This window comes from Hordeum vulgare, chromosome 3H (genome assembly GCF_904849725.1).
Source record: "Hordeum vulgare subsp. vulgare chromosome 3H, MorexV3_pseudomolecules_assembly, whole genome shotgun sequence".
Taxonomy (NCBI): Eukaryota; Viridiplantae; Streptophyta; class Magnoliopsida; order Poales; family Poaceae; genus Hordeum; species Hordeum vulgare.
In genome coordinates this window covers 581665519-581736984 of record NC_058520.1, presented here as the reverse complement: position 1 = coordinate 581736984, position 71466 = coordinate 581665519, and the positions used below count along the sequence as shown (strand labels likewise).

Below are 71466 nucleotides of genomic sequence, written 5' to 3'. Positions count from 1 at the left end.
CGTTGTTGATTATGCACTGGGTACTGGCCGCTGCTTGGCTGCGAGCCGCCGTGAGCCCCCGGTTCGGGGAAGCCACCGAACGGGTTCTGGCGTTGATTAGGCACACCAAACTGTTCCTGCCGTTGGCCCGGGTCACCGTTTGGCCCTTTTTGATCGCCTCCGCCCGAATTCCCGCATCACGTAACAGTCCTCCCAGGAGTGAGTCGCCGGTCCGTCCGCTGTGTCGTGGTGCGGGCAAGGGCCCTTGAGTATCTCGTTATAATTGCGAGGCTTCTTGCCACTATAACCCCTCTTCTTCTGGCGCTGGTTGCCGTTGTTGGCATTGGTGTTGGCGACGAAGTCCGTGGAATCTTCCTGCTGCCTTCTCTTGCTGTTCACTCTGTGATTATGGCGGGCCCGCCCCTGAAGCCGGGTATGATTTTTGGATGACTCGCCTTTCCTCGAAGAGTTGGCCTTGCCGCCATTCTCTCCTGGATCTTTGGTATCGTCCGCCTCGGCGTACCAAGTGAGGGTGTCCATTAGTTCCCCCATATCCTGGACCTTTCACTTGAGTCGCCCCAACTTCTGTACCAAGGGCTCATAGTGGCAGTTTTGCTCCAAGATCAGCACAACCTGAGCCGCCATGATGCCGTTCGATGAGTGAATGATTTCCGCGACCTGCTGCATCCAGTGGTGAGCCGACTCATCAGGGCGCTGAACGCAATGCTGTAAATCGACTATTGTCATTGGGCACTTGCAAGTTCCCCGGAAGTTTTTGATGAAACGCTCTTTCAATTCAGCCCAAGTTTGGATGGAGTTGGGGGCAGGTTTTTCAACCAAGTACGCGCCGTTCCCTCGAGCATCATTGTGAAGTACCTAGCGCAGATTGCTTCATTTACATCGAGCATGTCCATGGCGATTTCGTAACTCTCAACCCATGACGCCAGCTCAAGGTCCGGGGTGTAGTTAGGCACCTTTCTTGGTCCCTTAAAATCCTTCAGCATTCGCTCATTGCGAAGGGCGGGGACCAAGCATGGCATCCCTGCCTGCCTGCCGCCTCCAACAAGCGGTGCTAGGCCGGTTTGGAGGTCCGGGTGATCCCGACCCGGCGGGTCCCGATGGTCAGGCGGGTTAACCTGGGGAAGGGGTCGCGGTCCGCTGCTTATGGCGGGCTGGTCCTCTGACCGGCTCCTGGTGCGGCTTGCTTGGGGGAGGAGTGCAGCCGATCGAGGCTGTGTGAGAACTGGGCGTTTTAAACCACCGCCGTCTTCAACATCTCAATGGCGTTCCTTGCTTCTATTTCGGCCGGGGTGTTGCCATGCATCGGAAGGGATTCTAAATGGCGAGTCGCATCGAGCACGTTGTCCACCAGGTTGGAAAAGTGACCCCGAGGTGTCTGGAATCGAGGAATGCGATCAACCACTGGCTAAAGCGGCGGGTTTGGCGGCCGCCCCGGCCCTCCTCCCGGAGCGTCTCCTGCCCCGGGGGTGCGTGGAGTGTCGAATAGGCGGGTAGGGTTGAGATCAGGGGGTAAACGCCCCTGGTGCCTCCTCTGATGGATAGCGTCGGATGCACGCTGATGCCTCTCAAGCCGCCAGTTTTCGGTGTTCAAGCGGGCTGTCTCAGCGATGATTTGAGCTTGCTGGGTCTCGATCCTAGCGGCTTCTGTTTCAGCATCTCGCAGAGCCTTTGCCACCCCATCTCTTAGCTTTGTCAACTCGACATTTATCGTCTCCTGGTTTTCTGCTGTTACAGGGTCGCCGTGAGCCTTGTTATCTCTGTCGCCAGGTCCACCAAGATCGCAGCTGGGCTTCTGGATGTTTCGCCAGTCCCGTCGTTGCCTGCGGGGTTTTGCTGGGGCTGAGTCGCCCCTGCCATGTAAACGGCGATCTGACGGCGGGTCCGGTCGAGAACCTCGGGGTCCATTGCCAATGACAGGCCTCCGAGGCAGCCCCCATGTAGAGACTGAATTGAATTTGAGTCGCCCATGGATGATTCGTCATCAGTGTTGACCGACGTGGTCTCCTGAGTCGCCGATCGTTCTAGTTCCTCAGATCCCTGTGTGAAACCAACAAAGACCGGGCGGGTTAGATTTGACGTCACGACAGGGCGGACATTGTAACGACCAAGATGCGGTCCTTTCCGATCTGGGGGTCGAGGCCCCCGAATAGGAAAGAAGCGCATCTAAGCGTTTCGCAAGCAACATAACACAAATGATAAAAAAGTAGACAATTCGGGATTCAACTGTCTTCTTATTAACAACTCAGAGTACCACACAGATACAAACAAGGTAGTTCCGGTACGGACTACAAAACATGGAAATGCTATGCTACCCTGCTACAGGCCCACGATCACGACCATGCCTCAGTCCTCCGGATAGTTCACGTAGAGGCGGTCTGTCTCCTCGTCATACTGCCACACCAGCTGGGTGACGTCGGGATCATCTGTCTTTGGGGTACCTGTACCTGCTGGGAGTTTCGGAGGAATCCGTGAGCCACAGGGGACTCAGCAATCTAAGACCTTGGTGCCAGAACTAGTCATGTTATTAGGTAGGGTAAGGATGAAGTGTATCAGGCTGCAGCAACCTATGCTTGATTAAGTGGCTAACTTACGCAAAGTAGAAGTAAAGGTGGTCTACACTAGCGGTCGGATTTACTTGATCAGTAAGTGATCCTGAACACCTACCTAGGGCATTCATAACCCCACCGTGTTCCCGATCGAAGAGAGATCTTCGAAGGGACGGTCACGGTTACGCACACAGTTGGCAGTTTTTATTTGTTTATGTTTAAGTTCTCTAATACCGGATGTTAAAAAAATATTCCAAGTTGCCACATTACCGCGGGCATGGCTTTCCGAAAGATTAAACCCTGCAGGGGTGCTCCAACTAGTCCATCACAAACGAACACAGGCCGCAAAGGCATCCTCTATCACGAATCTCGTGATCTCGTCGGATTCCTTAGAGGAAAACCTCAACTCTGGGGGAACCCAAAGCTTCACTGGGATTCCTATACGCAAGATATACCGCTAAGGTAAGGCAAGGCTAGCAGGACCTCCCGACGTGTCGATGAACCTGATAAGAGCCGCGTATCTCAGTCTCAGGACACGCCGGATGAGTCACACTACAGGTATACCAAACCTCAGGTTGCCCTGTGGTGGCCCCATAGTCTGCCCAGTTTGGAACAACACCCATGAGGAGCACTGGCCCAGATTGTTGATTAGATCCTCGGGGTAGCTATTCCCTATGCAGTTTATTATTAAGTGATTAGCAAATTAACACCGATGTTGGGTCCTGCCGGACAAGCCTTAGCACTACGCGATTTATCGAGGGGGTCCCCATAACAATCCCGAACGTGTTAGGAGAGATCATTATGGAATCAAACACCGGTAACCGGTAACTAAGGCGGCAATAACGGAACAAAGTACCCGGCAAAAGGCTAGGCCTCCCATCATTTACCAAATATATAGGTGCATTAAATAAATAACAGAATTTAATATAATGATATCAAGCTCATGTTATCACATGAGTCAAAAACACCTGCAACTAGCAACGCTAACATCAGTAGATGAGCAAGCCTACTTAGCCATACAAGTTTGCTAGGAAGGAGTACGGTGTTTGGGCTCATGGCATATGAAGAGGCAATTTAATTTTAGTGGTAGGCAACGAGCAATACGACATGGAAACGAAAACTAGCATAACAAGTCTAGAGATGGAATCAAGGTCATATCATCTTGCGTGTGATATTCTCAGCTTGGAATGGTTCTGGTTCGTCCTGCACGTACTCTCCTGACTCCACGTATTCGTTCTCCGCTCCCGGTTCTACCCAACATAAGAATAACATCCAATAAACAGCAGCACCACAAGATGCAACAATGACATGATGCATGAGATGAAAATTGAGCATGCACCACTATTTCTATCACTAGCACAAGCAAAATAAACTACTGCAAGTTTCTGGACAGAACTGTACACTAAGCTATTTTGATATGCATGAGGATGGCATGAACATATGCGGCTCGTGAAAACGATGCAAAACCATCTAAAGAACATTGCAAACGGAGCTACGGATCAACGGGAATCAACGGAACAAGATATGAAGCTCTACGTGAAAGATTCAACACCACACTCACAATTGGCACAAATCTGGTATTCCCAGGTTGCCAAGACATGTAACAACCCAACATGAATGGATTGGAGCAAGGTAGAACACCACAACATCAATTAAGCACACACTTTGATCAAAAAGACAAAACTACATAATCTGCCATAATCTGCATCTTAGCTATTTGGGAGCTACATGCATCATAGCTACAGGCCTCCAAACATGACAAATAATATATGTGGCTGTTGTACACCAAGAAAACTACAAGCACCAGCAGGAATCACAGCAAAAGTAATTAAACTCTAGAAGATACAAGGCCACAAACTTTCCCAAAACCATCAGATCTCAGGAACTTAGTGAAAATTCCTGCACCTAAGTTTCTGTCTCTGTTCTGAAGCTTTTTGACAGCAATCAAAACACAACCTACTGGACTCCAAATGATTTGAAATTTGTCAGGGAGCTTCACAAACATACCAGGTTCAAAATCCTAGCACTGAACTAAGGCTAGTTCCCAACACAATGACCAGCACAACCTCATCTATAGGGGAAGAAAATGTTTCCAGCATCCCACACTTTTAGTGAAATTTCAGAATTCACTAATCTGGAATTTTTCAGCCACATGCCCACTTTGTCTAGGCATAGTTTGCACATACATTACACCAAGTGATAATCGACACCACTATAGTGTAGAGAAAAACCCCTACTACTATCACACAAAAACTCATGCCCTTGGGCTCCACCTATTCCATGGAATCAAAGATCAAACTTGCAACAAATCTGAATATGCAACTCCATAAAGTACCCTTCTAAGACAACAACTACAAAGGTTGAGTTCAGGTGCACAATGACAAAGTGACATGGGGGTTTGAACCCCATGTTTGTGTCATGCACATCAACAACACCAATACTTATCACAAGCCAACCCCAGACTCAACATGCTCTCTCTCATATTAAACATGAGGAGGTGCACAACTTGCAAAGGTGGGAAGGTCCACACACACACATATGTCAAGCATAACATATAGCTAGTCCTACCCAATCTAGTTAGAACATACAATAGCTACACTCCCATCATGATTCCAACACCTACACACATCAAACACTCTAGCACCACATGGTGCAAGAACCCAACTCCAAGCACAAGGGAAACACACTCACATGCACAAAACTGCTACCACCAAGGCTTAAACTCAAGGGCTTGTGCAATTGCACAAGCATGTGTGTAGGGTTACACAAACACTTGCACACACACTAACCCTCAAGCACAAACTCACACACATAAATCTACACATCTATCCTAACACCATGAACCCTACATACATGCTCTCTCTTACTCCTCCATCAAATAACAGGGAAGTAAAATATATAAGGGCATTTGTTCCCCATTGATCTAGGCATGGAGTAGAAAACAAAACAAGGGAAAACAACAACAAAAACAGAAAGAAAGAAAAGGGAAAAAGAATTGGGGTCTCTCTAGGATTCGAACCCCAGAGCCCCTGGTGCAACACACCACACCCATCCACTGCGCTGCTGCTACTGCTGTTGTCAAAGGAGATGGAACAAGCAGGGTAAGGCTTCCCTGCAGTTCACTAAACCGAAAACAATCAACCCAAAAAGAAGGTGCCGAGGGGGGGGACTCGAACCCACGCCCTCCTACAGGCAACAGGTAACTGACAGCATTGCAACTACCACCATGCTACAGATCGACGTCTGGCACAATCGCGCTCTGAAAACAGAAGAAGGCCTCTGCTGCTACGAGGTGTCCCGTCGGCGACCGAACCAGAGGGAGCTGGCGGCACCTCTCACGACCATCTACGGCAGGGAGAACCCTCGGCGGGGGACGCGGGGAACCCAGGGGTTCCATTTCCGCTCTAAGCACGGGAAAAGGTGCCCGCTTGCACCAAGTAACTGCACCGGAGCTGCTGCTGCTGTAACGCCGCCGTGGTCTACCGTCTACTCCGGCAGGGCGTCGGTCACTCCTCTCCTACGCATGCTACGCCGAGAGGGGGAGCGAAAGAAAGGCACTGCAGCTCACCTCGGCTCACCTACGGGAACGAGCGGAGAGGAAGGAGGGGGAGCGAGCCGATGCACAGGAGGTGGCCGGCCGGGGAAGACGCGGACGACGAGGACGTCGAGGATGCCAAGGACGTCGGCGGGTGGCTGCGGGAACGCGACCTCCTCGGCCACCGCGTCCTCCTGGCACTGCTGACGGGGCGAGAGGACGTCTCCTGCTGCCGCTTCAATCTCAACGAGCTCCTCTCATGGCGGCCTGCGGGTTCCTGTCTTGGCGGCGCGAGGGACGAGGGGAGGGAAAAACGGCGCCCTAGGGTTGTGGGGAGGAGGCTGGTTGCTTAAATAACCTCGGGAGGCACGCTCGGAGCCACCAGATCGAGGGGAAGGGAGATCAGTGGTGGAGCGCTGATCGTACGATCGTGACGTCGCCAGGAGGAAGACGAGGGACGTCGAGTGGGCTTCTGGCGCGACGGGGCTTGGGCCAGGGAGGAATTGGGCCACAAACGCCAGGGAGAGAAGAGGGAACCTGGCCCTTGCCAATTTAAAAACACCACCACAGCAAATAAATCCCCAAGAAAAACTAAGGCCTAAGAAAAATAGATACAAATACTCCTGGGCACAAGGGAATTATGCCCCAAATTTTTAAAATACCAAAATGATATTTTGGCAACTAAAAATAATTGGCAAACAGATTAAAATAATATAAAAATAAAGGAAAACCCCAAACAAAATAAGTTTAAAAAAACCCCTCTGCTTCATACCCACATACCAACTAAAATGCTCTAAAGGTGTAACATTTTTATAACAACATAGGAGCAAAAGGATTTGAACTTGGGAAAAAATAAAAAGGGTTTGAAACTACACACGGGGGTTTGAAAATGATGCCAAGCTCCACACCCTCATTACTTCACACCACATCATCACATATGCATCAACACATGCAATCACAAGATACATGACCACAAGATTAGAAGCACCACATGGAATCATATGCCCACATGCACCAACACCTAACATATGAAATGATATGATATGCATGCAAACAAGGGAAGAAATAAAAGGACACATGAAATCATCCAAGCATAGGACACTCTCATATCAATGACAAGGTGGTCCCACATGAAGTAGGTCCAAATAGGTTAGGTTTTACACTTGGGGCATTACAGACATACCTGGTCGGCTCAACGATGTCGGTGAAGGTGTCCGGCTCAGGCATAGGCGATCCAACCATGCCGACAAATATGTTGATCTTGCCGAAGGGGATTCTGTAGCCGGATTCGATTGAATTGGCCTCGGACCCCCACAACAAGTTGTTGATGTAGTACTTCCCGCGGCGGCTCCGAGTCCTGAGCCCCCCCGCGTAGCTCCCTGACCCTGGTAGGGCTCCCTTTGAGAACTCAACTCCACCGTGTGCAGGCCCCACGGTGGGCGCCAACTATCGTGGTTTTGTCACGGCAGATGTCCTCGTGAAAGGACTTAGTGTTGGAGCCATCGCACCTTGGTGGCGACTCAAAGGGGTTGAACGGGAGCGAGACAGAGATTTACCCAGGTTCGGCCCCTCGAGAGGAGGTAAAAGCCTACGTCCTGCTTTGTGTTGTATTGATGGTGTTTCGATTACAAGGAGGGCGTAACTCGCCTGACCTAGCACTCGATGATTTCTAACCTGCCCTCTCCTTCCCCGGGACTCGCCTTTATATACAGGTCAAGCCCTTAGGGTTTACAAGAGTCCTTACAATCATGCAAGTCATGATTCTTTTTATCTCTAAGTCGCCGTGCTTTCCAAGACTTAGAGGTCTTCCCAATGATTGATTCTCCACGAGGATCTTGAACCGCCGTCTAGCTCCTGGGCTCACAGGCCAAAGCTTGAATCGCCAAAGGATGAGTCGCCCGCTTGGTGACCCGGCCCAACTAGGGCGGGTCAAACAACAGATAATATCCCCAACACCCGGCACGCTACCCTGGGTATTAAACCCACATGGAGTGCATTTGTAATTGACGTGGTGTCGAGTACGAGCTCGGGAATAGAAGTCATGGTTGCGGCGGTGTCGTACGTGCGTCGGGAAACACCATCGTGTCCACCTGTGTCTTCTCCTTCTTCCTTCTTTCTTCTCTGGTTTGGGCTAGTGCAGCGAGGCGAGCGGCACAGCGAGAGCGACGGAGAGGCTAGTACACCGACAATTGGTATCAGAGCCTCATGGGAGGTGATCGCCGGCGGCTATGGCGATGGTTCCGTTGAAAAAGGCGGTTTGTCGGGGACGATGCAGATACCGCCGCTTACGCTGACGGGGTACACCTCCTGGGCGATCAAGGTGGAGGCCATCCTTGATGCCCATGGGCTGTGGGGCGTGGTGGCACCGGTTGCAGGAGCAGCGGTGGACGCTGGGAGGTGCAAGACGGCGCGGGCCTTGCTCCTCATGGCGTTGGAGGAGGACCTGCTGATTGATGACCCACAAGTATAGGGGATCAATCATAGTCCTTTCGATAAGTAAGAGTGTCGAACCCAACGAGGAGCAGAAGGCTCTGATAAACGGATTTCAGCAAGGTAATAACTGCAAGCACTGAAAGTAGCGGTAACAAGTGATTGTGTTGCGAGCTGAAACGTAGCAAGAAAAAAGTAACAAGTAACAAGTAGTAGTAACGGTGCAGCAAGTGGCCCAATCCCTTTTGTAGCAAGGGACAAGCCTGAACAAAGTCTTATAGGAGGAAAAACGATCCCGAGGACACACGGGAATTTCTGTCATGCTAGTTTCATCATGTTCATATGATTCACGATCATTACTTTGATAGTTTGATATGTGGGTGGACCGGCGCTTGGGTACTGCCCATACTTGGACAAGCATCCCACTTATGATTAACCTCTCTCTCAAGCATCCGCAACTACAAAAGAGGAATTAAGACAAAGTCTAACCATAGCATTAAACTAGTGGATCCAAATCAGCCCCTCACGAAGCAACGCATAGACTGGGGTTTAAGCTTCTGTTACTCCAGCAACCCATCATCTACTTACTACTTCCCAATGCCTTCCTCTAGGCCCAAATATGGTGAAGTGTTATGTAGTCGACGTTCACATAACACCACTAGAGGAAAAGACAACATACATCATATCAAAATACCGAACGGATATCAAATTCACATGACTATTATTAACATGACTTATTCCATGTCCTCAGGAACAAAAGTAACTACTCACAAAGCATAATCATAATCATGATCAGAGGTGTAATGAATAGCATCAAGGATCTGAACATAAACTCTCCCACCAAGTAATCCAACTAGCATCAACTACAAAGAGTAATCAACACTACTAGTAACCTTACAAGTACCAATCGGAGTCGTGAGACGGAGATTGGTTACAAGAGATGAACTAGGGATTGGAGAGGTGATGGTGCTGATGAAGATGTTGATGAAGATGCCTCCCCTCCGACGAGACGAGTGTTGGTGATGACGATGGCGACGATTTCCCCCTCCGGGACGGAAGTTTCCCCGGCAGGATCGTCCTGTCGGAGCTCTAGATTGGATCTGCTCAAGTTCCGCCTCGTGGCGGCGGCGAAACCACGAAAAAGCTCCCGTCTGATTTTTTTTTCTGGACCAAGACGCTTCATATAGCAAAAGAGGGGGCTAGTGGGCCGTCAGGGAGCCCACAAGCCCCCACTCCGCCACCAGGGGGTGGTGGTGTCAGGGCTTGTGGCGTCCTGGCAGCCCCCCTCTGGTAGTTCTTTCGCCCAGTATTTTTTAGATAATCCCAAAAAATCCACATAACTTTTCAGGGCATTTGGAGATGTGCAGAATAGTGGACTAGGATTTGCTCCTTTTCCAGTCCAGAATTCCAGCTGCCTGAATTCTCCCTCTTCAAATAAACCTTGCAAAATAAGAGAGAAAAGGCATAAATATGGTACCACAAGTAATATAACAGCCCAAAAAGCAATACATATCAACATGAAAGCATGACGCAAAATGGACGTATCAACTCCCCCAAGCTTAGACCTCACTTGTCCTCAAGCGAAAACCAAGTTCCATAAACATGTTCACATGTTGAGTGACGAAGGTGTCGATAAAACATAATACGAACATGAGGGCATCATGATCACACATAGGACAACAATATATCATAAAGATTCTTATGGGAAAGTAACAATTCCTTCACAAAGCAAAGCATGAAGCAAAAACCTTACCGAGAAGTAACCAACAATAAACCATAGTCATAGCAATTGCAATTTATCACAACATCAGAAAGAGTCAAATAAGAGCTTGTAAGGCAAACCCACATACTCAATCATCTCTTTTGTTTTCCACAATTGTTACAACTCACGTGGTACTCATGGTGTCAAAGTTTCAGCTGGACATAGAGGAAGATAGGGGCTTATAGTTTTGCCTCCCAACCATTTACCTCAAAGGTAAAGTCAACAACAATAAAGCATAAGTACTCAACTCCAAGTTGATATATGAATATAGATCTTTCCCAAGCATGTGACGGTAGCCAAGAGAAAGGCAAAAATAAGGAATTTGTGATGATCACCATGACTCTTACAAGGGAAAAAAGTAAAGGTACAAGATGGGCCCTTCGCAGAGGGAAGCAGAGGTTGTCATGCGCTTTTGAGGTTTGAATGCGTGTCCTCTTAGTGTGGAGGAACGTCACTTTATATTGCCTCCTGTGATAAGGAACTTTATTATGCAATCTGTCGCTTTTATGTCTTCCTCATCACAGGTTCGTACAAAGTTTATTTTCCACACACTAATAGATCATACATATTAGAGAGCAATTTTTATTGCTTGCACCGATGACAACTTACTTGAAGGGTCTTATTCAATCCATAGGTAGGTATGGTGGACTCTCATGGCAAAACTGGTTGGAGGTTTATGGATGCACAAGTAGTATCTCTACTTGGTGCGGGAGTTTTGGCTAATATGAGGTGGAAGCAATCGTCACATGCTAAGGGATCTCTAATCATATAACATTGTTTGGAACAAAGCAAACACAATTCATTATGTTGTCTTCCTTGTCCAACATCTACTCCTAGGCATGTAATAGTTCGGTGAGTGTTCACAATTGTAAAAAGTGTCGAAGATGATATATTTATATGTGAACCTCTCTTTCCTTATTACTTCTTATTAATTGCAACAATGACTGAGGTCTATGTTGATTTATTCTCAACAAGTTTCAATCATCATACATGTCATACGTGAAGTTATCACTTTCCATAAGATCATCTCATGATCTTTCATGCTATCGTTCTTTTCATACTTTTGATCATGGCACAAAGCAAAGCCCTTGACTAAGACACTCTTTATTATATAGCTCGTAAGCTCGAATACTTCGGGAGAGAGACAAAAGCAAAAGACTCAAACTAAACACTAAAGACTCATTCCTCTAAGAGAAGAAATAAAAACTGAAAAGGAAAGAACTAAAACAAAGGTAAAAGCAAAAGATATAAAGGTGATACGATACCAGGGCAACTCCCCCAAGCTTGGCAGAACCAAGGGGATTGCCCATACCAATGCTTAGTTGCCTTCCTTCGGTGGTGATGGTGGTGGAGTTGTTGTCGCCTTTGATTCCAAGAGAGCTATCAATCTTTGATTTATACCTTTGAGATCCGTGACATGGTTTTCCAGCAAAACAACTTCACGAGAAAGGGAAATATTGCGAGCACGAGTTGTTTCGCAAAACCTCAAGAGTTCAATCAAGGATGGAGACAACACGTGCAGGAAGGGTTGGAGAAATTCTACCCCTTCAACGTCTTCAATGTTGAACATAGGTTGAACTTCTTCCCTAGCTTGGGTTTTCTCCTTAGCTTGGTCCCTGGCTTCCGTGACTTCTACTCTTTTCAGATCAGCATCTACTTCCTCATGAACTTGGTGAGGATCATTCTCCCCAACAGATTCCTGAGACATCTTTGCTCTAAATCTGCGACACACAACAAGCTCGAAACGAAAACAAAGGAAAACTATGCGGTACGGAGAACAAAACCTTTGGGCGAGTATATATTGATTTTTTCTGGGCCAGAAGGAGTCCTCCGCAAGAAAACGGAGTCCGGGAGGCACACGAGGTGCCCACAAGCTTGCCCTCCGCCACCAGGGGGGTAGGGGGCGGTGGCAGGGCTTGTGGCCGCCTCGTTCGCTCTCCGGACTACTTTTCATTTTTATAATTTTCCAAAAATTCCAAAACGGAAGAAATTTCCTATTGGAAAAGCATCGGAGTCCAATTTCTTACCGAAACAGATACATCTTCGTTTTCAAGGTCTGAAACAGGCTGATAAACATCCCTTATGTACTCCTCTGGAGTTATGACATTGATGATATTGGTCTCAACATTTATGGGAGTAACGGAGATGTAATGCTTGATTCTTTGCCCATTTACCACTCTAGGAAAATTTCCTTCCGTGTTATTGATTTTGATGGCACCGAAACGATATACTTCCTCGATAACATAGGGACTTTCCCATTTAGAGAGAAGCTTGCCTGCAAAGAATCTCAAACGAGAATTGTATAGCAAGACATAATCACCTACATTGAACTCTCATTTCTGTATTCGTTTGTCATGCCATCTCTTAACCTTTTCCTTGAACAACTTGGCATTCTCGTATGCCTGGGTTCTCCATTCATCTAACGAGCCGGTATCAAACAACTGCTTCTCACCGGCAAGTTTGAAATCAAAGTTGAGCTCTTTGATTGCCCAATAAGCTTTGTGTTCCAGCTCAAGAGGTAAATGACAGGCTTTACCATAAACCATTTTATACGGTGACATGCCCATGGGATTCTTATAAGCAGTCCTATAAGCCCATAGTGCATCGTCAAGTTTGCTAGACCAGTTCTTTCGAGGTCTATTGACGGTCTTTTGTAGGATCAACTTGATCTCTCTATTACTCAACTCCACTTGACCACTATACTGAGGATGATAAGGAGATGCAACTCTATGGTTGACATCATACTTAGCTAGCATCTTGCGGAAAACACCATGAATGAAGTGTGAACCGCCATCAGTCATCAAGTATCTAGGGACTCCAAATATTGGAAATATGACTTCTTTAAGCATCTTGATAGAGGTGTGGTGATCAGAATTTTTAGTGGGGATAGCTTCTACCCACTTAGTAACGTAAACCAAAGCAACTAAGATGTGAGTGTACCCATTGGAACTCGGGAAGGGTCCCATATAATCAAAGCCCCAGAAATCAAATGGTTCAATGACAAGTGAATAGTTCATAGGCATTTCCTGACGCTTACTGATGTTCCCTATTCTTTGGCATTCGTCACAAGACAAGACAAACTTACGGGCATCCTTGAAGAGAGTGGGCCAATAGAAACCTGATTGCAATACCTTATGGGCAGTTCTATCTCCAGCGTGGTGTCCTCCGTAGGCTTCGGAATGACACTTCTGCAAGATCTATCCCTGTTCATGTTCAGGCACACAACGTCTAATAACACCATCTACTACTTCCTTATAAAGGTGAGGATCATCCCAAAAGTAATGTCTTAAATCAAAGAAGAATTTCTTCTTTTGCTAATAGGTGAAACTGGGTGGTATGTATTTGGCTACGATATAGTTTGCATAATCTGCATACCATGATGCACTATGTGAAGTGCGGATGACACTTAATTGCTCATTAGGAAAGCTATCATCAATAGGTAGTGGGTCATCAAGGACATTCTCTAGCCTAGACAAGTTATCTGCTACAGGGTTATCAGCACCCTTTCGGTCAACGATGTGCAAATCAAATTCCTGTAGCAGGTGAACCCATCTGATCAGCCTAGGCTTAGCGTCCTTCTTCTCCATGAGGTACTTAATAGCAGCATGATCAGAGTGAATAGTGACTTTGGAGTCAACTATGTAAGATCTGAACTTTTCACATGCAAACACGACTGCTAAAAATTCCTTCTCCGTAGTGGCATAGTTTCTTTGGGCACTGTCTAGAGTTTTACTAGCGTAGTGAATGACATTCAACTTCTTGTCAACTCTTTGTCCTAGAACAGCACCAACAACATAATCACTAGCATCGCACATGATTTCAAATGGCAAGTTCCAGTCAGGTGGTTGAACAATAGGTGCGGTTATCAAAGCCTTCTTAAGTATTTCGAAGGCTTCCTCACAATCCTCATCAAAAACAAAAGGAACATCCTTCTGCATGAGGTTGTTAAGAGGCCTAGAAATCTTAGAGAAGTCTTTAATGAACCTTCTATAGAAACCAGCATGACCTAGGAAACTTCGTATACCTCTGATATCTGTGGGGCAAGGCATTTTCTCAATTGCATCAACCTTAGCCTTATCAACTTCAATGCCTCTTTCAGAGATTTTGTGTCCTAAGACGATACCTTCATTAACCATAAAGTGACACTTCTCCCAATTCAAGACGAGGTTGGTTTCTTCGCATCTCTGTAAGACTCGATCAAGGTTGCTGAGGCAATCATCAAAGGAAGACCCGTAAACGGAGAAGTCATCCATGAAAACCTCGACAATCTTTTCACAAAAGTCAGAGAATATAGCCATCATACATCTTTGAAAGGTGGTAGGTGTGTTACATAAGCCAAAAGGCATATGTCTATAGGCAAAGGTACCGAAAGGGCAGGTGAAAGTGGTTTTCTCTTGATCAGATTGTGCAACAGGTATTTGCGAGAAACCTGAATAACCATCTAGAAAGCAGAAGTGTGTGTGTTTTGATAGCCTTTCTAGCATTTGGTTGATAAACGGCAAAGGATAATGATCTTTCCTGGTTGCCTTGTTCAGTTTTCGGAAGTCTATCACCATTCTATAGCCGGTAATAATCCTTTGTGGGATTAGTTCGTCCTTATCATTAGGAACGACGGTGATACCTCCCTTCTTAGGTACGCATGTACTGGACTTACCCAATCACTATGAGAAACATGATAAATGATTCCTGCTTCCAGAAGCTTTAATATTTCTTTTCTAACGACCTCTTTCATCTTAGGATTTAATCTCCTTTGATGATCAGCAACTGGTTTAAAGTCAGGATCGGTTTTAATCTTGTGCTGACATAGAGTAGGACTAATACCCTTAAGATCATCAAGAGTATATCCAATAGCAACGCGGTGCTTCCTCAGAGTTTTTAATAACTTCTTCTCTTCGTGATCTGAGAGGAGAGCACTAATAATGACAGGATATATCTCCTTCTCATCAAGATAGGCATACTTAAGAGTATCAGGCAACTATTTAAGCTCGAACACAGGATCACCCTTTGGTGGGGGAGGATCCCCAAGCAGTTCAACACGCAGATTATTCTTGAGAATAGGATATTGTTCTGAGACTATTTTATCTATCTCATCTCTCTCCTTCATATGCATATCATTTTCATGCTCAAGAAGATATTGCTCTAAAGGATCCGTAGGAGGTACGACAATAGAGGCAAGAACAATAATTTCATATCTACCAGACGACTCTCTTTCATGGGGTTGTCTTCCAAACTTGGAGAAGTTAAATTCATGAGACACACCCTCGAAACTTACTGTGACAGTGTGCTTAATGCAATCAATGTGAGCATTGACAGTGTTGAGAAAGGGTCTACCGAATATGATGGGACAAAAACTATCTTGTGCAGTACCAAGGACGAGGAAATCAGTAGGATACTTCGTCTTGCCACACAGGACTTCTACGTCTCTCACAATTCCCAGAGGGCAGATAGTGTCTCTATTAGCTAGCGTAATAGTGACATCAATGGGTTCTAACTCAGCAGGTGCAATCTCATCTTTGATTTCATCATATAGAGAACGGGGTATTGCACTAACACTAGCTCCCATATCACATAAACCATGGTAACAGTGATCTCCTATCTTGATAGAAACAACGGGCAGGCCAAGTACATGTCCGTATTTGTCTTTCGCGTGAGGTTTAGCAATTTTAGCGGAGTCCTCACAAAATTTGATAACATGCCCATCTATGTCTTCGGCTAAGAGATCTTTGATAATAGCAACACTAGGTTCAACTCTAATCTCTTCAGGGGGTGCAAGTGGTCTAATGTAACCCCTACGTATCACAATTGGAGCTTTAGAATAATCCTTTATCCTAGCAGGGTATGGTGATTTCTCAATGTAAGCACAAGGAACAACAGGATCACTAAAAGCAATGACTTTCTCCTCAACTAGATTGGTTTTGGCTATGTTGCTTTCTACATGAGGATGATATTTAAACCACTTCTCTTTGGGAAGATCAACATGAGCAGCAAAAGATTCACATAGAGAAGCTACTATCTCACAGTCAAGTCCATACTTAGCGCTAAAATCTCTAGAAGTGTTTGCTCAACAAAAGATTTAACGCAATCAAACTGGAAATTCATACCCGACTCCTTACCTTCCTCCAGCTCCCAATGTTCAGAGTTGCGTTTGATTCTCTCCAATAAATTCCACTTGTGATCAATATCCTTCTTCATAAAAGAACCGGTACAAGAAGTGTCAAGCATGGTACGATCTTCATGAGAAAGCCGAGCATAAAAGTTTTGAGTGATGATTTCTCTCGAGAGCTCATGATTGGGGCATGAATATAGCATTGATTTAAGCCTCCCCCAAGCTTGCGCTATGCTTTCCCTGACACGAGGCCAAAAGTTATAAATAAAGTTCCGATCACGATGTACTAAATGCATAGGATAGAACTTTTGATGAAATTCCAATTTCGACCGATTGTAGCCCCATGATCCAGTATCATCACATAGTCTATACCATGTCAACGCCTTATCCTTCAAAGATAAAGGAAAGACGTTCTTCTTTACCTCATCCTCGGGCAAACCTACAAGCTTAAATAAACCACAAACTTCATCTACATAGATCAGATGCAAGTCTGGATGTGAAGATCCATCTCCTTTAAAAGGATTAGCCAGCAGTTTCTCAAGCATACCCGAAGGAATTTCATAAAAGATATTCTCAGTAGGTACCTCAGGTTGAGGAACAACTCCTCTGCTTCCATTCGTGGTGAAGATACCCCGAACAAACTCCTCAAAGGAACAGTTTCCATAGTGACAAGTGACAATAAATTTCAGCACAGTATATAAATGTTTCCTTACCAATTTCCACTTACCAAAGGCACTTCACTCCCCGGCAACGGCGCCAGAAAAGAGTCTTGATGAGCCACAAGTATAGGGGATCAATCGTAGTCCTTTCGATAAGTAAGAGTGTCGAACCCAACAAGGAGCAGAAGGCTCTGATAAACGGATTTCAGCAAGGTAATAACTGCAAGCACTGAAAGTAGCGGTAACAAGTGATTGTGTAGCGAGCTGAAACGTAGCAAGAAAAAAGTAACAAGTAACAAGTAGTAGTAATGGTGCAGCACGTGGCCCAATCCCTTTTGTAGCAAGGGACAAGCCTGAACAAAGTCTTATAGGAGGAAAAACGCTCCTGAGGACACACGGAAATTTCTGTCATGCTATAGTTTCATCATGTTCATAAGATTCGCGTTCGTTACTTTGATAGTTTGATATGTGGGTGGACCGGTGCTTGGGTACTGCCCTTACTTGGACAAGCATCCCACTTATGATTAACCTCTCTCGCAAGCATCCGCAACTACAAAAGAAGAATTAAGACAAAGTCTAACCATAGCATTAAACTAGTGGATCCAAATCAGCCCATCACGAAGCAACACATAGACTGGGGTTTAAGCTTCTGTCACTCCAACAACCTATCATCTACTTACTACTTCCCAATGCCTTCCTCTAGGCCCAAATATGGTGAAGTGCTATGTAGTCGACGTTCGCATAACACCACTAGAGGAAAAGACAATATACAACATATCAAAATATCGAACGGATATCAAATTCACATGACTATTATTAACATGACTTATCCCATGTCCTCAAGAACAAAAGTAACTACTCACAAAGCATAATCATAATCATGATCAGAGGTGTAATGAATAGCATCAAGGATCTGAACATAAACTAATCCACCAAGTAATCCAACTAGCATGAACTACAAAGAGTAATCAACACTACTAGTAACCTTACAAGTACCAATCGGAGTCGTGAGACGAAGATTCGTTACAAGAGATGAACTAGGGATTGGAGAGGAGATGGTGTTGATGAAGATGTTGATGAAGATGCCTCCCCTCCGACGAGAGGAGTGTTGGTGATGACGATGGCGACGATTTCCCCCTCCGGGAGGGAAGTTTCCCCGACAGAATCGTCCTGCCGGAGCTCTAGATTGGATCTGCTCAAGTTCCGCCTCGTGGCGGCGGTGAAACCACGAAAAAGCTCCCGTCTGATTTTTCTGGACCAAGACGCTTCATATAGAAAAAGAGGGGGGTAGTGGGCCGTCAGGGAGCCCACAAGCCCCCACTCCGCCACCAGGGGGTGGCGGTGTCAGGGCTTGTGGCGCCTTGGCAGCCTCCCTCTGCTTGTTCTTTTGCCCAGTATTTTTTATATAATCCCAAAAAAATCCATGTAACTTTTCACGGCATTTGGAGATGTGCAGAATAGTGGACTAGGATTTGCTCCTTTTCCAGTCCAGAATTCCAGCTGCCTGAATTCTCCCTCTTCAAATAAACCTTGCAAAATAAGAGAGAAAAGGCATAAATATGGTACCACAAGTAATATAACATCCCAAAAAGCAATAAATATCAACATGAAAGCATGATGCAAAATGGACGTATCACTGATGCAGGTGGCGCGGAAGCTCACCGCGAGGGAGGTATGGGACTCCCTCAAGGTGCGTTTCATAGGCACCGATCGAGTGAAGGCCGCGCGACTGGTGACGGTGCACGGAGAATTCGGCCACGTGGGGGGGAAGATGGGGACGGGCTCGATGTGTATGCTGGCAAAGTCTACGACATGGCATCGAAGTATGTGATGCTCGGCGGGACGTTGGATGATGCAACAATGGTGAAGAGGCTGCTCGACACCGTGCCTGAGCGGCTGTACGCCGCGATCGCCGGCATCGAGCAGTTCTGAGACATCGAGGCGATGGTCTTCGACGAAGCGCTCAGGCGTCTGAAAGCTTTCGGGGAGCGGACGCGGCGGCGCGGTCAGGGCAGCGGCGGCACAGTGGCAAGCTCGGCAAGGACAACGCGGTGGCGGCTTCAACGACGACAAAAACACGACATCGAGCGGCGGAGGGAAGCGTCGCGGGCGCAGCTACGACTGTGGCCAGTGCGGGCACTTTCGGCGCGAGTGCCCGAGGCCACGGAAGGTGTAGGCTCCGGAGCAGCTAGCTCTGCTCGTCGAAGGCAACATCGAGGACGACAGACTCCTCTAGGTTGTGCCTTAGGGGTGTGTGTGTTGGGCATAAGCCACACCGGGCGCGTCGGGAGCGCGTGTGTGCGAAGCTGGGACGCATCGGGCGCGGTGGCATGTGTGTGTGTGTGCAAGCACGTGTCTATCCGTGCGGTGCATTGGGTGCATGGAGTTAGGGCTAGCCGGTAGACATACTGGACCGGGTCTTCCGTAGCGATTTGATGCGGGCTCCGCGTGCGAGCCGGGCCCATTCGTGCGTGCGGTGGCCGCGGCAGGAGCGGGCACGATCGTGGACTCGGAAGGGGAGGGGGGTGGGCGTGCGGGTCGTTCTCAACACGCTCTGCTAGGTATAAAACCCACGTGGAGTGCGTCTATAATCGGCGTGGTGTGGAGTACGAGCTCGGGAATAGAAGCCGTGTTTGCGGCGGCGGCGTACGTGGGTCGGGAAACACCATCGTGTCCACCTGTGTCTTCTCCTTCTTCCTTCTTTCTTCTCTGGTTTGGGCTAGTGCAGCGAGGCGAGCGGCAGAGCGAGGGAGACGAAGAGGCTAGGACACCAATAGTATGCATGTGCGCTTTAGTAAATGATGATAAAATAACAAGGAGAAAGTAAAATAGCCTATGAAAGCTGCAGATAGCATCTATAGTTTAGGTTGACCAAGAGGATATTGCAAATCATTTATGCAATATTTTAAAAATATGTTTTCTTCCTCTAATAGTAATCAGGGCATGCCCTATATCCACACTATGAAGCAAGAGATGGTGGGTGATTACGCCAACAACATATCAAACAAAATGGAAACCTAGGTAACTCCCAAAGCTATGAGAAGAAATTCATCTGCTGGACTAGATGAATTAAACATGGGTTTTTTATCTTCCTCCGGAGATGACATAACAAAAGTGTTTCTATATAACAAGTAATCTCCTCGCTCATATTAATGACACTCGTATCAATCCCATTTCAAAAAAACCGGCTCCTCTTGTTCCTCAAGAATATAGTCATATTAGCCTATGCAATGTCATATAACGATGTAGAAAAAACCGTATCTAATAGGCTTAACTATCATTTACTTGATTATGTTCATCAATCCCAACAAGCCTTTGCATCATAGAATTAGATCAAGCCTTTGTTAGTCATGGAAAAGTGTGATCTGCATCACGCAATCACTTCTCTTACAAATAGATCAAAGATACATGAGATATTTCATATTGCTCATATAACTCATGAAAATTCTTTAGATATAAAAGATAGCATAAACAGATTCAACAGAGCATTAATACTTCAACACACCAACACATCACATTAAATAAAAATATACCACATGACATGGGGAAAATTAAGGCTGATTGCACTTACTAACTAACAACATTGCAACATGGCATGCATCATCATACCAAAATGAACCAACTGACTGACACCATCTCTTCCAACATAGCATCACTTCTTCAACATGAAGACGACAACAACACCCATCAGAACCACAACAACAAGCAATAACTTTATGAGCATTACCATCTCTCTCCCTAGCCTCATTAGTCCACAAGCTTGCTGCCTGGTCATGCCATTTGTTGTTTGATTCTTCATATGCTTCTTAGACCTTCTGGTAGGTACATTCAGAATGTTATGCTCTTGAGCATTCAAAAGTTCCTCCTTACGGTTCTCTCCAGTACCTATAGCATCCACATAGGCATCACCGACAAGATAATGCTTGCAAATAAGATAGTCAGCATATTCCAATTCTCAGCACCAGAAATCGCAAGTGTTCAATCCCAAAATACATGCCAAGGTCAAAAATTGTAAACTTTCACCCAATATCGAATAGAAACCATGGAAATCAAAAGACTAACCCCCTGCTTTTGTCACTTATAGAAGAACCAACTCGTGTGCTTGTCCATAGTTGAGATGTACATGCACACCTTCTCCTTGTAGCATGGGGAACACAGAGGGAGGAGTTGGCGGTAGATACAAGCGCCATAGAGGAAGGAGATGACGATGAGATGGGATCTGGTGATATCTAGTGGATTCAACAACGGTTGGTGAGAAAGGTGGTGGTGGAGCAGTCACACGTGAGGGGGGGGAGGTAGGGATTGAAGAGGATGTGCTCCGACTGACGAATTTGGCGATGTGGTGATTTTTGTATTTTTACAAAAGCAAACCCCCATGCAAAATTGGCCTAATGAGAACAACATACATGCGGTCAACAAATGGTCAAACGATCATCATACGCGACGGGTACGTGTGATAGTGATTGTATTTTACGTCAAATCATATATAGTAACCATAAGAGGCGTATTCAAAAGTCCGCTGACTGGATCATGGTTTCTCTTCAAATATAGTTACCGTCAATGTATTTATCTCAATCCTAATTTCAAATATGGTATTTCGATACTATGATCAGAGCCATGTTAACTCACCAGAGGCCATGAGGAGCAGGGCAAGGGTGAAGGCAGCGAGCAGTCGAGCGTTGTTGAACTCCATGAGTAAGTGCTCGATCAAATGAAGCTATTGGATGCGATGGGAGTGTGAGACGAAGAACATGATGTTTCAGTGGCATTTATAGAAACTCCTCTTGGGCTCTTGGCCCTACATTAAGGTCCTAAAAGGATATGTGAATCCAAATGTTGGATATGAGCACTTCTATATATATATCTCACATAATTAATTTGAGTGTGTCCACTATTTATGTTGTATTTGGTAATAGGTGAACCACTTCTAGGTGCATAACATTGATGCCAGTTTAAGAGTAGCACACGAAAATAGGTATCTACTTTTTCCCCATAAAAAAGGAAAATGTGTGGTCGAACCTTGTTGTTAACGCTTGATACGTCCATTTTGCATCATGATTTCTTATTGATATTTATATGCTTTTGGTCATTGTTCCACTTTATAATACAATTCTAATGTATTTTCTCTCTTAATTTGCAAGATCTACACAAAGAGGGGAATTGCGAGAAACTGGAATTGTGGACCTCAAAGCCATGAAAAAGGCTCGAAATTTTTTGGACTCCAAATAACCCGAAACTTCACGAGGATTTTCTATGGAGTATATAAGAATTTTTGAATCAAATAAGTACCAGAGGGGGCCACTTATTGGTGACAAGCCAACAATACGCGCCCCCCTGGACGTGCCCTGATGGCTTCGTATGCCCACAGGCGACCTCCGGTCCCCCTCTTCTACTATATGATGGGTTTTGACCTAGAAAAAAAATGAATAAGGTAATTTTGGGATGAAGCGCCGCTGTCTCGAGGCGGAAACCTGTGCATAGGCCCTTTTGCTCTCTTGTTGAGTGATTCTGCGAGGGAAACCTCCCTCCGGGAGGCAAAAATCGAAGCCATCGTCATCACCAACACCTCCTCCTTCGTGGGAAGGCCAATATTCATCAACATATTCATCAACACCATCTCATCTCAAACCCTAGTTCATCTCTTGTATGTAATCTTTGTCTCAAAACCTCATATTGGTGTGTAGGGGCTACTAGTAGTGTTGATTACATCTTGTAGTTGATGCTTGTTGGTTTACTTGGTGGAAGATAATATCTTAAGATCCTTTATCATATTCATTATACCTTTGATCTCGAAAATGGTGATGATTTATGAGTAGTTTCTATTGTATACGAGGACATGAGAGAAGTCTCATTATAAGTAATCATGTGAATGTTGGTCTCCATTCAATATTTTGATGATATGTATGTTGTTGCTTCCTTTAGTGGTGTCATGTGAAAGTCGACAACATGGCACTTCACCATCTTTGGGTCTAACGGAAGAAATTGTGGAGTAATAAGTAGATCATGGGTTGCTAGAGTAACATAAGCTTAAATCCTAGTTTATGTGTTATTTCGTAAGGGGCTCATTTGGATCCACATGTTTCTTGTTATGGTTAGATTTAAATTAATTCTTATTTCATAGTTACGGATGCTTGTGAGAGTGGGTAATCATAAGTAGGTTGCTTGTTCAAGTAAGAACAACACCTAAGCACCGGTCCACCCACATATCAAATTACTAAAGTAATGAACGTGAATCAACTCAAGATGATGAACATGACTAGACGACAATTCCCATGTGTCCCCAGGAGCGCTTTACTTTCTATGAGAGAATTTTCAGGCTTGTCCTTCGCTACAAAAAGGATTGGGCCACCTCACCGCATACTTGATACTATTTTAACTTTTAATTTGTTACGAATTATCTTGCTACAAAACTGTCTATCATTGTTACTCACAACACTTGCAGAGAATACCTTGGTGAAAACCGCTTGTCATTTCCTCCTGCTCCTTGTTGGGTTCGACATGCTTACTTATGGAAAGGACTACGATTGACCCCCTATACTTGTGGGTCATCAAGACTCTTTTCTGGCACTGTTTCCGTAGAGTAAAGCATCTTTGGTAAGTGGAAATTGGTAAGGAAACATTTTTGGTACATGCTAAAATTTATTGTTGCTTGTTACTATGGAAGATAATCCTTTGAGGGGCATATTTGGGGTATCTTCACCCCAAACAGAAGTGGACAAAGTTTCTACTCAACCTACTGAACCTACTGAAAATATTTACTATGAGATTCCTTCGGGTATGTTAAAGAAACTGGTAGCTAATCCTTATGTAGGAGATGGAACATCTCATCATGATTTGCACTTGATATATATATATATATATATATATATATATATATATATATATACCAGTTTGGAGAGAAAACCATTGATTTGCTATAGGCTATTGGATGATCCTGGAACATGGGACTACAATCGCGTGAAACATAGGCCTAGCACGGTTACAGACATATTTATTTAAGACTCCCATGAACCTATTAAAGGGGAACATATTGTGTAGAAATACAGGATCCATAATGGCAATCTCGTCGACTAGGTGAACTAGGACTTGCGTCATATTATTGAAGAAGGATGATGGGAACACCAACTCGAAACTGACAAGACATTGGACCAAATCATTATGTAACCTTGGTAGGATTTCTGGATCGATTACCTTCTGAGAAATTTAATTCAAAAGTGCACATAGCTTCACAATAGCTAATTGAACATTTTCTCATAGAAGCCTCCTCAATGCAACCGGAAGGAGTTGTGTCATAATCACGTGGCAGTCATGAGACTTTAGGTTCTGAAATTTTTTCTCTGGCATATTTATTATTCCTTTTATATTCGACAAGAAGCTAGACGGGACATTGATACTAAGAAGGCATTCAAAAAATATTTCCTTCTCTTCTTTGTTAAGAGCATAGCTGGCAGGACCTTGATACTGCTTTGGATGCATGCCGTCTTTTTCGTTCATACGTTGCTGGTCCTCCCATGCCTCCTGTGTTTCTTTTTTCTTCCCATACACGTCCAAGAAGCCTAGCAGGTTCACGCAAACATTCTTCGTCACGTGCATCACGTCGATTGAAGAGTGGACCTCTAGGTCTGTCCAATAAGGTAGGTCCCAAAATATAGATTTCTTCTTCCACATGGGTGTGTGTCCCTTTGCGTCACACGTAACAGATTGTCTGCCAGGATGCTTTCCCAAGATTACTTGTAAATTCTGTTATCAAAAAGATTACTTATAAATCCTTGACCATATCAAATATAACATCACCTGTACGGGGGACATGCTTGTTCCGGTGGTCTGCCTCACCTTTCAAGTGCTTGCCTTTCTTTTGTAAGGGATGCCTGCTCGAAAGAAATCGATGATGTCCCAGGTACACATTCTTCGTACATTTGTCCAAATATATACTTTGAGTCTCATCTAAATAGTGTGTGCATGCGTGGTATCCCTTGTTTGTTTGTCCTGAAAGGTTACTAAGAGCAGGCCAATCATTGACGGTTACAAACAGCAACACTCGTAGGTCAAATTCATGTTGTTTGTGCTCATCCCACACACATACACCTTTTTATCCCACAACTATAAAAAGTTCTCCAACTAATGGCCTTATGTACACATCAATGTTGTTGCCGGGTTGCTTAAGGCCTTGGATGAGCACCGGCATCATAATAAACTTCCACTTCATGCACATATAAGGAGGAAGGTTATAGATGCATAGAGTTGCCGGCCAGGTGCCATGATTGCTCCTCTGCTCCCCAAAAGGATTAATGCCATCTGCACTTAAACCAAACCATACGTTCCTTGCTTCATCTACAAAGTCCCTGCACTTTCTCTCGATCTTTATCGCTACGACCCGTCAGCAGGTACTCTCAACATCCCGTCTTTATTACGGCTTTCTCTGTGCTATCGCAACAACTTGGCATGCTCTTTGTTTCTAAACAGACATTTCAATCGTGTCATTTATAGGAGCATACCACATCACCTTGGCTGGAACCCTCTTCCTCCGGCGCTGGCCCTCAACATCACCAGGGTCATCTTGTATGATCTTATAACGCAATGCACCACATATCGGGCATGCATTCAAATTCTCGTAATCCTCACCGTGACAGAGGCTGCAGTCATTAGGGCATGCATGTATCTTCTGCACCTCTAATCCGAGAGGGCAGAGAACATTCTTTGCTTCGTATGTACTGTCAGGCAATTCGTTATCCTTTCAAAGCTTGTTCTTCATTATTTTCAGTAGCTTCTGAAATCCCTTGTCACACATACCATTCTATGCCTTCCATTGCAGCAATTTCAATGTGGTACCGAGCTTTGTGTTGCCATCTTCGCAATTTGGGTAGAACCCTTTTTTGTGATCCTCTAACATGCGATCGAACTTCAACTTCTCCCTTTCACTTCTGCATTCTCTCTGTGCATCAACAATGATGCGGCGAAGAACATCATCAGCGGGCACATCTGGTTCATCTTAATCTTCAGCTTCCCCCGTTGCAGTATCACCATATTTAGGGAACATAGGATCCAGATAGTTGTCATCATCCTCTACTTCATCACTGTCTTCCATCATAACCCCTCCTTCTCCGTGCTTGGACCAAACATTATAGTGTGGGATGAAACCCTTCTCAAACAGGTGCAAGTGAAGGGTTTTCGAGGTGGAGTAATCCTTCGTATTTCCACATACAGTACATGGACAATATACATAAAACCATTCTGCTTGTTTGCCTCAGCCAGTTCGAGAACATTATGCAAGCTATCAATGTAGTCCGAGGTGTATCGGTCACCGTACTTCCATTGCCGGTTCATCTGCGTGCATTATATAATTAAGTATATAAAAAACCATTAGAGTACATCATGAATAGAGAAGTGACCAAATTAATACAAGTAGCTATATAAATCATACAAGTCCGAAATTTTTCTCTAAAAAAGATAATTAAGAACAAGAGGCTCACCATGGTGGTGCGGGCGACGAGATCGGCACGGGCGATCGACGGGGGTGAGGACGATGGGCACGGGGACGGGATGACACCCTAGACAAATCTTGGGGGAAATGAAGCTTGGAGAGAAGAGAAAATGTAAGTTTGATTCGGGTATTTCATCGAACACCTCATGTTCATAGGAGGTGGGAATAGAGTAGCACACACTGTCATACGCTGGCCGGCCAAAAAACAGAGGAGTGAGCTGGCAGGGCATATATATAGGCATACTTTTAGTCCCGGTTGGTGTATAGAAACGGGACTAAAGACAATCCTTTAGTCCCGGTTCCAAACTCGAGCCGGGACTAAAGTGGTTGTACCAGGAGCGAGACCTTTAATCCCGGTTCGTGGCTGGAACCGGGCCCGGTGCCCGCCGAGGGCCGACCCGCGTCCTCGCTGCTCAAACCGGGACTAATGCAAACATTAGTCCCGGTTCATAAGTCGACCGGGACTATCGCTCGATCGAGGCTAGGATGAAAGCCCCGTTTTCTACTAGTGTCAAACGACATATACGAATCCAAGGTCATCGATCTTCTCAATAGCTTCCTATTGTGCAGGATTAAGATCGCCCTCAGGCTTGACCTTGATGGCATCATAGCAGTACATGGTTTGATACCAATAGACTGCTCTCGTGCGCCACCTCTAATATTACAACCCCTTGAAGGTGGACGACTTCAGATGCGCAGCAAAACCACTTGAAGTAAATTGCAATGAAACATTATTTTTTCAGATGCTTTCTTGTGATGACGAAAAAGGATTTCCTCCTCTTTGTATTACAAAGCATCCAACCAGAACATCCAACGATAGGTGCTCGGGCGGAAACAGCACAAGCACGCTCAAAAGAAATGGAAAAGAAAATACAAAATAAATAAATGGCGACACCGATGGATCGACAGAAAACGCAAAAGACTTGCGACCGCTGCGCCCACCAAGAGACATCCACCAAGCTCCAGGACTTCAAAGCGCCGGTACAAATCAACACCTTCAAGAAGGAATGCGACGATGAAGACGCTGCTGCCAAGGTTTTCCCCGGTGCGCGACCAAGACGCGAGGAAGGGTAGCCCCGACGCACTCCAGGAAGGTTCGGCGACACCCAAAGGCGTTACCGCGTCAGTGTCAGCTAGGCCGACGGGGGTTTCCTTTGATCCCAACCTACACCTCGGATGCTCCGAAGCCTGCCATCTGGGTCCATGCTGAGTTAGCAAGCCACTTACACACCAATAACGGCTAAACACGCGGTAGCGACATGTCTGCTCCTGAAACAAACCAAAATGGCCCTTTTCATTTTCTTGAGACTTGTGTGATTAATGTGCTCATCTGGCAAGAGTTCACTCACGAATAGTGTGTTTATCTCCAGCACAAATCCAAGAAACCCTACGATTGGATGAGACGCATCAACCGTTGGATCTGAGCACAACCTCTCAACAAGAAATATCCAGAAACAAACAAAACTATTCCTGAAATATCCAGAAACCAACAAAATGCGTGCTGCTGGCAGTAGGCAAGGTATAGCACTAGCAGCCTTGCCATTACCTCGTGGAAACTAGCCAGCCAGGGCATGGGAGCGCGTGTCCGGGGTTTAGACCGGAGCTCAGCTTCCCGCCCTAATCCCTTGGTGATAACTTTTACTTGCGGCGTCCACTCTTCCAATCAAAAGAGAAAAAGGTCGCGGCGTCCACCAAAAATACATAAATTCTTACAGCACTAGTCTCACGCTGACACACGATGAGGTTATTTTCAATTTGCTAGAACAGTGATTAATCATCGATCTCCGGTAAGCCCGTAATATGGTCCAACTTAATTATAACCAGGAGATGAGGAGCCTACATGTGCGACGATGATGCGAGTAGCTTGGAGAAAGAGGAGATCCATATATCCAAAAGAAAAAGGTTAATTGCATTGTCCCTTGACGTGGTGATCTGGTGACATTACACCGAGATCGGTTTGATTGAAATAAGTGAGAGTAACTATAAATTAATTACTTTCTGACTCTGGAATGTGAAGAAAACAAGCCTCATCAAATAGAAACGCATAAGGGAAATCAAATTCAAATTCAACATAAGAGGTTCACCACATCGATGGATCTACGCGGACGGGGCCTCCCCGCAAATTATTCATCCGCACAAATTTCATAAGACGACAAGGAAGACGAATTAAAACACTACTAGCTGCGCCTGGGCCATGCATGATCCAGCCAGATCCAATTCACCGTGAGCAACAAGAGGCATCAGCAATAAGCTTCATTGCTTCAACGGCGGCTTTCGTTGGCGGGGGGCGTCCCCGGAGCATGGTAGTCGACGCCGAACTCGTCGACGACCTCGCGCCTGTGGAAGCTGCGGTGGCAGCCACACGCCGCGCAGAGGAACGTGGTAGCCTCATCGACGCCTATTGACGCCATGAAGCCTTGGCAGCCGTCAACGACATGCCGGCCGTTCCCGGCCAGGAGGTTGCGCTGGCACTCCCTGTACCGGACGATGGCTGGCCGCGCGCCGTTACCTTGCCCCCCGTCGACGGCGGACCGGTCCTGCCGAGGCCCCATCTTAGGCGGCGCGAGACGAACGTTTGAAAGGGAAAGCAAGTGGCGAAGTAGCTCTGCTGCCACGCCTTGGATGGATAGATGGAAGGAGTCGGGCAAATATTGTGCTTATATAGATGACAGTGACTACTTGGGCATTACAAACTCATGGTTTACGTTAAAGATGCGCCATTGATGCGGTGCTACGTGTCTGGGGCTTTGGGCATATGCACCTTAGGCTAATTTGGCACGGGGTTATACTTCGCGGAGAAGCAAAACAGACTTTGTTTTATCTGTATAGTAGTTTTTGTTTCCTATATGGACAGTAGATAGGATTGAACGTACGTGCGCCAGTGGACCGGTTCTATATTTGGCTCATAATCATTTCACTAATTTCCAATTTAAAAAAGGTAACTCATGCAGTGAAATCAACGTGACATTGGTTTCGTGCATGGTGTGTTGAAGTCTCTTGGTTGTGTTGATGCGACACTATGTGCGGCTACAGGCCAAGGGAACACTTTCGGTTTATATTAATCTTTACTGAACTCCATTATTTACAAATACTCTGCTCTTTTAAATTGGTTAATATATGTGTGCTTGCTTTTCTAATCGTTTGTTGTATTTTCTTTAGTCAGTAGAATGACGAGTAGACCCACCTGATTTTATTTCTTTTTTGATAGTAAATGAGATTGTTGTCGCTTGTCCCAAAAAAGCTAGGGCTCCACCGCCTCCCGCCGGCGCCGGCGCTGGTCCGTTCCGTCTTCGGTGACCTTAGGGCCATGGAGGCGGAGTAGATCTCGGCCTTGCCCGTGGGAGGGCTCCGTTGTTAGATCATTCTTCAATTCTTATTTGGGTTTTTTTTTTTCAAAAAGACGAGACGGTGACGGCTCTCTGAAGAAGGAATAAAGGTCTTCCCGTCTAGCCCGCGTTTCGGTGATGCGTCTAGCATCGTTGGTGGACGTGTGGAGGTGTCTCTCTGGTGGATTTGCTCGGATATGTCGGTCGTTTGTCTTTGTTCGTGTGTTTTTAGGTTGGATAATTCTGATCTACACTATTCATCTGCGACGGTTGCTGTTCTGGTGTGTTGGTCCTATAAGGCCTTAGCACGACGAATTTTCGACTGTCTACTACAAAAGCGTTTGCCCGGCTCCAACGAGGAAGGGGCGATCACAGCGGTGCGACTTCAGCTCACTTCAGTGCTTGTAGTCGTCGTTAGGTGGTTTTCGAATCTGGATGTAATATTTATTTCTAGTTTTATTTGTACTAACATGATTGAAAATGAATAGATTGAAAGTTTTTCTTGCCAAAAAAAAGAGAGTAGAATGATGAGTACCTCGATTAAGTCTTTTGCGTGTGCTATATTCATATACGCATATGCTTGTCACGGGCTACATGACCATTGCCAGCACATGGCTTTATAAACCTATGTAAACCATGGTTAAAAATGTCACGCTGGTTCTGTGCCACATCACTAGTAGAAAAAGGACATTTTGTCCCGGTTCATAAGGAACTTCTGTCCCGGTTTTGGAACAGGGACAAAAAGGTCGTTACTAATGCCCTTTGCCTTTAGTCCCGGTTCTTACACGAACCGGGACAGATGGGCCTCCACGTGGCCGCTGCGGCCATGCCAGGCAGGGAGGCCTTTAGTCCCGGTTGGTGACACCAATCGGGACCAAAAGGCATCCACGCGTCAGCACCTGGCTGGAGCTGAGGTTTTTTTTTTTGAAATGGGCTGGTTTAGGGGTTAATTTAGGTTGTTATTAGCTAGCTAATAGAGAAAAGTGTCCTCTCTTATATGTCTCCGTGCTTGGTCATCCGTCATGCTTTGTCGAACATATTTACAAAATGTAGACACGAGTTACATGCACATATATGCATCTTTTTTTACACTATATCATTTCATATCATTTCCGTCGAATGGCAATAGTATTCTAATCGATCATCTAACAACTCATCATCAACTTAATCATATACCAAGTTATCATATGATACACATAAAATAAAACAGAGAAACATCATAATATATATATAGTCATCATATGCATCATGCATCCTAATTAATCGATCATGTCAAGTAAATAATATAAACTAGAATAACTTGTCTCTCATAAGACCTAGTCCTCGTTCTTAGATATAATGTCATAAAACAGAATAAGACCTATGGCTCCATGATGAATCACAGAGATCCAACGGTCTCCAGCTTGTGACTTGTGAACCTTCTTTATTTCTCTCCATGCTTCAATTTAAACTCTTTTTGATCTTGATTTGAAGTTAATCAAGTATGGAGGATAGAACTCAGCCCTCAGCGGGCTTCTAATTCTCATTTGACCTTCTAGGTCCATTAATGGAGGCACTACATCATGTGACAATTGTTATTGAATAACATAATAATAACCTAGTTAGCAATGTAATCAACACCATTTATGCAATAGTGGAGCGTAGTTAATTAGGAAACTATTACCAAGACAATTCGGCGAATGTCATCTGGACTCAACCTATGCACTAGTGGCATGGAAAATGAATAATTTTGGCCAATTCCAAAATAATACGGGAATGTATCCCTAGAAGCCAGAACACCAGCAACAAGAAAGTGGAGAAGAACATCCTTCTCCTCCCAAGTTAGATGTGATCCATACGTGTAGTGTGTCGTGTCAATTAATTTCCATAATTCAGTCGAAGCAACGAAATAAGCTGTAAATTATAATTTAACAAATTTAGTATATAGATGAACACCAACTATTTCTAAATATAAATGCAAATTACTTCACATGGAGGTAAAATAGGAAGCATATCATCGACAACCACCCAAATTTTGTAATAATTTAATGTTTCAAAAATACTTAAAAAAATTTGTAATTATCCACAAGATATGAGTATAACTTGTTAAAACATCAAATTCAATTTTGTAATAGTACACCTTGAGCTTTAAACAGTTCCACACAATGTGGACATTACATAAACCATTCAAAACGACCACATGTGCTACGATCATTCAAAGGACAATTGGGGTTGTTGTTGTTGTTGTTTGTACAACATGTAACATGAGACAATTATAACTATGGCCCAATAACTAGGAACCTGCAACGTGTGACTAAAGTTTTAATATACGATGAACACCACATGACATGTAAATTGCGAGAGGAAAACAGGTTGACTACACCAACTATTTCCAAATATAAATGCAAATTACTAGACAAATATGGTTGATAAACTCACATGAAGGTAAAACATGAAGCATATCATCGACAACCACCTAAATGTCGATGTTGTCTAGCATATTATCTTCAGGACGAAGATCGAAGGTGATTTCCATTCCCTTCTGAAATCCATATGCCTTGCAAAGATCTTCCCACTTTGGGCACCCAAATTCTGTTTGAAAAACTAAATTAAATACTTAGATAACAAATGTGTGACCATGTATAGTCCTCAGCTTAGCGCTCCTCGTCTCAATTCTCTCGTGGTCTTCGAAACCGAGCCTCTCCAACACATATCTTCTTGCATGGCAAGGGAGGCACATATCGCCGTTCTCGTCAAGCTTCATGTTGAAGAACCTATCGTCTCACAGGTGAGGCACGTGTTGGGGAACGTCGCATGGGAAACAAAAAATTTCCTACGCAAACGCAATACCTATCATGGTGATGTTCATCTACGAGAGGAGATTTCCGATCTACGTACCCTTGTAGATCGCACAGCTGAAGCGTTAAGAAACGCGGTTGATGTAGTGGAACGTCCTCACGTTCCTCGATCCGCCCCGCGAACCATCCCACGATCCGTCCGGCGATCCGTCCCACGAACCATCTCGCGATCCGTTGCACGAACCGTCTTGCGATCCATCTCACGATTCGTTCCGATCTAGTGCCGAACAGACAACACCTCTGCCTTCATCACACGTACAGCTCGACGATGATCTCAGCCTTCTTGATCCAGCAAGAGAGAAGGAGAGGTAGATGAGTTCTCCAGCAGCGTGACGGCACTCCGAAGGTTGGTGATGATCTAGCTCAGCAGGGTTCTGCCCGAGCTCCGCAGAAATACGATCTAGAGGAAAAACCGTGGAGGTATGTGGTCGGGCTGCCGTGGCAAAAGTTGTCTCAAATCAGCCCTAATACCTCAGTATATATAGGAGGGAGGAGGAGGGAAGAGGCAGCCTCAAACCCTCAAGGTTTGGCCGAAATTGGAGGTGGAGGAGTCCTGCTCCAATCCTACTTGGAGTAGGATTCCACCTTCCCACTTGGAAACTCTTTCCACCTTGTGTTTTTTCCTTCTCAAACCTTATGAGCCTGAACTTATTCCAGCCCACTAGAGGTTGGTTTATCTCTTCTCATAGCCCATGAGACCCCTTGGGGCGTGACACCCCTCCCGATGGTCCTCGGCACCCCTCCCGGCACTCCCGGTACACTACCGATGAGCCCGAAACTTTTCCGGTGACCAAAACAGGACTTCCTATATATCAATCTTTACCTCCGGACCATTCGGGAGCTCCTCGTGACGTCCTGGATCTCATCCGGGACTCCGAACAACTTTCGGTTACCAACCATATAACTCAAATACGCATAAAACATTGTCGAACCTTAAGTGTGCACACCCTGCGGGTTCGAGAACTATGTAGACATGACCCGAGAGACTCCTCGGTCAATATCCAATATCGGGACCTGGATGCCCATATTGGATCCTACATGTTCTCTGAAGATCTTATCGGTTGAACCTCGGTGTCAAGGATTCATATAATCCCGTATGTCATTCCCTTTGTCCTTCGGTATGTTACTTGCCCGAGATTCGATCGTCGGTATCCGCATACCTATTTCAATCTCGTTTATCGGCAAGTCTCTTTACTCGTTCCGTAATACAAGATCCCGTGACTTACACTAAGTCACATTGCTTGCAAGGCTTGTGTGTGATGTTGTATTACCGAGTGGGCCCCGAGATACCTCTCCGTCACACGGAGTGACAAATCCCAGTCTTGATCCATCCTAACTCAACGAGCACCTTTGGAGATACCTGTAGAGCATCTTTATAGTCACCCAGTTACATTGTGGCGTTTGATACACACAAGGCATTCCTCCGGTGCCAGTGAGTTATATGATCTCATAGTCATAGGAATAAATACTTGACACGCAGAAAACAGTAGCAACAAAATGACACGATCAACATGCTACGTTTATTAGTTTGGGTCTAGTCCATCACATAATTCTCCTAATGATGTGATCCCGTTATCAAGTAACAACACTTGCCTATGGCCAGGAAACCTTGACCATCTTTGATCAACGAGCTAGTCAACTAGAGGCTTACTAGGGACAGTGTTTTGTCTAGGTATCCACACAAGTATTGTGTTTCCAATCAATACAATTATAGCATGGATAATAAACGATTATCATGAACAAAGAAATATAATAATAACTAATTTATTATTGCCTCTAGGGCATATTTCCAACAGTCTCCCACTTGCACTAGAGTCAATAATCTAGTTCACATCACCATGTGATTCTAACGAATCCAACACCCATATAGTTCTGGGGTCTGATCACGTCTTGCTCGTGAGAGAGGTTTTAGTCAACGGTTCTAAAACTTTCAGATCCGTGTGTTCTTTACAAATCTTTATGCCATCTTATATATGCTGCTACTACGTGTTATTCGGAAATACTCCAAATATCTACTCTACTATACGAATTCGTTTCACTACTCATAGTTATTCAGATTAGTGTCAAAGCTTGCATCGACGTAACCCTTTACGACGAACTCTTTAACCACCTCCATAATCGAGAAAAATTCCTTAGTCCATTAGTTACTAAGGATAAATTTTGACCGCCGCTAGTGATTCAATCATTGATCACTCTCTGTACCTCTCAACAAACTTTGAGGCAAGGCACACATCTGGTGTGGTACTCAGCATGGCATACTTCAGATTCTACGGCCAAGGCATAGAAGACGACCTTCGTCTAATCTCTTTACTCTCTCGGGGTCAGGTTTTGAGTCTTACTCAAATTCACACCTTACAGCACAACCAAGAACTCCTTCTTTGCTGATCTATTTTGAACTCCTTCAAAAACTTGTCAAGGCATGCATCTTGTTGAAACTTCTATTAAGCGTTTCGATCTATCTACATAGATCTTGATGCTCAACGTTCAAGTAGCGCAATCGAGGTATTCCTTTGAAAAACTCCTTTCAAACAACCTTTTATGCTTTACAGAAATTCTACATTACTTCTGATCCACAATATGTCAACCACATATACTTATCAGAAATTCTGTAGTGCTCCCACTCACTTCTTTGGAAATACAAGTTTCTCATAAACCTTGTACAAACCCAAAATCTTTGATCATCTCATCAAAGTGTATATTCCAACTCCGAGATGCTTGCACCAGTCCATTGAAGGATCGTTGGAGCTTGCATACTTGTTAGTATCCTTAGGATCGACAAAACATTCTGATTGTATCACATACAATCTTTCCTCAAGGAAACCGCCGAGGAAACAATGTTTTGACTTCTTGTGTGCAATATTTCACAAATAATGCACCAACTACTAACCTAATTCTAACAGACTTTTAGCATCGCTACGAGTGAGAAAGTCACATCATAGTCAACTCTTTGATCTTGTTGGAAACATCTTTGCGACAAGTCGAGCTTTTCTTAATAGTGACTTATCACCATCATCGTTTGTCTTCCTTTTAAAGATCCATCTTTACTTAATAGTCTTACTACCATCAAGCAGTTCTTCCAAAGTCTACATTTTGTTTCATACATGGATTCTCTCTCGGATTTCATGGCCTCCAGCCATTTGTTGTAATCCGGGCCCACCATTGCTTTCTCCATAACTCGCAGGTTCATTGTTTCTCAACAACATGACCTCCAAGACAGGGTTACCACTCAGTAGTAGTATGCGACCTTTGTCGACCTACGAGGTTTGTAGTAGCTTGATCCGAAGCTCCAATGATCACTATCATCAGCTTCCACTTCAATTGGTGTAGGCGCCACAGGAACAACTTCCTGCGCCCTGCTACACACTGGTTGAAGTGACGGTTCAATAACCTCATCAAGTTCCACCACTCTCCTACTCAATTCTTTCGAGAGAAACCTTTCCTCGAGAAAGGGTCCATTTCTAGAAACAAACACTTTGCTTCCGGATCTGAGATAGGAGATGTATCCAACTGTTTTGGATATCCTATGAAGATGCATTCATCCGCTTTGGGTTCGAGCTTAGCAAACTAAAACATTTTTCACATAAGCATTGCAGCCCCAAACTTTCAAGAAACGACAGCTTAGATTTCTCTAAACCTCAGTCTATACTGTGTCATCTCAACGTAAATACGCGGTGCCCTATTTAAAGTGAATGCGGTTGTCTCTAATGCATAACCCATAAACGATAGTGGTAATTCAATAAGAGACATCATAGTATGCACCATATAAAATAGGGTGTGGCTATGACGTTCAGACACATCATCACACTATGGTGTTCCAGGTGGCATGAACTGCGAAACAATTTCCACATTGTCTTAATTGCGTACCAAAACTTGTAACTCAGATATTCATCTCTATGATCATATCGTAGACTGTTTATCCTCTTGTCACGACGATCTTCACTCTAAAATAGCTTTGAACTATTCAACATTTCAGACTTGTGATTCATCAAGTAAATACTCCTGTATCTACTCAAATTGTCAGTGAAGTAAGAACATAACGATATCCACTGCGTGCCTCAGCACTCATTGGACTCCACACATCAAAAATGCATTACTCCCAACAAGTTACTATCTTGTCTCATCTCAATGAAAACAAGGCCTTGCTCATGTGGTATGATTTGCATGTCACAAATGATTCAAAATCAAGTGAGTATAAAGATCCATCAGTATAGAGCCTCTTCATGCAATTTATACCAACACGACTCAAGCGGCAGTGCCACAAGTAAGTGGTACTATCATCATTACCTTGTATCTTTTGGCACCAATATCATGAACATGTGTAACACTATGATCGAGATTCAATAAACCATTGAAGGTGATTATTAAAGCAAATAGAGTAACCATTATTCCTTTTAAATGAATAATCGTCGCAGTAAACACGATCCAATCATGTTCATGCTTAACGCAAGCACCAAATAACAATTATTTAGGTTTAACACCAATCCCGATGGTAGAGGGAGCGTGCGATGTTTAATCATATCAACCTTGGAAACACTTCCAACACGTATCGTCACCTCGCCTTTAGCTAGTGTCCGTTTATTCCGTAGCTTTCATTTCGTGTTACAAATCACTTAGCAATTGAACCGGTATCCAATACCCTCGCGCTACTAGCTAGGAGTAATAGTAAAGTACACATCAACATCATGTATATCAAATATACTTCTTTCGACTTTGCCAGCCTTCTTATTTACCAAGCATATAGGGTAGCTCCGCCTCAGTGACCGTTTCCCCTCATAACAGAAAAACTTAGTCTCGGGTTTGGGTTTAATCTTGGGTCTCTTCATTAGTGCAGCAACTGTTTTGCCGTTTCACGAAGTATCCCTTCTAGCCCTCGCCTTTCTTGAAACTTAGTGGTTTTACTAACCATCAACTATAGATGCTCCTTCTTGATTTCTACTTTCGCAGTGTCAAACATTGCGAATCGCTCAAGGATCATTGTATATATCCTTGATATGTTATAGTTCATCACGAAGCTCTCACAGCTTGGTGGCAGTGACTTTGGAGAACCATCACTATCTCTTCTGGAAGATTAACTCCCACTTGATTCAAGCGATTGTCGTACTCAGACAATTTGAGCACACGCTCAACGATTGAGTTTTCTCCTTCACTTCGTGGACAAAGAATCTTGTCGGAGGTCCCATACCTCTCAACAAGGGCACAAGCATGAAATCACAATTTCATCTCTTTAGAACATCTCTTATGTTCCGTGACGTCTCAAAACGTCTTCGGCACCTTGCTTCTAAGCCATTGAGTATTTTGCACTGAACTATCGTGTAGTCATCAGAAACGTGTATGTCGGATGTTCACAACATCCACAGACGCCGCTCGAGGTGCAGCACACCAAGTGGTGCATTAAGGACATAAGCATTCTTCGCAGCAACGAGGACAATCCTCAGTTTTACATACTCAGTCCGCAAAGTTTGCTACTATCAACTTTCAACTAAATTTTCTCTAGGAACATATAAAACAGTAGAGCTATAGCGCAAGCTACATCGTAATTCGCAAAGACCATTAGACTATGTTTATGACAATTAGTTCAATTAATCATATTACTTAAGAACTCCCACTCAAAAAGTACAGCTCTCTAGTCATTTGAGTGGTACACGATCCAAATCCACTATCTCAAGTCCGATCATCACGTGAGTCGAGAATAGTTTCAGTGGTAAGCATCTCTATGCTAATCATATCAACTATACGATTCATGCTCGACCTTTCGGTCTCTTGTGTTCCGAGGCCATGTCTGCACATGCTAGGCTCGTCAAGTTTAACCCGAATGTTCCGCGTGTGCAACTGTTTTGCACCCGTTGTATGTGAACGTTGAGTCTATCACACCCGATCATCACGTGGTGTCTCGAAACAACGAACTGTCGCAACGGTGCACAGTCGGGGAGAACACAATTTCGTCTTGAAATTTTAGTGAGAGATCACCTCATAATGCTACCGTCGTACTAAGCAAGATAAGGTGCATAAAGGATTAACATCGCATGCAATTCATAAATGACATGATATGGCCATCATCATGTGATTCTTGATCTCCATCACCAAAGCTCTGACACGACCTTCTTGCCACCGGCGTCAAACCATGATCTCCATCATCATATATCCATCAACGTGTCGCCATCGGGGTTGTCGTGCTACTCATGCTATTACTACTAAAGCTACGTCCTAGCAATATAGTAAACGCATCTGCAAGCACAAATGTTAGTTTAAAGACAACCCTATGGCTCCTGCCAGTTGCCGTACCATCGACGTGCAAGTCGATATTAACTATTACAACATGATCATCGCATACATCCAATATATCACATCACGTCGTTGGCCATATCACATCACAAGCATACCTTGCAAAAACAAGTTAGACGTCCTCTAATTGTTGTTGCATGTTTTACGTGGTTGCCATGGGTATCTAGTAGGATCGCATCTTACTTACGCAAACACCACAACGGAGATGTATGAATTGTTATGCACAACCTCAACGTCTGCCCCAGCATCAGAAACACCCAGTTGATCTGCTCCTTCTCCTCGGCGGAGAGGTTGAAGAGCCTGTCAGGGCAGAGCTGGTTGCAGATCTCCATACGGGATCTATGTGGGGTACAAATCTCTGTCGATCACAAAGTACCAGAAGGTCAGAAGCCTGCTGAAAGACTGGTCGCCTACATACCTGAAAGGATTTGAGGACCGATCGTAAGCAAGTGAGATGCTTGACGATGCTTCTGTCAGATAGTGTTGCTGCATTTGAGGTTGTAACCAAGTCTTGTGCTCATGGGAATGGAAACACCACAGTGCTGATGCTGAATGCTGACTTTCGTCCTGGTAGTGAGCCACACTTGAGACACGAACAATAACGTCGTTAATACACCTTACAATACATACACCTCCGTAGCATGTTAATGGTGGTCTTGTTGACCTTCAGGAACACGCCATTGAAGATCTTCCTCAGACGTAAAGGTTGCAACATCTTTTTTTGTCTTCAGGTGCATAGCATTGATACCACGGATACGGAAAACAAACAACAACTTTGCCTCACGATTGTGCTTTCCTATGCCCTCCTCGATGACTTTGTTGTTGGCCAGAGGAATCCTTTGTTTGTTTAGCTTTCCAAAAAATTTCTTGTAGATCAACGCTCGGAAACTCTTCAAGTTAGGGTACCCATATGCAACATATGGTTCAACCATGTGTAGCATGTTAATGGTGGTCTTCTTGACCTTCAGGAACATGCCATTGAAGATCTTCCTCAGACACTAAAGTTGCAAGATCTTTTTTGTCTTCGGGTGCCTAGCATTGATACCATTGATACGGACAACAAACAGTAGCTTTGCCTCAGGACTTGTGCTTTGCAAGGCCCTCCTCGATGACTTTGTTGTTGGCCAGAGGAATCATTTGTTTGTTTAGCTTTCCATGACCTTTCCTGTAGATCAAATCTTGGACACTCTTCAAGTTAGGGTACCCATATGCAACATATGGTTCTACCATGCGTAGCATGTTAATGGTGGTCTTGTTGACCTTCGGGAACACGCCATTGAAGATCTTCCTCAGACACTAAAGTTGCAAGGTCTTTTTTGTCTTCGGGTGCCTAGCATTGATACCACAGATGCGGACAACAAACAGTAGCTTTGCCTCAGGACTTGTGCTTTGCTAGGCCCTCCTCGATGACTTCATGGATACGGACATCAAGCAGGTTTGGAGAAGAATTCTCCCATCAATTAATGCTTGACCTATCGTTTCAGTTTCGGAGAAATCTGAGCGCACCGAGAGCTACAGATACGGACAACAAACAGTAGCTTTGCCTTAGGACTGACATAGAACCCACCTTTCAACCGGACCTCACCCTTAAGCTGCACCAACTCCTTGTCCAGGGCATCGTACACCTCGTCGTACTGCTTGGCGCGGGCGAAGATGACCTTGCGGTTCTAGGAGCGCTACTCCCGGGACGTGCACTTCTCCCGAGGGCGGCTGCGCGAGTAGTGGAGTAGAGTTCCTGGCCGAGGTAGTTCACCGCCTGGTGCATGTTCTCGGCCAGCGGGTTCTGTTCGACGCGGCCAATGTAGTAGCGGCCCCGCCTGATCCTGTGCATGAGCTGCGGTGAACTACGTCGGCCAGGAGCTCCGGAATGCCGTGCTTCTCGCAGAGGGCGCCGACCTCGACCTTAGTGCAGAGGGACGAGGTGAAGCGCTCGGCAGGGGACCTCGAGAGGTTAGCGTCGTTAATAAATATCTTGAAAAATAACATATGCCACTAGAACTTACCACCATTCTTCAAGGAATTTTGAGGAGGAAAGGATTCCGAGGGACAAAATTTGGGGCAATGCTTTAAGCCACGCTAGTTCCCATGCGTCGCTTCACAACAAGGAGAGAAGAGATTAAGTGGGGGGCATGCTTAGTCGTTGCGTCCTCAGCAAATATAGAAACAGCTATTGCAGCTCGAGGTTTGGCATGGGCAACGAGTGGAACCACAAGGCTTGAGTGGGGAATGGGCCCGGGCCTGGCAGAGAGCATTTACCGCTTCTAAAATAAATTCGTCTCATCTGCCCCTGCCTCGTCTGCCTCCCACCCACCACCCCTACGAGGCTACCAGTCATCCCCGAGGCCGTTCCTCTTGAATCACTGACCACAGCCGCCGGCGAGGCGAAGAATAGCTGACCACCCCTCCCCATATTCAAGGCTCCCCCCTCCCCATATCGAAGGCTCTCTCCCGGCCTCCACCAAGAAATGCAGGGCATTTGCGCTCCAGCTGCAGGTTCGTCCTCGCACCAGCACGGCGATTGCTCAGTTGGTTCGTCCTCGCACCAGCACGGCGATTGCGCTTCAGCTGGTTCGTCCTCGGATAGACCATATCCTCGCTGGATCGATGCCCGGCTCAGATCTTCGCGGTCTTTACCGGGTCGATTGTCAGGCGGTGCCCGGCTCAGATCTTCGCGGTCTTTACCGGGTCGATTGTCAGGTAACTACAATCTGTAGCAACCATTTTGCGGCTAGTTTCGTTTCTGAACATATCTAGCCAGTCAATCCGTAGATAGTTGCAATATTTTGCGGCTAGAATCTGTAGCAAACTAGAAACCTAAGCCATTTTTGAGCCTCCACCCTGAGCTCACCGACAGTTTTTTATCCATACAGTTAGTTCGCTCCAAAATGAGTTTTCATTCCTTAGGAGTTAGGTCACATTCATAAAACTCGTGAGCAGGTCATATTGTTGTTTCCATAAGCTTAACATTGGTATACCTAACGATACGTTGTCATATTGTTGTTTCTGTAAGATTAACATTGGTATACCTAATGCATGATACTGTTTCCCTTTTTGATGTGGATCATTTAGAGATCATGGCACCGCTAAAATGGCCTGAACCCATGTTGGACTATTTTGTGGATGAGTGTTTCAAGATGGTTCAGGATGGTAGATCGCCAGCGAATGAAACCTCTTTTTTTCGGACACTTGACCGCTCCATGGCCAGGAAATCCTTTGATATTACCTTCTGTACAGAGGATCTTATTCAACAGTTTAGACGAGTAAGATCTTTGTGGGATAAGTACCATGAGATTCTGAAGAATTTGGAAATAATAAAGGTGTGTACTTCACCTGAACATGTCACACTCTTTGTCTTTTTCGTTTATAGAACTGAACGACTAAGTGAGTCTTTCCATTGCAGGTACAAGAACGACAAAGCCAGACTGATCCTGATAAATTGCGTCTTGTATGTACCTCATCTGAACACTATATTTCTCCATTTATATAATCGAACCGCTAAGTTAGTCTTTCCATTGCAGAAAACTGGTGATATTTATGCTAGTAAATTCATCCTTATTAGGAAATATGAAATAAAGCTCAACACGATCTTTGAAAGTTTTTATGGAAGCAAGGCAAAATCACTTAGCACGTACAGGTTCAATATTGAACACAGTGATCGATACACTGGGGACAATAGTATTTCAAGTAAAAGGCGTAGCCTTGGTGAACCCTTCTCACGCCAGCTTCGGCTGAAGAGCTCAGACATGCCTGAGTCATCACAAAATGGCAGCGATTCTGAAATACAAGACTATGACAAAGCAATGGGCGAACTTATCAATGAAGTTGATGATGTAACTTATATCATAGCTGGTCAATGCCTTCGAGACCCTAAAATTCTGTGTTCATACTCACATATTCCAACCATTAAAAGAAAGATCAGTTTCTTGCACGGAACCTGGAGGGTGATGTGTGAACCCAAGTGTGTCTTAGAGGTAAGCTATTGTTTTGTTTTCCAATAAAATCTTTTAGATCTTGTACAGTCATGTCAGTTATTTATACTTACTGTTCCTTTGATGGAATACTGAGCAGAATTTGCAACCAGCCGATCAGCTATTTGCGGGGAGGAGCCCAAACTCCTGAGCTCCCGCCTGCTAGTAAGTCAACCTTATCATATCCATGCTTTGTTCAATTTTTCCTGTGAAATCTAAAATAGGCCAGCCAAAAGTGCCCCCCTTCCACAGACAGATGGTCAATTGCAGCTGACCTTGTTTGGCTTCCACAAATGAGCTGACTGCGTTCAGCCTTCGGCATTAGGATTTGTTCTTACAGTCAGTACACATTAGGATTTGTTCATAGCAACCGTACTACTGACTCTGTCTCCGACTAGGAGTCCATTTGCCTTTGACTCTGTCTCCGGCTTGTTTTGATTTTTGAATACTGGGAGTTCACTTCAAAAGTTCATGGACCCAAAACTTCATTCTGGCAGCAGTGGCTGTTGCTTTGCTAGCATGTGTCCCTTCTCCCTAGGCATAAAATTACCCTTGTCCAGTTAATATTATCTTTCAATCACAGATTTTCCTACTAGAATTTTATTCTCGCCAATAATTGAACGTTTGCTCATATATAATTTTTGTTTGCATTAGTCTGACAGCAGGAGATGCGAGTTCTTCAAGTGGTATGATGATAAAGCTTTTCCTCAATATATCACCAACTTGCTGGGGGACTTGCGAGACAACCAGTGCTACCTTGCTTATTGTTCTGTAGACCACTTTTATTGTAATATGTACTTCAGAACTTTGTTTACGGTTTGGGAAGTGACCATGTTCTGAGTTTATTTGGTCACTGTAATGCCTGCGCAAAATACTTCTTAAAATGTCAGGTTTAGTGATGACTTTGTAATGTCTGTGGTGTGCTTCGTATGCATGCAAAACTGAGTTTAAAATTTCAGGTCTCCTTATTAAGTTATGTTCTGTGTGTGTTGTGCTCTAAATGATTAAGTTATGTACTCTTTGTGTTGTGCTTCAACTGCCAAATACAATCTAATAACATTTTAGCTGTTCTTGGAGAAGGGTAAATTAGCACTTCAGCTAAATGAAAATAATCATCCCAAGCAACCAGCGCAACATAGAAATCACATATCTGAACAATTTCCACACTTGAACACAAAAAAGCTTGGAACATCAGCGGTCCGAGTGTCTTCAATTCTTGATCACCTTGCTCTAGTTGAGCTTGGGGAGGCTACGGTTTGAGCTGCTCTCTTTATGTCACGCCCACCACACCACTTTCCATTTGTTTAAAATATTCATATAATATTTTTGAATATAAAATAAAATTGGTATTCTATTTATATTCATATAATTTTTATTATATTTATCTTCATATAAGAATATGTTTTTATGAATTACATATGTTGGTGGGGTCGTCGATGGCCGCGCGCCAGCCAGGGCCACACCAGCGTTTGCGTTGCCGGCGAGCTCCAGCAAATCGGTGGTGTCCAGAAAGAAGAGGTCGTCCGTCGTCGTCACGGAGATTGACAACCTTGAGTGCCTTATTGCAAACAAAAGCCCGAGGTACGTCTTCGTGTGGTAAGCGCGCGTCAGCGCACCCATTTGGTGTAGTCCCCGAAATTCGGGTCGGCTGCGTGGTTGCCGGGGCAGATCTTCTTCATTCTTTTTATCCTTGCCGTGGGACGGTAGTCCATCATGACCAAGTTATGCGGGCGGAAGTGTTACGATTGATAATATGTTACTACCGATTTAACAGGGTGTTACTATTGATAAGATGTTACTACTGATTTAACCAGGTGTCACGATTGATATGCTGACATTATGTTACTTCTGATATAACCATGTGTTACGATTGATAATATGTTACTAGTGATTTATGCAGTCTGTTACGGGGCGGCGGGTCTGTAGACATTCCTAATCTGTCGACATTCCACGATTCCTTGCATCGATCAAACCGTAGCCTCCCCATCGGCGGCGCGGCGAGGCTGCGCCTTCTCTCCATCGGCGACGCGCTGCGCCTTCCCTGCATCGTTCGAACACCACGAGGCCTAACGCCATCGAGGCCTCCCTCTGCATCAAGCTCGCCCCGATTCCTTGCATCGATTCCGGCAGCACGCCAACCAGCGCCCACCACCAGGCGCGGCCAGTTTCTCCATCGCTGTAGCGCCACCACCAGGCTCCAGCTCGCCCACAGCTCGTCCAGCAGCCACCAGCGCCAATTCCATCGTCAACGTTCTCTCCGGTACGTCTCCCTCTTAGCTAGGGTTTGGTAGGGTTCGGCAGGCGTTGACTAAGGCGCCGATGGCGACGGATTTGTTGTTCTTGAGCCATCCGCCCTTCTTGCTGGCCGATTTGTCGACCTTGGGAATGTCTACAAATTTTTTTTATGTGTGATTGCTGCTTCAGTGTTCAGTGTTAGTCTCTAGCTCTCGCGTGCGTGTGTGGGGATCGGGCAGACAATTATTTGGAAATGCTTGTGACTAGAATGGTTAGTGATATTATGGAAAGGTGAAATATGCACAAGTTTCTGCTATCTGCGTAATTTTCCAAGCGTTGCTACCTTCTGAATTATGGAAAGGTGAATTGGATCCTGCAAATAGTAGCATGAAGATAATTAAGGAATTGCTGATTGCCTTATTCCCTGATTTTTTTTGAACAACATTAAAGATTGTTGAATGCTGCGTTTTGGGTACTGCCCGAGAAAAACGGTTACCGGGCGGTAACCGCGTTTCTCGCGGCCCCACGAGAAAGATGTATCCCGAGCAAAAAATTCCGATTTTTTTGAACATTTTGAATTCAAACATTAGGGTTATAGTCAAATAGGGCGGCGTATCTAGAATGTTACTTGTGCAGTTGTGGCGTGGTGGTAGCCACCTCAAGACGTTAGAGGGTTCGACTCACGTTAGTTGCATTTTTTTATGTTTTGTTTATTTTCCTTTAGATGTACAAAAAAAAGAACTCTACCCAAACAAGAGTTGAACCTATGACCTTAGGAATCAAACAGCACGTACGGACACACCACTGAGCTACTAACACTTTTCTTTTCTATTCTTGTTCAAGTATTATGTATTTCTAGTTTCAAAAATTTAAATTCAAAATTGCATTATAAATTTCGTGCGAAATTAATTCGGTATTTCTCGGTAACCGTGGTAACCGAGAATATCGCCCCCCCCCCCCCCCCCCCACGAGAAATTTTGGTCATTCGGAATCCAAAATATTGGTTGAATGTACCAGCTTATTTCATCTTCCATTAATGCCCTGATTCAATGATGAACTAGTTGAATGTACCAGCTTATTTCATCTGCCATTAATTCAATGCAAACTTATCTATTTTCTCATGTCAATTGGTCAGGTGCAATATGGCTACTGACGAAAAAAGGCCGGATACACGTTGCATTCCTAGCTGCGTGTCGGATATAATTCCACATATTCCAGCTTCAATGTTGGAAAGGATGGAAGAGCTGAATCTCACATCAATGACCAAGCTGCAGCTAGGGGATCTTTCCTACAGAAAAACCTGTGGGGACCTTTGGTAAAAGGCAATTGTTCATAAAGACCAAAACATAATTCAATTCGAGATCAAGGATGGTCAATCACTTTGGATCAACCAAGAGGTGGTGCAGCTTGTTCTGAACATGCCAAGAGGCTCTTCAAAGGATTTCGAATGTTCATTTGAAAATTCAACAGAATTCGACAAGCTGTTCAAAGCATTGAGATGCGTATCGTTGAAGTATCCAGACAAAAAAGCCGCAAAAAAGAGGGATGCTGAGCGTGCAGGTCATCAGGCCAATGAAGGCCATGAGGTCAATGAAGCTGAGCTACCGGATCCCGTGGAAATGAATATTTCTGAGAAACGACGGGCATTCTCAGCGGATAACATCAAGAACTTGTTTCAAAACTGTGAGAAGGAAGATGTCCGTGCATATATTGATGATGATATGCTCATTAGGCTATATGTTGGGACGATGGTAGATAGACTGCTACTACCATACACATCATTCTATACAACCAGAGTGACAATTCAGCATGTACACAAGGTGGAGAAATTGCAAGAGATTGACTGGTCCTACCTGGTGTTTGAAGGCTTGAAGAGTGCTCTAGATGATAAGGATTCAGCTTGGTTAAATTGTTGTCTGCCTGTGATTTTGGTAATTACTAGGAGCTGCTGCAAGTAATCTTTTTTCTCTTTTTTAGTGAAGTGTCTAACTGTCATTGGTTCACAGGTTGTTTTGGCGGACTGTGCTGAGGGTAATACTTTGGGGATGGAAGAACCAGGTAGAATTAACCTCTACACTAATGAGATGTTCAAGAACATTTTTGAAGAAGAGAAGAAAGCGAACCATGGGGGGTTGAAATGGAAGCGGAAGGGGGTAAGAAACTGCATATGATGAATGCACCAGATTTTTTATGCAACTTCTTATATTTCTTAATGTCGCTTTCAGGCAACGGTAGTGAAGCCGCTAGAGGATTTTCGGTTGATTAAATGGGAGGATAGTTGCTATGGCAAATTGGACAGTTTCAGTCGTATTAACAGAAGAGAACGCTACAAGGAAATTTTTTGGACAGAACTCGGGACCATATTGTATTGAAATGTGATGACTATGAGATAGTTGAGAGTGTTTTTGTTGACTCCTTCAAACCAAATGGTCGGATGCAGTCTAACCTAGTGCATTTAATATGCGCCCATTTGTCAAGGAACTTAGATGATGCAATTATCTTGAATGAATTTTCTGTTGTAAGTACTTATCCAAGCTCATGGATTTTTTTATGTTGTTATTCTTTACCTAAGATTGTTGTCTCTTTGTTTATTCCAGAAAGATTTAGTGGAAGTAAAGGGAACTACATATCTGGCCCGTGATCTCACACAGGACAAAGTGAAGAATGCGGCGAAGGTTTGTCTATTTCATCACATCTGTGTATTTCAATGTTACTGGGTCCATGATTTTGACAGTAGTTTTTTTCCAGATATATGTTCCTATTGCTACGGATCATCACTATTCCTTAGTTATTGTATCCCATACGCTGAGAAAGAAATTTATCCTGGACTCCTGGGGAGGGGAACATAAAAAGGAGGCACGTGATGTGTTAACCAATCCGGAGCTTTATTTGTCCAATACGCATGGTATGGACATATCTGGGTATGAGGAAGAAACACCAGCAGTTGAGCATCAAATTAACAAGTGGATGCAACAAACCGTAGTCTGAAAATATCTTATGAGTTCTTTTATACCTCATGTGGTAATTACTGAATATTGCAGCTATGATTGCGGCTTTCATGTGTTGCTATACATCAAGGGGTTCGATAAGATGGACATATATAACATCACCAGGGTAAATATTGAGCCTTGTGGTTTTAAAGTTTTGTTGTATTCAAATTCTAGAACAAACGATTTATGCCTAAAAAATGCAGGATAAGGTGTTGGAGTTCCGAATAGACCTCTCTATGGAACTCCTGGATGAATATCAGCCTTCTCGACATGGAGCAGATGCTCATGCAGAAACTTCATACGATTTGCTTGATGATAGCCTGAACAGAGAAGAGGCAGTGGATGAAGATAATGTGGTAACAAGGGATGAACATCAGGGTGATGGCCCCCAGTCTTCAAGACATGAAACAGGTTGGGATCCCACCTAGTTAAATCTATAGTAACATCGTATCAATCGTAACACCTTGTTAAATCAGTAGTAACATATTATCAATCGTAACACCTGGTTAAATCAGTAGTAACATTTTTTTTTGACACGAGGAACTCACCATGAATCCACTAATTGCTGCTGGATCGGCCGTAGGGCTTGCTTCTATTGGGCCTGGAGTTGGCGAAGGCTGCAGGACAAGCTAAATAATAAAATAAGCTCTTTCGATTAGATTGTTAAGCGCTTTAACAATTCATGTCAGCATATCCATAGTAACCCACTGCTAAATCCATGTGATCATATCAATTGTAACACGTGCATAAATCAGTAGTAACCTCGTATCCAAGTTACAATAACAACAAATCTCCAATATTACATATGTGTTCACTCATGCAGGCACTTCAAGGAATAGCACTTCAGCCAGTATGGCGGAATCCGACAAAGCAAAGGCAGATGAGAGTGAACCTGATGAGGAAGAGGAAGAGGAAAAGGGCAAGGAAGATGCTAGGGAAGTGGGCGATGGTCATGTTGGTAAGAGTTCCCCCATTACAGCAACAAAGACACCGCCAGTAGCTAGGTGCAGGGCATGTGTGTTCACTATTTTCGATTTCGCCTGCTAATGGCACTGCGGCTGATGAGGAGAATGAGGGCATTAGGGACGATGCGGACTGTGAAGACTCTCCTGTGAGTTCCGGCTCCACTGGAGCTGATGAGGACCGTGAAGACTCTCCTGTGAGTTCCGGCTCCACTGGAGCTGATGAGGACCGTGAAGGCTCCAATACATCAAAGAACGAAGATGACCAGGAAAAGGCTAAGGAAGATGGTAACCATAGCTCCAATACAACCCCCCTGTCAAATTGTGCCCTTCATTGCAATGATCTTAAAAACATGCTATTGAAACCCTGAAAACGAAGCTGTCAGTTCTCGATATAAGAACGTTTTCCTTTCTGCCTGGTGCCACGGACCACTGTTGTAATTGTTTCCAACATGTAGATTAAGTCTTGTGTTTGTCTTTCTAAATTTGAATGCATATCGACATACCAGGTCGGTCATTCCGGTATTGAAGTGACATTTATATGTGATTCTGCAATTTTACTATTTCCCGTGCAGGCACAAGCAATACCTCTAATGATGGCACTGCAGCTAGTAGGGAGGACTCTGTTGCTGAGGAGGATGAGAAGGCTAAGGAAGGTGGTGACCAAGCAAAGAAGAATAGGAAGAGGAAGCTGCATGACGTTGGTAAGAGCACAACAGTAAAGACACCAATCAATATGCGTGGCCGTAGGAGGATGGTTCCGAAGAGTGCCGTTGCTTTTGTGGTAGATAAGCCATTGTCTTATGAAGAGTCCCAGAATCTCTGTCAACATATCCTTCAGAAACAGTAAGTTTATTCATTTACTCACTGAACTTTTGACTCTACTAGGCTCCGTTTAGATGTTGTATTGGATGAGAGACAGGGGAAACTCATATAATGTTTTTAATTGGTGTAGCAATGATGAAGTGGCGTTTACTGTGGGCGGGACTCAGATGACGGGGGCTGAGCTGTTGAAGTGTAAAGATGATGCTGAGAGTTCCCTGAATATTGTCGATCCTTTCATCGAATACCTCAAGTGTGATGATAAGAAGAACGGCATCAAGAGAATCATTCTCCAACGACAACATCAGGTATTGGAAGAAGAACTTGTGCAAGTCATTACGAAAGAGATCGGGAGCAGCGAAAAAAAAGGAGCGAACATAGAACAGAGATTCGTAAGTGGTCCAGTATTAGAAGTTGTGCAAGTCATTATGATAATACACTCAACCTTCTAATACATGTTAGTTTTCTGCAGCTATTTTGTCCTATGACTCGAGAACAAGAATGCATTGTGCTTTGTGTCGACACCTCGATAAATAACCAGGTCATTGCCTTTCTTTCCAATGACACGGGAATAAGCGGAGGTCAGGTTGAAACCATCGGTAAATCATTCCAGGAGAAGGTAGAGAAAGCCTGTCAGACTTGTGGCTACGTCTCGCCTTTTCCCAACAGCTCCAGTGTGAGGATTTCAAGTGTTTCTCTCGAAGCTCGTCACTCAGATAGTTCATTTGCATCTATGCTTTGCATTGAGGAGTACGATGGAAAAAAGATGCCCACAAACTTCAAAAACCCGGTTAGTCTATTCCATAACTTTCTTATCTTATTATTAAGAACACTTGAAAAAGTTATGTGAATGTACATGATGTTTCAAAAATACTGTGCATAACCTGCATTATGTCCTTCTAATTTCAATGTGCAGGATAAGGCTGAGGAAGAGAAGGTATGGTTCCTGGGGAACCTTCTTATGCACGAGAAGAATACTGCACTGCCTGAAGAGATTAGGGAAATGGTGCGAAACGGTGTGTTCAAAAAGCAAAAAAGGCGCTGACTGTAGGTGCTGCTGTTATAGGCAGCACTGTATTCTCCTTCTTCTTCGCGAATGAGAGGAAAAAACAGCTGCAAAAACAAACATGTGTTAGAATGTTGCATTATCATTGAGTGTCATTCAAATACTGGACCACTTACGAATTTCTGAGATACTGATCTTTCATTTATTCCGGCTTTCCCAATCCATTTCATTATCTCTTTCTTAACTTCTTCGTCTATCTGCACTCCAAAAGATTTTGCGATCAGACAACCAAAGCTATGTTCTGGCAACCAAAGCTATGCTTGCAGAACACTTACCAGCTGATGTGGCGGGATAACTATTCTTAATTCGCCATTTTGTATTTTATCATCAGTGTGGAGGCATTCCATGAAAGGCTTGATAAGTTTCAGGGTAATCTTATAGCATCATTTATGCAACACTTGAGCTCAACCCCCGTCAGGCTAATCCCACCCATGTTAAACAACACAGTATCATTCCTTCACCAATTAAAAAAATTATATTAGTTTACTGATAAAACTAAACAGGTGAACCTCTATGTCGAATAAACGTACCAGCCCTCTTTGATGACTACCCAGATCTTGTCAGACTCTTCAGTAGAAATTAATGTAGGGTTTTGAAAATTAACTTCAGAAAACCTACGCCTGTTAGCAACAGGCCTCCTTTGGCCAAGCAAATCTGATGGTGTCTTTGTAGTTGTATCAGGTGTTTTATTTTCCTCAGCCTTTTCATTGCCCTCTTGATCTTCACTGTCCTGGACTTCAAGGCTAGTATGCTCACTGGCAAATGTGCCATCCTCTTGGGCAATTCTTGAAGAATCTGCATGGTCCTCTGATGTATGGGCCTCTGGAGGGACCAAGTTGGATGAACTGCCATCAGCACGGGCCTCTGAAGGCTCTTCTAAGGTATCGGGGTTCAGAAGAAGCGACAGCTCACATGCATCAGCAGGTGATAAAGGAGGGGACACATGAGGAACAGTGATGCCCTGGCTAGCATCATTCTTCTCCGGCGCAGTAGTAGCCACGCTGCTGCTACCAGGCTGCACAATGTTCACAGTCTCCAATGGAGCAACTAGAACTGCTGCTGCAGTCACAGCAACTGTGCCGGAGGATAACTCTTCAGGAGTGTTCTCTGCAGAAGTATGTAGAGGAACACTGCCATTGTTCTGATGCTCATCATTGCTATCCACTTCCTAAGGTTGGCTGAAGGATCCCCAGTTTCCACAATCTTTTTTTTTTTGAAAGATCCAGCCTGAGGCTGGCATATATTGATTTGAAGCAGGAAGCAGCGCGAAAAAAAAACGTGACAAAGGTGGTGGTGGGGGGTGGGGTGACCATAGTGATCAAGGAGAAAAAGGAAAAAAAACAAAAGGATAAAAAGAAAAAAACACCCCCAGCACAATGAGGGTGGTTACAGGGGTAGATATCTCATGGAGGATCCCAGAACGGGGGCTCCAAAACTTTGGCTCCGGCCTGCCTCCAAAGTTCTACGGTGCTGTTGATAGCATGTTTCAAACTTTGGAAATTTGCCAACTTGTCCCTGAAGGTGCATGCGTTTCTCTCCTTCCATATCTCTGAGAGGATCAAAATAATGATTGTCTTGACCGCTTTTTTGTACTTCGGCAAGGCTGAGTTGATCATCAAATTTAGTGACTCTGCTGAGTTGTCACTAACCGCCCATGTTCCCGGGTGCAGCGATGCACATCCGTTATGCGATGCTGCGTGTGTCCAGGTTTGTATGGACAGCGGGCATTGCCAGAACAGGTGCTTAGCTGATTCTAGATTTCGGTGGCACAATTGGCAGAAGTAGCCATTGGGCCAGCCTCTGCGTTGGAGACGATCGTTACACCAGAGTCTGTTCTTCAGCAATAACCAGATGAAGATCTTGAGCCATGCAGGCGCCCAAGTTGTCCATATTTGCTTCTTGTGGTCGCATCTCAGGTGACCTTGGAACTGGGCCTTGTATGCAGATCTGGCTGAGTAAACTCCTGAAGGTTCCAGATTCCACGAGATTGTGTCCTGAATTCCTTCTTGCAATTGGATATCTCTGTCTTGGACCCATCTGTGCAGCCTGATTGCCTCCTCCCAGAGTTGTTCCGTGTTCCCATGGGCGAGGTCCGATAGCCAAGTGTTGTTTGTGAGTGCATCTCGGACCGATCTGTTTTTCCGCCTGGAGTGTCTAAAAATATTTGGGAAGGACGTCTTGAGGCTTCCCGATCCCGTCCAGGAGCAGTGCCAGAATGTTGTCGTTCCTCCTTTCCTAGGGTTACCGCTGTGGACGCATGAAAAAGGGCCTTATCGGCCTCGTCGCATGGCAGAGCCATGCCATGCCACGGCCTCTCATTGCTAGTCCAAGATAGCCATAGCCATCGCAGTCTAAGCGCTCTACTGAAGCGATTCAGTTCCAAGATTCCTAAGCCTCCGTTTTCCACAGGTGAGCATACTGTCGGCCAGTTAACTTTGCATTTTCCACCGGTAGGTTCATCGTCCTGTGCCCAAAGGAAGCGACGCCTAACCTTGTCTACCTCAGCAAGGAATTTCTTGGGCGTCCTAAGGACCGCCAATGCGAAGGTTGGTAGGGCGGTCAGAACGCTGCGAACTAGGACTCTCCTTCCCGCGATGTTTAGAAGTCTACCCTTCCATCCTGCTAGTCTAGCCCTAATCCTATCCAGGATGAATTGAATGTGGACTAATCGTAGTCGTGCGAGGGTGACCGGCAGCCCTAAGTATTTCAGCGGGAAGCCCTTTATTTCGCCTCCAAAGCTAGCCAGGATGTCGTGGACATTGATCCCGTCGCAACGGATGGCCGAGGCGGATGACTTCGCCGGGTTAATGCAGAGACCCGATGCGTGTCCGAAGTTACGGAGAATGACCATCAGTGAGTCTATCTCAGTTTTGGTTGGGTTGGCAAAAATGACCGCATCATCGGCGTATAGGCTGACCCGTAGAGAGAAGTCTCTCCCCGGCAATGGGTCAAGTAGGTGTAGCTCCGTTGCTTTTCCCAACAGGTGATGTAGTGAGTCTATTGCTAAGATGAAAAGAAGCGGCGATAGGGAGTCTCCTTGTCTAAGTCCCCTTTGGTGGTAGAAAGAGCGGCCGGCCGAGCCGTTTAGCATGACCGACGATGATGCAGTGCTAAAAAGGAGCGCCATCCAGTCGCGCCAGCGAGCTGGGAATCCCAGTTGCTGCAGTGTTTCTAGCAGATACTCCCATGAGACGTTGTCGAAGGCCTTTGCTATATCTAGTTTAAGTAGCAGGGCCGGAACTTTCCTCTTATGAAGTGATCTCACTACGTTTTGCACATAGAGGAAACTGTCCTGAGTGAACTTGAAGCGCAAGAAAGCTGATTGCGCCGGGGAGATGATGGTGTTAATATGTGCCGCTAGCCTTCGGGATAGAACTTTGGTGATTAGTTTCGCCACCGAGTGGATTAGGCTAATTGGTTGAAAGTCCTCCACCCTTTCGGCTCCCTCTTTCTTTGGTATCAAAATTACATTAGTTGTGTTAAGCCTGCCGAAATCTCCCCTTGCTAACTTGTAGAAGCTACTAAACACACTCATTATGTCCTCCTTAATAATGGACCAGCAGGACATGAGGAACGTCCCTATGAAGCCGTCAGGGCCGGGTGCCTTTTCTGCCGGTGATGCTTTTATGGCCTCCCAAACCTCTTCCTGAGAGAAAGGGTTATCTAACCCCCTGTTTTGCACCGACGGAAGGTCTAGAATCGACCAGTCTATCGATAAAGGTCTATCAGCCCTAGTACCCCAATTTTGCTGGAAATGACTGAAGATGGCCTCTTCCTTGTGCTCGTGCGAGGATGCTACGGTGGAGCCTATTTGTAAGCAGTGGATGTAATTTTTTCGCTTACGTGCCGTGGCCTTGGCGTGAAATTTTTTTGTTCCCGCATCACCTAGTCTCATCCAGGTGAGGCGTGATGCTTGCCGTCGACGGGCTCGATCTAGTGCCGCTAGCCCTAGTAGCCGCAGTTTTAGCAGTTTACGGAGATGGAATTCTGCGTCTGAGAGTTGTCGCCTCTCTTGTGCTACGTCTAGCCGAAGCACTACTTCCGCTGCAAGATGAAATTGTAGTTTTGCCTGGCTGAAGAAACCCTTGCTCCAAGTTTTCAAATCACGCTCTGTCCTAGTTAATTTAGTGCTAATTATTTTGAAGGGACAAGAAGATTGCACTGGTCTATTCCATGCCTTTTCGACCGTGTCGTGGAAGCGTGGGAAGCTAGGCCAAAAATTCTCAAAACTGAATTGTGCCTGCCTAGTGGTGGCTGTGGTGTCCAGGAGTAGCAATGGGCAATGCTCCGATGTTGCAGTTGATGCCGCATGCAGGGATACCGAGGGAAAACAGTTGTCCCAGGGGATGTTGCAGAAGAACTTGTCGATGCTGACGAGGGTCAACTTACCGTCGTCTTCATTAGGGTCAACTTCAACTTCACTTACTACGTTTTTCTCGTTTCCTATATGATTGTAGAGGCTCGCAGAAAGCTCCGCACGGAATACGGACACCCGCTCCTGCATTTTTGAGGCATAAGTCATTGTTCTAGAATTTGAATAGAAAAATAAAATTGAAAAGCACATGGCTCAATCTTTACCGTGGTGATGTTCGATATATCCGACACATTCCCGAGCTTGAGCCCATCAATATAGAGCAAAACGTGAAATCCGCAATCTCGACTGAAATAATTGCAATGATCATTTAGTGATCACCACATAATTTAAAGGTATAAACAGAGACTACGTTTTGTTGTATCCGCTTACTTGTTATCTTGAGGCTGAACATTTGGCCTCTTGACTGAATATTCCGAGATGTCAATGCCGTGTGTATCCAGCAAATAGCTGTCCAGCTCACGTAGCAGAGTAAGTGCCATGCTGTCATGTGTCTCTGGTGAGTCAATGATAATGTCATGTGTCGCTGGCAATGAGTCAATGATAAGCTTCTCCTTCCTCGTTTTTAAAACGACAACTAGTGAAAAGTGACCATGACCAGCAAATATCTGGAAAAAAAACTACTGTCAAACTCGAGGAGCAAGTAAAATTGAAATACACAGGTCTGATAAAATATTACACAAACCTTTTCCTTGTGCGCCTTGTCTGCTGTAAGATCATTCTTCAAAACTTTATAATTGGTTCCACTCAGCAATTCAAGCTGGAATAACAGATAACAATCATAGGTAAAGAATAAGAACATAAAAAAATCCATGAGTTAAAAAAAAGTACTTACGACAGAAGCTTCCTGGAGGATAATTGCATCATCCATACTCTGTGACCACAGGTCGCATACCAGATGTAGTATTTTCGAGTTCATAAGACCCCCTGGCTTGAAGCATTCAACATAAGTTTTCTCATCTATCGTAACGTCATCAAACTTCAACTTGATTTCATCACGGGTTCTCTACAAAACATGCTTTTCGTAGAAACGACCAAGCCAGTCAACCGGCTCAGCAAATCTGCGCTGTAGCAGCACTCCTTCCAGTCAATCAACTGAAAATATGATTTGTAAATTTGAGTCATAAATATAAAAAGAAACACTCAACATAAACACTACTAGTAAATTTGTACTTACATCATGAGCATCTTGGGGCTTCAATCTCTTCGCCCCGCCAAGCTTCTTTTTGATTTGACTATCTTCGAGCAGTTTCCTGAGCATCTCAGTATTATAGAGGTATGCTCGCCCTGACCTTTTATCTGCTGCCAAAGGATTTCCCTTAATGCAATCCACCAAAACTGTCTGTGAACCAACGATTATAAAGTCAGCCACTTTCCTACCGAAATTGAGGAAAATTATTACTTGGAGCAGCAACTTACCAGACCCACAACCACACAAGATTTCATCAATGTCGCCATCAAAGTTTTGCAACCATTCATCATGTTCTGAAGGACTATATATGGCCAGTTGAGCTCACGCACTTTATTCAGGTCATGTACATGACCACATGCAGCTTTGGTTACAACAGATGACGTGCCTGGCAGTAGAAATCTGTCCAGTAATGTCCCCAAGTACAACCTAATCAGCATATCTGTTGGAGCATATGGAGCGATGTCTTCTTCATCAGCATGTTTAAATAAATGCAAAATGTTAGCCTGGGTGAACAAGTCTCTTGCTTTATTATATGGCGGGTTCCGATCTTCAGCTTTGAGCGTATTCGCCTTCTTGTATTTTATCAGTGCCCTTTTGATTGCAACAAACATATTCATGTACTCCGCTAATGATTCTTTAGTTTCAAGTGGGAGCTCCTTAATGGAGCCGTATGGCAAATCGAGAGCGTGCTGAACCACTCCCTCTGTGATCCAGATTGATTTGCCAGGACTGATATTCATCTGAATCACATTGCCTTGAACAACAAAGTTCTTCAGAAAGTCTCCGCACGTTTTTCTGTACTAGTACAAATGCCCGTGCGTTGCACCGGGCTAGAAAAAAATGCAGAACCTACATCTATTTTTGGACGGAAAGAGTTTCTTTTTAAGTTTTGAAATATAATGCTTACTTAAAAATTGGATTCCTTTTTTAATAATAATTTTATTTTTTATTGAGTGGTAATAATATTGGCATGAGCAACATGTATACACCCGTGAGGCCACGGCCCACCTCTGCATTTCAAATTTCAATAAACATTGCATGTTCAGGCAATATAGACACTATGAATTTTAACAATAATGGACACATAACACCGAAACTAACAATTTGCAATTAGAAGAACATGAGGAGAGGTGCAGTTAAGGAACACATTCAGATCTAATAGATATAAAGCACTAAGCAGTTAAGCATGGCACATAATTTACTTTACCGTACACTAAATTGTGAAGAAACCATTTTTCATCATAAACGTAAACCAAAAAGAAGTTCAATGTATCGAATAAAGTAAACTGGTAATTAACTTTTTACCATCCTAAATTCCATAAGATCTAGCTCCATTCATTTATATAGTGACCCTAACACTTCTACTATGTGAATCAATGGATGCATGATAGCTGATGTGCTAGAGAGAGGGCTGCTGCAGGGTTATCTATTGGGTGTTACCTACCTTCAAGAATAGTATCTATTGCAAAACAGTTGAAAAAATGAATAACAAACTTCATGTATATTCATGGACATTTTTTTCAGCAATAGAATTATAGTAGACAAAGCATGGAAGTATCCACATCTCTTGAAAGTAGCATGCATAGCCCCACAAGCTGCATATCAGGGGCCATGAAAGTAGAATGTCAACCTCTTCTCATTCGATCCAACAAAATCAATAAGATGAGGGCTGCAGATCGTGTTCTCTTGTTTGTTTTACCTGTACTCCCGTGTGTCGACGTTCTGCCTGTTGGGCGAGTCCAGGCAGCTGAGGGTCAGGCTCTCGATTCGCGACGCGCAATGCCGATCTGACATGACACAGATTATTAGAAAGAAACACGATGTCATCCATGGGATCACGATGAGCGTACACACACACACACATTTCTCCCCCCAAACAAACGACGAGAGCTCACCTGAGACACTCTTGCGGACGGTGGGGGTCGCTTTGAGGAACTCCGCCCTCTCGCCGCATTTCTCTTCCAAATCTGCCATGGCAAGGAAACCGCGCGCCCGTCAGAAACAGAGGAGAACGATGACCGTCGAAAAACGATGACGGCGACGCACGCACCGAAGAGGAAGTCCCGGTCCCGGCGGGACGGCGGGCGCTTGTCGGAGGTGCCGGCGCCGGCCCCGCTGCGGCCCTTCTTGCGGAAGATGTTGGACATGAAGGACTTCTTATTGCCATTCTTGGCAAGCTCGTCGGCGGAGGCGGGCTTGGGGATGTCGCGGGGGACGGCATTGCTGCTGAGGCTTGTGGGGCTATGCATGTTGATTCTCTTGAAAGTAATGAACGGAGAATGAGGATGAGGGGTGCCGCACATGAAGCCATGGAGGGGAGATAGGGAGGAGTGAGGGCATGGAGAGGATAATGGACTGACCAGCGCCGCCCTCCGTCGCCGAGGTTGCTCCGCCGCCTGCCGTCGCGTGGACTGGCGGCCGGCGTAATGCCGGATCCAGGGTCATCGGGTTCGGTCGCCTCTTGGCGGCTGGGATCGGGAGGCAAGGGCGCCGGCCGGGGCAGTACCGGATCGAGCGTTGCCGGGGTCGTCCGCCCGGTGGCGGCTGGGATCGGGAAGGGAGGGGGAGCTCGAGCCGCCGCATCGCCCCAGCCGCTCGAGCCGTCACGTTGACCCGATCCAGATTCAGGTAAAAAGGATCGCGGGTTGAGTAGGTAAAACTACAGGGGGTTTTGTGTAAGAACGAAACGTTTTCTCAAAGTATCCACTTAAAACAGGACTGCAGGTTAATTACCCGAAATTACAGGGATGTTTTCGCAAAAACGCCGCGACGGACGACAGAAGCGCTCCGCGCTTTATTATTAGGGGAGATAGATGAAATTTTGTACACATTTTCAGTAATAACAAATATGCCCGTGCGTTGCAACGGGACAAAAAATGATGAATCGATTGACGGCAAAAAAATTTGGATGTTAGTTTGAAACATGGGATATGATGTCTGCTTTCAATGAATAACCCTAAAATCAGGTTATTAGTTCATTTTTAAAAATTAAAATAGGATTAAAAATATCATTTTCAACAAATCTAGAGTAACATCAGTAGCAAGCAGTACTTTTTTTTTTGTCCGATGAAATCAAGGCAAGGCATAGAGTAGAAAAAAAGGGAAGGAAATAATTTATTAGACACACTAACATCAGATTCAGACCAGACAACACACATTTATCAATCACTACATGTTCTAGTGAGTCGTGACTATCTCCAACAAAGAACGAATTTGAAAAAACTGAATAATTTTTAGGCATAATAATTTTATTGGCACATACAAAAAGCCAATGGTGCTATCGAAGTCTTCTTGGTTAGGATGATCCAACAAGAAGCCAAAGTGCAGTACATTATCCTATACATTTTCCTTTATTTATGATTGTACATTGCATAAAAAAGACCATTTCTATAATCAGTTGAACATTATATATCAACAAAATAAGCACCATTATGTGTTACCTAACCTCATATGCTTTGGACTTAAGTCTCTGCTAATCCAGGTTGAAGTATATGGTTTGGTTCCTAAGGTTATTTGTAGTTACAAGTATGAGTTATTTGTTCGCAACACAGGTTACAAAAGCTATAGCCATTATGTGAAAACCTTGACAATGTAAAATGACTTGTTAGAAGATCACTAACCAAAGTGTACATTTATAATTGAAATCACATCACCAGAAAGCCTACACCCAATTATTATTGGAATTATCTTTACACTTATTTCACAATAGATGGCAATCTTGCGGTTACTCCTGAACCCAAAACAGGCCATCCACTTGATTACCTGTCATCAAACCATGGTAGGAAGTTGTCCATTTTGTCGGAAGCAACAATCGAAGGCATGTCTGGCTACCCCATGAACGCCAAGCGGTTCATACATATGGAGGCGCAGACCATGTCGAACACCGGGCGGCACTGATGCATTCTCCGGCAGGTGCACGCACTTCCACTTGGGCAGTAGCTACTTCTCGCCGATGCCCATCACCGTTACGAGTTACCGCTGCTACTTGTCTTGCTCCTCGGTGCCTCCTGCTACTGATCTTCGAAGCCTTATGCTTTTAATTAGCAAAAAATGGTCTTGGTTAATTTAAATTAACTAAAAAGATTTCAATTAATTTGAATTACTCCTGCAGCAGCAGAAAAGGTTTAAGTCCTGAACATTATACTCCATTAAGCACTTGCTACACTAAAACAGCAGCAGAAAAGGTTTCGGTACTAATTCAACTACTGCAACAAAATTCAGAGAATTAACTATGCAACCAAATTCAGAAAACTAACCAAATCTTTTCAGTGAATCAACTACTGCAACCAAATTCAGAGAAAAACAACAGCAGAAAAGGTTTCGGTACTAATTCAACTACTCCAACAAAATTCAGAGAATTAACTATGCAACCAAATTCAGAAAACTAACTGAATCTTTTCAGTGAATCAACTACTGCAACCAAATTCAGAGAACTAAGTGTGCAGAGATACAAGTACTACTGCCAAACTATTGCAAATTTTTGTTTATTACTCATGCAAAGCTAACCAAATCTTTTCAGTGAATCAACTACTGCAATCAAATTCAGAGAATTAAGTATGCAGAGATACAAATTCAGAGTTTCTTGGCCCTGTTGCAACTACCCGCACTCCCTTTCTTGGCCTGTACAAGAACCAGGCAATTTCGTAATGACAAATGAAGCCATGTCTTCTGCATAGCACAATCTAAACAACACAACCAAACATGGACTGGGAACGAGAGGGCGGAGCATGAACTTGAGCGCGAGCTTGCGGTACGCGGACTTGATCTCCTGGTCGGAGGAGTCTCTTGATACGGAGAGCACCTCGTACGCATGAAAGATAATATTATATTTGAAGTCTATATATTTTTAAAGCTATTTCATATATAACTTCTGAAATTTAGAGTTAGAATTTAAAAGATATAAATATTTAAATATATATTTGAATCTGCAAAAATAGAAACATTAAAAAAAACAGAAATTGCAACAGTGCAGCTCTAACGTAGTTCAGCCTGAAATCAGTAGGAAAAAGAGAAAAAAGAAATGAAGAAACTTCAGTGATGTGGGGATCGAACCTGGGTACCCTGTGAAAAGTTCAAATCTCTAGCCACTCAGGCTACTGCCAATTTGTTGTATTTAAAGGGACCGATCTCTAGATGAACCAAAAACACTGGGTGATCTCTAGACGGACGACAGAAGCAGTACGCGCTTTATTAGTAGGTAAGATAAGATAAGATAAGATAAGATAAGATTTAAGTTTCTCCAGCTTCAAGTCCATCAGCATCTTACCGAGATAATATGTCTCAGTCATCCGGGTGACTACTCTCGTTGGAAGTGCCCGACGTAGTTCTATCACGGCGCCAGGAGCGCATGACGTCTTCGGCCCCTTGTCATCACTAGCCATGGCGAGATTGCACCTGAGCAATTGACATGAAAAAACAGATTTTGCATTAGATATGGAAATATAACTAACCCTACAAAAAATCTTTGGTTGTTCAAGTTTTAACCAACGCAAAATAAGCATATTGCTGAGAGACAAGCTTTGCTGAAGCAAATTGCGAATGAGCTGCGCCTTTGGGCATCAAGATCGGTAGCTAAAACCCAAGCTTATGCTGTGGGCGAACCAACTACATCAACTGTAAATCCACCAAACCAGCTGCAAATTCTTCCTAGTTTTCTGTTTCTCTGACTTTCTCTCTTTTTAATCGTTATCATATACGTTCCCCCGAAACCCCCAGGTCAGGCCTAATCGTGCCGCCCTAGATTACCATCACCATCAGCCGCCCAAAGGGGAGCAGGCAGAGTCCCCTTTGAAAAACATAAATAATATATACATAATAGATTTGAAAAACAGAAACTAGTCGCACTCTATTCAACTCTGCCACCAACAAGAACTAGGCCGAAGCTCTGGTCTGGTGTGTACATACTGGCAGAATTATCACTCGAGGGAAGACAGGGAGCGCGTCGAGCACCTGCCTGGTGCGGCCACCGCCCCGCCGAGCCGCTGCACACCGCCCAGTCTTCGTCGACGAGCCCGTGCAGAAGGGCGGAGTAGAGAGGATGAAGGGGGAGGAACACGGCAGAAGGGCGGAGTAGAGAAGACGAAGGGGGAGGGGGGAAGACGAGGCGGCAGGCACGAATGAGCCAAGAGCAACCGTGCTTATTGATTTATGGAAGCTCAGGAACGCGCCCCATTGGCGGTGGCGGGCCACCACCAATGGGTCGAGCTGGCCTCCCTCGGGATGATCTTCCCGGGCACGCAGCAGTACAGGATCGCCTGGAAGACCTCGGGAAGCACCAGCTTGGGCTCCACACCTCCCTGCCTGGAGGGTGGTGTGGAACTCCACGAAGCTGGAATCCCCCGACTTGCTGCCCCGGCGGGGCGCCTCCACCTCCTTGGCCCCGAGCGTCTTCACAAACATTCCGCCCGGGCTGTCCTCGACCTCCGCCATCAGCATGGGGGCGGACCCCATCATCGCTGCAGCCACCATCGACCCGTACAAAAGCGGTCCTCCCCGCGACATTTCGCGGAAGGACCTTCCCTCCGACGCCAGCACTTCCACCCTGGGACTGGGAGTGCGTTGTTTCCGTACCACCAGGAAACCCAGCCCGTCCATGGCAAACTCCATTACCGGGACTCCGCACTGCCTTCCTGCGCTCTGGAGGGGAACTCGAGGTGGCTCAGTTAGTGGGGGAGCATAGCTGAAGAAACAACAGCCCCATACGGCCGGGGTCAGCAGTACTGGCAAGCAATCACTTACAAGAACCAATGTTTACCCATCTACACAGGATAACAAAGTAATTAATAGGTTGTGGAGGATAACGGTAATGGGAAGAAGGCGGCATCACTAGCAACCTAAAGAGACACGCTACAACTTACGACTAAAGACAAGGGATAAGAGAGCGTATCGGAACCAACTATATATATAGCTAACATCAAACAAACCCATCGATCCTGGACTTCACCCCTTAGCCAAGAAGCCGTCCGAGGATAACTCACACGGGTAGTTACGTCTGAGGAAGATCTTCAATGCCGTGTTCCTGAAGGTCAACAAGACCACCATTAACATGCTACGGAGGTGTATGTATTCTAAGGTGTATTAACGACGTTATTAACATGCTACGGAGGTGTATGTATTGTAAGGTGTATTAACGACGTTATTGTTCATGTCTCAAGTGTGGCTCGCTACCACGACGAAAGTCAGCATTCAACATCAGCACTGTGGTGTTTCCATTCCCATGAACACAAGACTTGGTTACAACCTCAAATGCAGCAGCACTATCTCACAGAAGCATCGTTAAGCATCTCGCTTGCTTACGATCGGTCTTCAAATCCTTTCAGGTATGTAGGCGGCCAGTCTTTCAGCAGGCGTCTAACCTTCTTGTACTTTGTGATCGACAGAGATTTGTACCCCTCATAGATCCCGTATGGAGATCTGCAACCAGCTCTGCCCTGGCAGGCTCTTCAACCTCTCCGTCGAGGAGAAGGAGCAGATCAACTAGGTGTTTCTGATGCTAGGGCAGACGTTGGGGTTCTGCATTGCCCCGTTCTTTAAGGCCAGCTATGGTAAGAAGGAGTAGGCTATCGAGATCACGCTGGTAGAAGAGCCGTTGCCTCCGTCCAATGAGCATAGTAAGAAGGAGTAGGCCATCGAGAAGAAGGAGTAGGCCATCGCCGAGAAGAAGCAGGCAGGCAAGAACCGCAAGGTCATCTTCGCCCGCGCCAAGCAGTACGACGAGGTGTACGATGCCCAGGACAAGGAGTTGGTGCAGCTTAAGGGTGAGGCCCGGTTGAAAGCTGGGTTCTATGTCAGTCCTAAGGCAAAGCTACTGTTTGTTGTCCGTATCAACCGAAGGATTGCCCTTGGCGTGGCAGGTACGGCGAACCAGCCGTCCCCTCGCTCTGTGCCCGCGGTCACGGTGCCGAGCCCGCCGATCTCTCCGACGACGGTTAAAAATCGAATTCGATAAACCACAGTCGAATTCTATAAACCACAATTGGATTAATATTCATCGAATTCGATGAACCACAATCGAATTCGATGTTCATTGATCGAATTCGATGTTCGTTAATCGAATTCGATAAACCACAATCGAATTCGATTAATATTGATCAAATTCGATAAACTACAATCGAATTCGATAAACCACAAATGAATTCGATTAATATATCGAATTCGATGTTTTTAATTGAATTTGATGTTGATTGATCGAATTTGAACTTCATCTCTTGACCCAAAGGACATGGTGCTCTACTCTACCTACATGGAGATCTGGAACCAGCTCAGCCCTCACAGGCTCTTCAACCTCTCCGCCGAGGAGAAGGAGGAGATCAACTGGGTGTTTCTGATGCTGGGGCGACGCTGGGGTTGTGCATCGCCCCGTTCTTTAAGGCCAGCTCTGGTAAGAAGGAGTAGTCTATCGAGATCATGCTGGTAGAAGAGTCGTTATCTCCATCCAATGAGCATAGTAAGAAGGAGTAGGCCATCGAGAAGAAGGAGTAGGCCATCGCCGAGAAGAAGCAGGCAGGCAAGAACCGCAAGGTCATCTTCGCCCGCGCCAAGCAGTACGACGAGGTGTACGATGCCCAGGACAAGGAGTTGGTGTAGCTTAAGGGTGAGGCCCGGTTGAAAGGTGGGTTCTATGTCAGTAAAGCTACTGTTTGTTGTCCATATCTGTAGCTCTCGGTGCGCTCAGATTTTCTCCGAAACTGAAACAATAGTCAAGTATTAATTGATAGGAGAATTCTTCTCCAAACCTGCATGATGTCCGTATCCGTGAAGTCATCGAGGAGGGCCTCGCAAAGCACAAGTCTTGAGGCAAAGCTACTGTTTGTTGTCTGTATCTGTGGTATCAATGCTAGGCACCCGAAGACAAAAAAGATCTTACAACTTTAGTGTTTGAGGAAGATCTTCAATGGCGTGTTCCCGAAGGTCAACAAGACCACCATTAACATGCTACGCATGGTAGAACCATATGTTGCATGTGGGTACCCTAACTTGAAGAGTGTCCGAGTGTTGATCTACAAGAAAGTTTATGGAAATCTAAACTAACAAAGGATTCCTCTGGCCAACAACAAAGTCATCGAGGAGGGCATAGGAAAGCACAATCGTGAGGCAAAGCTGTTGTTTGTTTTCCGTATCCGTGGTATCAATGCTATGCACCCGAAGACAAAAAAAGATGTTGCAACCTTTACGCCTGAGGAAGATCTTCAATGGCGTGTTCCTGAAGGTCAACAAGACCGCCATTAACATGCTACGGAGGGTTGAACCATATGTTGCATATGGGTACCCTAACTTGAAGAGTGTCTGATATTTGATCTACAAGAAAGGTCATGGAAAGCTAAACAAACAAATGATTCCTCTGGCAAACAACAAAGTCATCGAGGAGGGCCTGGCAAAGCACAAGTCCTGAGGCAAAGCTATTGTTTGTTGTCCGTATCTGTGGTATCAATGCTAGGAACCCGAAGACAAAAAAGATCTTGCAACTTTAGTGTCTGAGGAAAATCTCCCATGGCGTGTTTCCGAAGGTCAACAAGACCACTATTGACATGCTACGCATGGTTGAACCATATGTTGCATATGGGTACCCTAACTTGAAGAGTGTACGAGCGTTGATCTAAAAGAAAGTTTATGGAAAGCTAAACAAACAAAGGATTCCTTTGTTCTCTGTGTATGCTAGATCTACACCTTAATGTGAATGTGGATGTTTCTCTTGATAGCAAAGTTGAACGGAAAACAAAGCATCCATCCGGTGCTTCCTGCATCCAAGAATCGAGGGCCAGGCGTGGTCGACACACCATCTCACCAAAATACCCCCAGAGCAGGCCGTGCATGCAGAGCCTAAAACCTAGCTAGCATGTCGCTCACAGGTCAAACAATGCATGGCCCTGCCATGGAGTGGAGTGCAAGTCTGCCATTACTCCACACGCACCAACTCCTCCCAACCCCCCGTACCGCTTAAACTCCACCTGCAACCCCCCGAGTCGAGTACGTGCTCGTGTGACTTTGCTCACTCCCTCCACCACTGGACGCTAGCTCTGCAAGATGCTAGGCAACCACGCCCACCCCAGCGCCGCCTACACTCCGACCGCCCGACCTTGCACTACTTGTAGAAGCACGTCGACGTCCCAACCGCCGCCACCGCGGTCCTGGCGCTCCTACCGCCACCGGCATTGCTGGCGTACCGCCCTGCTGCCCTCATCTCCGAGCAAGTGGTCCACCCGAGGTGCTTCGCCTTTATGCAGTCTGTTACTATTGATACGATGTTACAACTGATTTAACAAGGTGTTACGATTTGTGAGATGTTACTATAGATTTAACACGGTGTTAGGATTGATAAGATGTTACTACGGATTTAACCAGCTGTTATGATTGATATGTTGACATGATGTTACTACTGATTTATGCATGGTGTTACTGACATGATGTTACTACCGATTTATATACGTTGTTATTATTGATATTATGTTACTACTGATTTAACAGGGTGTTACAACTGATATGCTGACATGATGTTACTACTGATTTATATAAGGTGTTATTATTGATAATATGTTACTACTGATTTAACAAGGTGTTACTATTGATATGCTGACATGATGTTACTACTGATTTATTCAGTGTGTTACGGTTGATATTATGTTACTACTGATTTAACCAGGTGTTACGATTGATAATATGTTACGACTGATTTAACCAGGTGTATTATCAATCGTAACACCCTACATAAATGAGTAGTAACATCCTATCAATAGTAACACATGGTTAAATCAGTAGTAACATCCTATCAATCGTAACACCTGGTTAAATCAGTAGTAACATCTTTTCAATAGTAACACCTGGTTAAATCAGTAGTAACATACTATCAATCGTAACATCCTGCATAAATCAGTAGTAACATCTTATCAATAGTAACACCTGCTTAAATCAGTAGTAACAGCTTATCAATCGTAACACCCTCATAAATCAGTAGTAACATCTTATCAACACATGCATCAGTAGTAACATCTTATCAATAGTAACACATGGTTAAATCAGTAGTCACATATTACCAATCGAAACACATGGTTAAATCAATAGTAACATATTATCAATAGTAACACATGGGTAAATCAGTAGTAACATCGTTTCAATAGTAACACCTGGTTAAATCAGTAGTAACATCTTATCAATAGTAACACATGGTTTAATCGGTAGTAACATCTAATCAATAGTAACACCCTACATAAATCAGTAGTAACATCTAATCAATAGTAACACATGCATAAATCAATAGTAACACCTTCTTACATCAGTAGTAACATCTTATCAATAGTAACACTTTGTTAAATCAGTAGTAACATCCTATCAATCGTAACACCTGGTTAAATCAGTAGTAACATCTTTTCAATAGTAACACATGGTTAAATTATTAGCAAACTCCTCCTCATTCAGATCCAACTTATCAAAGAAGTCTTCTAGGTCGGGTTTGGCGGCCGACACACCGTCACCGCTCGTTGCAGATTGGGCGTTGATACGTCTCCAACATATCTATAATTTTTTATGGTTTCATGTTATTATCTTGTCAAACTTTGGATGTTTTGCATGCCTTTTATATATTTTTTGGGACTAACTTATTAACTTAGTGCCAAGTGCCAGTTCCAGTTTTTTCCATGTTTTTGACCCCTTTCAGAGGAGATTTTGAAACAGAGTCCAAACGGAAGAAAATCCCCGAAAAGATTTTTTTTCGTAACGGAAGAAGATCGGGAAGCTTGAGAAACAAGGCAAGGGAGCCTCAGGGGCCCCACAAGCCCCCACCCCGCGGCCAGGGGGGAGGCCGCGGCCCACAGGCTTGTGGGCCCCCTGGGCACCCTCTGCCCTAGGGTTGCGCCTATATATTCCCTAAAAATCCCAAAAAAACCAGGAGATCATCGAAAGTACTTTTCCGCCGCCGCAAGCTTCTGTCTCCGCAAGATCCCATCTGGGGCATGTTCTGGTGCCCTGCCGGAGGGGGATTCGTACACGGAGGGCTTCTTCATCAACACCATGACCTCCCCGATGATGCGTGAGTAGTTCACAAAAGACCTACAGGTCCATAGCTAGTAACTAGATGGCTTCTTCTCTCTCTTGGATCTTCAATACAAAGTTCTCCATGATCTTCATGGAGATCTATCCGATGTAATCTTCTTTTGCGGTGTGTTTGTCGAGATCCGATGAATTGTGGATTTATGATCAGATTATCTATGAATCTTATTTGAGTTTCTTCTGATATCTCTTATGCATGATTTCATATTCTTGTAATTCTCTTCGAGTTGTGGGTTTTGTCTGGCCAACTAGATCTATGATTCTTGTAATGGGAGAAGTGCTTGGTTTCGGGTTCATATTGTGCGGTGACCTCACCCAGTGACAGAAGGGCTAGCGAGGCACGCATCGTGTTGTTGCCATCAAGGGTAAAAAGATGGGGTTTTCATCATTGGTTTGAGATTATCCCTCTACATCATGTCATCTTGCTTAAGGCGTTACTCTGTTCGTCATGAACTCAATATACTAGATGCATGCTGGATAGCGGTCGATGTGTGGACTAATAGTAGTAGATGCAGAAAGTATTGGTCTACTTGTCTCGGACGTGATTCCTATATGTATGATCATTGCCTTAGATATCGTCATGACTTTGCGCGGTTCTATCAATTGCTCAACAGTAATTTGTTCACCCACCATGATATTTTCTATTTTGAGAGAAGCCTCTAGTGAACACTATGGCCCCCGGGTCTACTCCACACCATATTTTTAGCCTTGCACTTTTTACTTCGTTGCACTTTCCGCCTTCAGATCTCACTTTGCAAACAATCTTAAAGGGATTGACAACCCCTTTGAAGCGTTGGGTGCAAGCTTGTTTGTGTTTGCACAGGTACTCTGGACTTGACGAGACCCTCCTTCTGGATCGATACCTTGGTTCTCAAACTGAGGGAAATACTTACTGCTCCTGTGCTGCATCACCCTTTCCTCTTCAAGGGAAAAACTGACGCGAACAAGAGAAGTAGCAAGAAGAATTCCTAGCGCCAAGGAAGGACTTTTGTTACCGTAGCAGAAGGATTTCTGGCGCCGTTGCCGGGAGGAAGATCAAGTCAAGAACTCATCCAAGTAGGTGTCGCAAACTCATCTCTTGCATTTACTTTGTTTGCCAGTTGCCTCTCGTTTTCCTCTCCCCCACTTCACCAATTTGCCTTTTTTGTTCGCCTTTTCGTTTGCCCTTCTCTCTCGCTTGTTCTCTGTTCGTTTGTGTGGGATAGTCTATCCTCATGGCTAGATCCACCACTTCGAACGATACTCCCGAGAACGAAGTCCTCAATTTCAAACAAATTGAGGAAGAAAACTTAAAGGACGCTTGGTATAGGATTTGCAATGCTTAGAGTAGATCTACTCATAAGCAATCCACTACCGTCCTGCTTCGCAGTTTTTATGTGGGTGTTTCTCCTTGGAATAGGTATATTCTTGACACCATCGTAGGTGGAAATTTCTTGGGTAGCCATACCATTGATTCTTACGGAGCTGTAATAAATTTGGTAGACTCACCCCCACTCATGGTTAATGGAACTACCTTAACTCTGGAACATGTGATGCGTAGGCTGGACGTTATTGAAAATAAAGTTTTTATGATTGAACTCATTGAGAATTTGGATAAAAAGATCCACAATCAAATCACTCAGTATGGATCCAAGGTGGGAATGGTTTTGAAAAATCTAAAGGAGAAGGAACCCACTGTTAACGAAAAACTAGGCCATGATTCCGCTAGGATTGGCAAACTAGAGGATGTTATAACCAACTTGGGTTCCGCTTTTGCCGCTGTGCAGAGTACTCCAAATTTTGCCCACAATAAAATCACCAAGTCTGTTTTTGTTCCTAAAAGTAGTGGTGAATCATCCAGCAAGAAAGATGAAAACCTTAAGATGATAGGTGATCACGCTACTTATGGTTTGAGCAACAAAGACGACGATACGTGATTATGTCGCTTTTATGCCTAGCTAAGGGCGTTAAACAATAGCGCTTGTTGGGAGGCAACCCAATGGATTTATCTTTTCCTTTTTGTTTTTTTGCGTCCACACCATCAAAATTATGTTGTGATTGTGTTTTTTGTGTTTCTTTTTGTGTTTGAGCCAAGCAAAACCTTTATGACTAGTCTTGGTAATGGTTGTTTGATCCTGCTGGAAAAAGACAGAAACTTTTCGCTCACGAGATGATTTTTCATTTTTATTCAAAAAGAGATTTTGAGTTGATTATTTTTGCTTCTGGTTGATATGATTTTTGCCCAGGCCTTCCGTAATTTTTCAGATTTTTTTGAGGTACCAGAAGTATACGAAGTATACAGATTACTATAGACTGGTCTGTTTTTGACAGATTCTATTTTTGTTGAGTTGGTTGCATGTTTTGATGAAACTATGGTTAGTATCGGGGGGTACTAGCCATGGAAAAGTGAGAATACAGTAGCCCAACACCAATATAGATAGAATCCAAGTTTGCTACAACACCAAAAGAAGTGGTAGTTTGTTTTCTTGTGCTAATGTTATCACGATTTTCTGTTTAAGTTTTGTGTTGTGAAGTTTTCAAGTTTTGGATGATATTCTCATGGACAAAGAGATAAGGAATGTAAAGAGCTCAAGCTTGGGGATGCCCAAGGCATCCCAAGCCAAATTCAAGGACACCAAAAAGCCTAAGCTTGGGGATGCCCCGGGAAGGCATCCCCTCTTTCGTCTTCAATCCATCGGTAACATTACTTGGAGCTATATTTTTATTCACCACATGATATGTGTTTTGCTTGGAGCGTCTTGTATCGTAGGAGTCTTTCATTTTTGTTGTGTCACAATCATCCTTGCTGCACACCTTTTTGAGAGAGAGAGACATGCACTCATCGTGATTTTGCTAGAATGCTCATAGTGCTTT

General features: G+C 44.5%; 4 protein-coding genes, 1 long non-coding RNA gene and 1 pseudogene across 6 annotated transcripts; 4 read left to right on the top strand and 2 right to left on the bottom strand.

Moving 5' to 3' along the window:
- Positions 1–20526: 20526 nt before the first annotated feature.
- Positions 20527–21765, bottom strand: LOC123440755. Its single transcript, XR_006630357.1, has 2 exons — positions 21668–21765; positions 20527–20923 (listed from the first exon to the last, which is right to left on the bottom strand). It is a non-coding gene; the product is annotated as an uncharacterized LOC123440755 (long non-coding RNA).
- Positions 21766–28549: 6784 nt separating this feature from the next.
- LOC123440753 (mini zinc finger protein 1-like) lies at positions 28550–29161 on the bottom strand. The gene has a single exon (XM_045117303.1). It carries the CDS (start codon positions 29069–29071, stop codon positions 28781–28783), a length of 291 nt encoding a protein of 96 aa, XP_044973238.1. The 5' UTR covers positions 29072–29161; the 3' UTR covers positions 28550–28780.
- A 12126-nt stretch (positions 29162–41287) lies between these two features.
- Positions 41288–43908, top strand: LOC123440752. The gene is made up of 6 exons (XM_045117302.1): positions 41288–41661; positions 42034–42281; positions 42365–42409; positions 42483–42935; positions 43033–43097; positions 43587–43908. The coding sequence occupies exons 1-5, from the start codon at positions 41430–41432 to the stop codon at positions 43081–43083; spliced, it is 1029 nt and encodes a 342-aa protein (XP_044973237.1). The 5' UTR covers positions 41288–41429; the 3' UTR covers positions 43084–43097; positions 43587–43908.
- A 960-nt stretch (positions 43909–44868) lies between these two features.
- On the top strand, positions 44869–49204 carry LOC123440750. Of its 2 annotated transcripts, none has more exons than XM_045117299.1 (9): positions 44869–45192; positions 46303–47098; positions 47174–47320; positions 47393–47685; positions 47765–47842; positions 47916–48130; positions 48209–48281; positions 48361–48568; positions 48981–49204. In XM_045117299.1, exons 4-9 carry the CDS (start codon positions 47602–47604, stop codon positions 49202–49204), a joined length of 882 nt encoding a protein of 293 aa, XP_044973234.1. In that variant the 5' UTR covers positions 44869–45192; positions 46303–47098; positions 47174–47320; positions 47393–47601. The 2 variants fall into 2 exon arrangements, with proteins under 2 accessions (XP_044973234.1, XP_044973235.1); XM_045117300.1 differs by lacking the exon at positions 48981–49204 and adding an exon at positions 48741–48967.
- On the top strand, positions 49166–51152 carry LOC123440751. The gene is made up of 5 exons (XM_045117301.1): positions 49166–49407; positions 49728–49965; positions 50075–50333; positions 50414–50731; positions 50858–51152. The coding sequence occupies exons 2-5, from the start codon at positions 49856–49858 to the stop codon at positions 50984–50986; spliced, it is 816 nt and encodes a 271-aa protein (XP_044973236.1). The 5' UTR covers positions 49166–49407; positions 49728–49855; the 3' UTR covers positions 50987–51152.
- An 11852-nt stretch (positions 51153–63004) lies between these two features.
- LOC123442088 lies at positions 63005–65799 on the top strand (annotated as a pseudogene).
- Positions 65800–71466: the final 5667 nt, after the last annotated feature.

Excerpts from the sequence above, each read along its gene's own strand:
- LOC123440753 (XM_045117303.1), bottom strand. The coding sequence starts at position 29,071 with ATGGGGCCTCGGCAGGACCGGTCCGCCGTCGACGGGGGGCAAGGTAAC.
- LOC123440751 (XM_045117301.1), top strand. The coding sequence starts at position 49,856 with ATGCGTGGCCGTAGGAGGATGGTTCCGAAGAGTGCCGTTGCTTTTGTG. Across the intron at positions 49,966-50,074 it reads CAACATATCCTTCAGAAACA|CAATGATGAAGTGGCGTTTA; the intron begins GTAAGTTTATTC and ends TAATTGGTGTAG. Across the intron at positions 50,732-50,857 it reads CCACAAACTTCAAAAACCCG|GATAAGGCTGAGGAAGAGAA; the intron begins GTTAGTCTATTC and ends TTCAATGTGCAG.
- LOC123440750 (XM_045117299.1), top strand. The coding sequence starts at position 47,602 with ATGCAGTCTAACCTAGTGCATTTAATATGCGCCCATTTGTCAAGGAAC. Across the intron at positions 47,686-47,764 it reads TCTTGAATGAATTTTCTGTT|AAAGATTTAGTGGAAGTAAA; the intron begins GTAAGTACTTAT and ends TGTTTATTCCAG. Across the intron at positions 48,569-48,980 it reads GTCTTCAAGACATGAAACAG|GCACTTCAAGGAATAGCACT; the intron begins GTTGGGATCCCA and ends TCACTCATGCAG.
- LOC123440752 (XM_045117302.1), top strand. The coding sequence starts at position 41,430 with ATGCAGGGCATTTGCGCTCCAGCTGCAGGTTCGTCCTCGCACCAGCAC. Across the intron at positions 42,282-42,364 it reads AGAATTTGGAAATAATAAAG|GTACAAGAACGACAAAGCCA; the intron begins GTGTGTACTTCA and ends TTTCCATTGCAG. Across the intron at positions 42,936-43,032 it reads AACCCAAGTGTGTCTTAGAG|AATTTGCAACCAGCCGATCA; the intron begins GTAAGCTATTGT and ends AATACTGAGCAG.